Genomic DNA, 72,089 nt, shown 5'->3' on the forward strand with positions numbered 1-72,089 from the left:
GCCGCTGGCTACGGAGTGTGTTATTGACCGTTTTAAAAAAGATTGCCTTACCAGTAGACTTCCTTGTGTTTCACTATTCGCTGCTTATAGTCACCCGTTTTCTTTTGTTTTTTGTGCAGACGCCAGTGCCAGTGAGGAAAATTCTAGTGAAATGTGCCTGCAGACGTTACGTCCACATTATAAGCAAGAAACGGACGGAAGAATCCTACTATTGGCGATGTTTTAACTGAATAAAATGAAAAGTGTATTGTGATAAAAATACGCACTTCAGTAGTTGAATGTACATTACTAGTATTAATAAACTGTTGATACAGCAGCTAAATGGAGGATTTGACGGATGTGTTGTCTCTTCTCAGTGTCACAACTCTCCTCGCTATCATTGCCATACACTCTGTCTCCCATTATCACTGGTTCTCACCCACTTTTACTTTCACTTTTTTTTCATTCCTCCCCCCACCCCGCTCTGGCACTGTCGCTTTCACTCTTTCCCTAGCCCTGTTCCGTCATTGTCAACTACATTCCACTATCACTTAGTTTCTCTCTTTCTCTCAGAATGCCATTGTCTCCTTCGCTCTTTCTACAACACAACCACTGTCTACTATCCTCCGCTATTTATTACTTTTCCGTCTCTTGGCGAAAGCCAGCACAAAACAGCATAAAACAGTGCAAATATGTTGATACGCCAAAATTTGTGGTGAAATTTTTAAAGGTACCGAGGAATGTAGAATGAAGCAGCCGGTACCCCAGTTTTTAGTCAGAGTCTCTGATAACAGCATTCTTCCGCTGGTTCCCGTCTTTTCTCTGCAGCAGCAGGCCATGTGACTCATATGAAAAGAAGTATATTGGTCAGTAAAATTTAAATAGTTTACTTGTGTGAAACTGCAATAACATAAAACTAATTTTACACCTCAGACCGGATTTTATCCCCAAAAATTTTGCATGCTCTTCAGCACTTCAACATGGGGTTCCCAGATGATAACGGCAACATTTTAAAGCATATTTCTCCGGGCTACGTACTTTCTAAACTACGTTTTCCCCTCACACATCATTTTAAGTGTGTATTTCATATGTACAACTAGGGTAATTTTGAACCTCTGTTATCTCAGAAATGGATAAAGATAAAAATGTATTGATGGCCGCTATAAGGTATGACAACAACTGAGTCACGTAACGCTACGAACTAAACGATTCGCCGTGGCTATCTGCTGCATGATTTGTACTAAAGAATCATGTTCTTGATTTACGCAGTCGTAAGCATGTATGGTCAATGTGAAGAGCACAGACATCGAGGTGATTTTATGATCTAGGTTTCATTCAGTGGCGTACATAGAATTGTGGTCTATGTGCTGCTCCATGAAGTATGGCGCTGCAGCCTACGAGTCTTCGGTGTCACACGAGAATCGGAAATACGTAAAGCTGCGGAACACGTTTACGAGCACATGGCGTGATCCGTTTACCGCAGCGTTATCGTGTAGTCTTGACAAGCCATAAACATTGATGGATGCGTAATCTGTGTCTGAGACGTGGTAAACTACAGTAACTTGTATTGTCCTACCACGCGCATCAGTCAGCTGACAAGTATAATAAAACGGTCGACATGCATCGGATTCTCCACGCATCGACTGCTGAGAAACAATATACGGGTGTTCGAGATAGCTCGTATCGTAATATCTGAAAATAAGTAGTATGTTCACTCATCCTAGAATTTAGAGCAATAAAATACTTTCAAATGGAGCATTACTTTTCTTAGAATGACGCGCTGTGTCATGGTGGTAGGGGCGCACGAGACAGAGTCCTGGTAGGGCAATTAGAGGGAAAACGTACTGTGGGGAGACCGAGGCGTAGATGGGAGGACAATGTGAAGGCTGATTTGAGGAACCTAGGTACTGAAGATGAATGGAAGGAAATAGCCCAAGACAGAGACAGATGGCGAAAATACGTTGCTGCGGTAATGGACTCTCGAGTCCAGTATGACCAGTGAGGGTGAGTGATTATGAGGAGTGATAAGGAAAAATCGGGCACTGTTGGACACGTGTCCTTATCAAATGGTTCAAATGGCTCTAAGCACTATGGGACTTAACATCTGAGGTCATCAGTCCCCTAGACTTAGAACTACTTAAACCTAACTAACTTAAGGACATCACACACATCCATTCCCGAAGCAGGATTCGAACCTGCGACCGTTGCAGTCGCGCGGTTCCAGACTGAAGCGCCTAGAACTGCTTGGTCACAACGGCCGGCCAACCATGATTTTCTTGCATAAAAAGTTCTCGGTTTACTTGCCGCGTCAAATTTGGATAAAATCCCAAGCTTTCGATGACTACCTCCGTCATCTTCGTCAGGGGTAAAACTGACTGTCGTGGACCGGTGAGGCTTCCGCTTTTATAAGCAGTGGACGGTTTCTCATTGGCTGGATGACGTCACGGTGAAACCGATGCGTACTGAGGTGGCGGCCTCTATATCCATAGATTTTGTTTGCGCGCTTTATCCAGCGTTGCTTGCAGCGCCATCCATCGCAACAGGCGGAGAACTGCGAGGAGTGTAAGAAGTCTCCCTCTGTGCTCTTTCTATATCAATTGCGCGCTTCCATGCATTGCTGAGTGCATAACCGGAATCTCTGTTGAAATTATTTTCACAGAGTCTAATTCCAACTGCTTCCCTGATGACAGAGTCCCAATAGTTTGAAGCGTGAGCAAGTAGTCTTGTTTCATCGAATAAAATCTTATGTTTATTTAGCAAACTGTGCTCAGCCACCGCTGATTTTTCTAGATACCTGTATTTCAGGTGACGCTGATGTTCCACACTGCGATCGGCGACAGATGTGGTCTCTTTGTTTACAAAGGTTCCAGTGGAAGATACGTTAAAAATGTTGGCTGCTCATTTCTCTCCTGAAATACTGAAGTTATTTCGACACACTTTGACGACCACCTATTTTTTGTATGGTGGAAAATATTATGAAACGATTGACGGAACAGCCATGGGTTCGCCACTGTCACCAGCCATTGCTATCTTCTTCATGGAGGATTTCGAAGAGCGAGCGTTGAACAGTGCTCCCTTACGTCCATCCTGCTTCTTCAAGTATGTTGACGATACATTTTTAATCTGGCCACATGGCAATGAGGCACTGCAGCAGTTTGTTGAACATTTGAATGGTATACATCAGAACATAAGATTTACAGTGGAGGTGGAGAAGGATGGAAAGTTAACCTTCTTAGATGTACTGGTGGAGCGAAAATCAGATGGACGTCTCGGACATTCTGTGCACAGAAAACCGACGCATACAGATTTATATCTAAACGCGCGTAGTTTTCACCACCCAGCTCAGAAGATAGCTATGCTGAACACCTTGGTACACAGAGCAAGGACTATTTCGGACAAGGATCATCTCGGCTCCGAGATTAACCATCTGACGACGGTATTCATAAAAAATGGTTATTCTGTTCGTGATATCAGATCTACTCTGGCGAAGAAACCAAGAAAGGACGCTGTTCGAACAGATCAAGAGGACCAACACATCGCGCGGCTACCATTCTGCGGTGCAACGACCAGCAAGATCGGCAGAGTCCTGAGCCGGCAAGGAATCAGACCAGTCTTCCGGCCACCCAGGAAGATTAAGGAAATGCTAAGACCCGTGAAAGATAATCTTGGCCTGAGAGTACCGGGAATTTACAGCATTCCTTGCGAGTGTGGCAAAAGCTATGTGGGCCAGTCTATAAGAACTGTCGCCGATCGCAGTGTGGAACATCAGCGTCACCTGAAATACAGGTGTCTAGAAAAATCAGCGGTGGCTTTTTTTTTTTTTTTTTTTTTTTTTTTTCTTTATTGTATTTCAATTTCCCATCGGGGCGGGCTGGCAGCAGCATATGCGCTGCTCTTCAGCCGAAAGACATAGAACAAAACAAGAGAAGACATTTAAAAACAGCAAAGGAGAGAAGAAGGCGAACATAGATATAAAAAAGGGAGAACATCATGGAAGGCAATATACAAAAAAACGGGGTGACTGTAAAATGGAGATAAAAAAAAAAAAACTGTTTAAAAGTAGCACACACAAAAAGCCACACTCTGCGACGATTAAAAGAACACAAGGCACAGTATGACTGGAGCATAAAGGTGTTGACGGATGGCATAGCACACAACGTAACACTGACGGCGAACCTCAAGGCAGTACACAATTAAAATCACACCTCTGGACGCACACGAGAAACAGCACGAAACAACACTGACGTGGCACACTGATGATGATCAATACAGAGGATCTGCCAGGTTCAAGGAGATGAGGGAGACCTGAAGAAGGGAGGGAGGGGAAGAGATGGGGGAGGGGAATGGGGGGCGCTCGGAAGAGGGCCAGGTAGGGAGGGATGTGGGAAGGAGAGAGGCAAGTATGGGGTGCAGGGTCTCAGGGGGGGGGGGGGGATGGAGGAAAATCCGCTCTGGGAGAAGGAGGAAAGAGGAGAAGGGGGCCCTGGGGAGGGGGGGGGGGGAACAAGGCCGGGTTATAGTTGGAAGGAAGGGTATATGTCACGGCGAAGTTCGTCATCCGGGAGGGGGAGGCGTTGGAAATTGCCCTGATGAAGGAGATGGAGGGTGTGGAGGTGGAGAGAGGGAGGGATACAGCGATAGAGGCGCGGCAACGGGCGAGGGGTGGAGAGGAAGGAGGAAACCAGAGGGTGGGGGGGATCAACCCTGCGAACAATGTAAAGGATGCGGAGATGTTGGAGGAACAAGAGGAGGTGGGGGAAGGGGATCAGTTCATACAGGAGCCGTGTGGGGGAAGGAAGGCGGATACGGAAGGCAAGGCGGAGCGCATGGCGTTCAAGGATTTGGAGAGCCTTGTAAAAGCGGGTGGGGGCGGAGATCCAGGCGACGCTGGCATAACAGAGGATAGGACGGATGAGGGATTTGTAGGTGTGGAGGATGGTAGAAGGATGCAATCCCCATGTCCGGCCGGACAGGAGTTTCAGCAGGCGGAGGCGGGAATGGGCTTTCTGCTGGATGGTCAGGAGATGAGGGGTCCAGGTGAGGTGTCGGTCAAGGGTGAGGCCAAGGTATTTCAGGGTGGGGGTGAGTTGGATAGGACGACCATAAAGGGTGAGGTAGAAATCTTGGAGGCGAAAGGAGCGAGTGGTACGGCCTATGATGATTGCCTGGGTTTTGGAGGGGTTCAGACGGAGGAGCCACTGGTTACACCAAGTGGTGAACTGGTTAAGGTGGGTTTGGAGGGTACGTTGAGACCGTTGAAGGGTAGGATAGAGAGCCAGGAAGGCGGTGTCATCAGCATATTGGAGAAGGTGAACTGGTGGGGGTGGCTTGGGCATATCAGCTGTATACAAGAGATAAAGGAGAGGGGAGAGGACAGAACCCTGGGGGACGCCAGCCGTGGGATAAAAGATACGGGAGTTGGTGTTGTGGAGGGTGACATAGGAAGGACGTTGCGAGAGGAAGGAAGCGACCAGACGGACAAAATTGATAGGCAGGGCGTAGGTTTGGAGTTTAAAGAGGAGACCGGGATGCCATACACGGTCATAGGCATTTTGGAGGTCAAGGGAAACAAAAATGGCGGAGCGACGGGAGTTGAGCTGGAGGGACAGAAGGTGAACAAGGTTGAGGAGTTGGTCGTCAGCAGAGAAGGAGGGTCGGAAGCCACACTGGGTAAGGGGGAGGAGGTGGTGTTGAGATAGGTGCCAATGGATACGGTGGGAGAGGATAGATTCAAGGACCTTACTGAAGACGGAGGTGAGGCAGATGGGACGATAGGAAGAGGCGGCAGAAGGGGGTTTGTTGGGTTTGAGGAAGAGGAGGACGCGGGAGGTCTTCCACAGGTCAGGGTAGAAGCCAGTAGAGAGGATGACATTATAGAGATGGGCGAGGACAGTTAGGAAGGAATAGGGGCTTTCTCAAAGGTGACGGTAGGTGACACAGTCGTGACCAGGGGCCGTGTTGCGTTTGGACTGGAGGAGAAGCTTAATGTCTTGTGCTGTGATGGGAGTGTTGATGTCGGAGGGGGGCAACTGCCCCAAGTACTGGAGACTAGGAGCAAGTGGAGCGACTGAGGTATCAGCACGTTCCATGACGGTGGGGAAAAGAGAATAATCAAAGTGGGGATCATCGGGGATGGAGAAGACCTCGGAAAGGTGGGAAGCGAAGTGGTTCGCCTTACTGAGGTTGTCTGGAAGGGGGCGATCGTCATGGAGAAGGGGGTAGTGGGGAGCGGAAAGGGAACCAGTAAGACGATGGAAGGCAGACCAGTACTTGGAGGAGTTGATAGGGAGGGTGGCATTGAGTCGTGTGCAGGTCTGGCGCCAGTCCCGGCGTTTCGTTGCTGTAATAAGGTTCCGTACGTGTCGCTGTATTTGCCGGTGGCGTTGGAGTGTATCCCTGTCACGAGTGCGGAGGAAGGAGCGATAGAGGCGGCGGGATTCATGGAGGAGGAGGACAGCCCGCGGAGGGAGAGTGGGACGGTGTGGGTGGATGGTTTTAGTAGGAACATGGGCCTCCACGGCGTCAGTAATTACCGTCTGAAGGAAGGACGAGGCGCGGATGATGTCGTCAGGATGGCGATAGGTAAGAGGGTGGCTTTCGACCTGGGTGGAGATGGAGTCCCGGTAGGCATCCCAGTTGGCACGGCGATAGTCCCAAGGTCTTGGGAGGGGGTGCAGGTTGCGGAGCTGGAGGGGGGCGGTTTGCAGACGTTATGGTGAGAAGGACAGGGAGGTGATCGCTACCTGTGGGGTTAAGGACGGCGACTGTGATACGCCCAAGGAGGTTGGCGGAGGCAATGACAACATCGGGGGTGGTGTTACTTTCGGGTCGGGTGTGCTGGGGAATGGGAACAAGGTCATCCTGGATTGTGGAGAGGAACTGATGCCACCGCCGAAGGGCAGCAGGAGTGCGGCTATGGACGTTGAGGTCGGCGGCAATCACATAGGTGGAGAAGGTGTGGTCAATGTGTGAGATGAAGTCATAAGGAAGAGGAGCAGTGGAGCGGACATAGATGGTGGCACAGGTAATGGTGAGGGAGGGGAAGAAGACGCTAAGGATAAGGTGTTCAGTGGGGTCATTGAGGAGAGGTTGTGGCCGGACGGGGATATGCTTAAGGTGGCCAATCGCGACTCCACCCTGCGCACGAGGACCAGGAGCATCAGTGCGGTGGAGGATATAGGGGGAGGAGCGGATAGAATGGTGGGGCTGGAGAAAGGTTTCGTTCAAGAGGAAGGTGTCGACCTGGTGGTGGGAGAGGGTGTGCATGAGGAGGTATTTGTTGGAGCGGAAGGAGCGAATGTTCTGGAAGAGGATGCGAGACTCGTGCCGCGCCATGACGGGAAGGAGGGGGGGAAGAGAGGGAAGGGAAGAGACTTAAACTAGGGTGTTGAGGCGGGTGAAGGTGAAGTGGGCTTGGTTGTGGGAGTAAGTGGCGAAGGTGTTCAGGTGGAAAACAGAGCGAGCAGCAAGGGATATTTGTTGGAAGGTGTGCGGGCGCTGGAAAGGGTGAATGTTTTGGAGTACAACGGTAATGAACCGGATGATGTCCTCGGCCGTGGGGGGTGGACGGAGGGAATTGTTAGGATGGACAGGAGGATCGACGGGACGAACTGGGACTGTAAGTTCAGGGGTGGCTGGAGGGGGTTTAGCTTTACACTTGTGGGAGTATGTGGGATGGGGGCCATTGCAGGTATTACAGGAAGGAGGAGCAGCGAGGTTGGGGCAGTTCTTGAGAAAGTGGGAGGCCTTGCAATGGGGACAGGTGGGGGGGTTTTTGCAGTCGGGAGTCAGGTGGTCATTGTACATCAGGCACCGTTGGCAACGGTAGGATTGGGGAGGGGATTTGGAGGATTCAACAGGGTGGCGACGGTGGTATATCAGGGCACCCTGGGTGAGGAGATGGTCTATGGACGGGGCGGACTCAGAGAATACCCGCATGAGGTAGGTGGGACCAGAGGCATTGTGGATACGGCGAGCAGAGCGGATTTCCAAGTCCGGGTGGGAGTTCAGTTCTACCAACACTTCATCCTCTGTGATCACCGGGCTGAGCTTGGTGATCACAGTGGTGTAGGCGGGGGGGGGCGACGGGGAGGCTGGGGCTGACGAGGAGTGGAAGCGGAAAAGAAGGGTGTCAGAGAGGCGTGGGGGCCAAACATAACTCGTGGGAGTTTTCGCAGGAGGTCTGTGTGAAATGATGGGGACGGGGACTTGATAAGGACTGAGTCCCTGCGGGGAATGAGTTGGGAGATGGGAGCACCAGGTAAGTACTTTCGTATTTCCTTGGTGAGGGTACGAGCGTCGAGGAACTTAGGATCGGGAGTGGACAGGACAAAGGTGTGGAGGGTGGGGGCCAAGGTAGGGGTGGCAGGAGGAGGGGTGGTGTCCATGGTGACGGCAGGGGGAGGGGGAGGTGGCGTTGATTTTTTATGGGAAGTGGCGGGAGCAGAGTCGGTAAGGACGCGCTTTTGGGGTTTTTTGGAGACTGGAGGCTGGGAGGAGGGGAGAGGGACGGGGAGGAGAGGGAGGTGGCGGGTGGCAGATCCCTGTGGCGTAGTGGAGGCACCGGGAGAAGCAGCTGGTTCAGTGGTGGCGATGGTGGCTCGGCGCAACGTGATGCGTGCGGGAGATGCAGAAGACGAAACGACGGGGTCGGTGAGAGAGGTGAAGCCAACCACCTGAGGGGCGGCAGCAGCGGCGGCAACAGAGGCGTACGTGAGGGCGGGGGTAGTAGTGGGAGCTGTTGAGGGTGTGGAGGCAGGAGGAAGGGTGTAGAGGTGTGGGTATACAGCAGGGGAGGAGAGAGGGGGGTGGGTAAGTGGAGGAAGGGAAGGGGAGGTGGAAGGAGGGAGGCCAGAGGCGGCACTCCAGGAAGTGACTGTGGGAGAGGGGGAGGGGGAGGTGTAGATGACGGTGGAGGTGGGAGTACTCATTGCAGACGAACGGCGACGGACAGGCAGACGTGCAGCAGGCGGCGTCGGCGTTGGGCAGCGGCGAACAGCAGGCGGCGTCGGCGTCGGCGGCGAACAGACGGACGAACAGCAGGCGGCGGCGGCGGCGGCGGCGGTTACGACGACTGCGATGGACAGCCAGCAGGCGGACGGACGGACGGACGAACGAACGAACAGCGACAGCAGCGGGCAGACAGACAGACAGACAGACAGACACACACAATCTTCGAAGACGGAGATTCCACCCTGAGAGTAGCCCAGGCTTTACAATCTGACGCTTTCGAAGGAGGGGATCCAACCCTCTAGATGCAGCGGTGGCTGAGCACAGTTTGCTAAATAAACATAAGATTTTATTCGATGAAACAAGACTACTTGCTCACGCTTCAAACTATTGGGACTCTGTCATCAGGGAAGCAGTTGGTATTAGACTCTGTGAAAATAATTTCAACAGAGATTCCGGTTATGCACTCAGCAATGCATGGAAGCGCGCAATTGATATAGAAAGAGCACAGAGGGAGACTTCTTACACTCCTCGCAGTTCTCCGCCTGTTGCGATGGATGGCGCTGCAAGCAACGCTGGATAAAGCGCGCAAACAAAATCTATGGATATAGAGGCCGCCACCTCAGTACGCATCGGTTTCACCGTGACGTCATCCAGCCAATGAGAAACCGTCCACTGCTTATAAAAGCGGAAGCCTCACCGGTCCACGACAGTCAGTTTTACCCCTGACGAAGATGACGGAGGTAGTCATCGAAAGCTTGGGATTTTATCCAAATTTGACGCGACAAGTAAACCGAGAACTTTTTATGCAAGGACTCCGTCGCGAAAGACTTCGTAGTCATGATTTTCTTGGTCGCGCGTAATGGGGCGCGCTGTTCGATGCGCAGATTTAATGGTGGTGGATACCACGACATCAATTGTACATAAAGACATAATAAAAATGAAATATTACTTAATTGTAAATAAACCATAAAACTCTAAAGTAAAATCCGTGTACCGAAAAACGGACTAGAAAGAAAAATAATTTGTTAGCACTCGGGAAAAGCACTGCTGTTTTGATTTAACATCGAGTGAGTGGTCTTGTTCCTCCATAATTCACACTGATGTGGCGCTTTAGCTGCTTCCATTAACACTAGAGTTTAGATGGAGTACGGTACAATCCGCTGCCTGGCACAACCCGACCTTCCTCTAAACCATTATGGATGGTCTTCCAATGGCGATTATTTTATCTCCTTACCTCTTTCTTTAGGTCTCTTTTTTGTTTTTTCATCTGTTTACTGGTGTGAGCTTAGGTTAGCGCGACGCTGTAGCTTGTCGTCCAGTGGTAGCGTTTTTTGGTGAAAGCTTCAGAAAGATCACCTGCACTGCTGCGTCTTATTACACGCCGACAACTAAACGCCGTAGCCAGTGACACGGTGACTGGCACCTCAAGTTGTGATCTAGAAAATGTGAATGTTCAGTGAGAATATTTTTTAATCGTACAGCCTCCACCTGATTTAACGTAGTCTTTCATTTCCCGTACTTCCAGGGCTTCTCCCTACATATAACCCCAACTACTAGGCAAAGTTAACGTATTTTATTTCCAAGAATATTTCGGTTTATGTGTAATTACTTATAATTTGGTTCATGGAGTCAAGATTCTATTAGTTGTCAGCGCTGTTGCCATCTTTCAGCCATAAAGCTGAGAAGGCTGCCGTCGGTGCCAAACGTAAAATACTGTTAATACAGCCAGAAAGGGGCTTAAACAGCGAGGGGCAAGGGAGGGACTGCTGCCACCTCTACTACGAGGGTTGAATGAAAAGTAATACCTCCACCTTCGTTAATTGGGTTTGGATAGGAATATTTTTTATAAATCTAACGCAGAAATAATCCTTAGAATGTGATCTTTAATTACCATTATTCACTTTTCCACATAATCACCAGCCAATTGGATACATTTCTGCCAACGATGAACAAGTTTTCTGAAGCCGTCACGGACGCCTATTGACATTACATCAGCTTGTATAAGTTGTCATTCTCATGTCAGCTTGTAAAAGTTGTCATTCTCATAAAACTGTATTTAACAACATTTCCATGTTTATAGCCATTTTTTAATGACTCGTGTACATTCACTAGGGATGGTGCACCATTGCTAGTGAAAGTATACCATCACTATCAAGAGGTAAGGAGTGTGGACTGTACTTGCAAAAACAAAACATAGTCATATTTCGAAATTTGCATTTTATGAGTTGGAACTTGAAAACATAGACGTTTTATATCGAATTCGTGGTGCTGCAAAAACAAAACACAGTCATATAACGAAAGTCGTCATATTACATAAAATGCATTGATTGCAGCAAGGACGTGCACCACGCCATTTCGAGTTGCACTGCACATTTCTGTCTCACACTCTGACACTTGTGTTAGCAGCTATATTTGAAGAGTCCGTGGCCGGTCCCCGTCGACTGAGATGTCTGGTGCCACTGTTGGACGCTCCGTTAATAATCTCCTACTGTACTGTCCTATCCTACGCTTTGAAGTTGATTTGTTTTACTGCCAGAAACTGTTTTTCTTTTTTTCTGTCTTTTTATTTTAAGGGAAATTTGCTTCACACGAAAAGGCTTCTGGGGGACTAAGATGTTAATGGAACGTGGAGACATTGTGGCGTAGAGGTGTCGTTTTCTTCACGAGTTGCTAGCAGTGAATACAGACAATGTAATACGGATGGATGAGACGTCGCGTAACATACTCCACACGCTATCCGTCAAGTGGACAGACTATACACGTCACGGAACATTAAACGTGCCACGTGGGAAGGCTGACGACCTATTATTTTTTTTATGTTGGCTCCTAGAACGTACTCAGGACAGGACCTGTACTCCAGGAGCGGGGTTGGGGGCGGAGGGGGGGGGGGAGGGGGGGGGGGAGGGGCGGGAAATGGGGGGGGGGGAACTCAAGTTATTTTCGCAGCGAATGGGGTGCGTGCGTTTCGTGTCTACTGTGGTACGTTGTGACTTAATTCGGTGGAGCTCGGTGAAAATCTGTAGCGTCTAATCGGTTAAATAGTCAGTTTGTTTTGAAAGCATTTTTCTGTAAATTTCTGAGAAAAAGAAGTGTCACCAATATTTCAACGATTACTTGAAACATTGATTCAGCATTTCACTTGCTAATGGACAACTATAATTGTGCATAATTAGTCAAAAGACAATTTCAAATGTAACTATAAACCCTTCCACATTATTTGAACAATTTGGAAAATTATATTGTGACAAAGTTTCATGTTTCCAGTCTGTGAAATTAAATTTTGAGAAACGTAAAGATACAGGCATATTATTCCTCTTTGATATTATGAAGTTTCATTATTAACACAAAAATGTAGGAAATCACATGAAATCTGGGAAACACTTGTATCCTTGGGAGTAAATAAATTTTCGCTACCATTTCTAGGCCTGACGCACGTGCAATGATCAATTCAATTCCTTTCTGATTGCATAGTTTCGAGTAGAGCTAAAAAAAAAAAAATAGCTTTTGATGTGGAAGAAAAGCTTCTTAATGTCTTGAACACAATTTTGTAATTAATGTAAGTAATGAATCAACAGCTTCTTCTTCTTCTTGCGTTACGGCCTCTGTAGGACCACGGATAGCCCCTTCGTGGACTGCATTTTCCTCTTCTTCTCCCATAACCTCTTCATTCTTTCTCTTCTTCTCTCCCGCTCTTCTTCCGAGATCTTCAGTTTCCGTTTCTCCTGTCGGCTCCACTGGTGACACTCTAATCTTTTCCTGTGTTCTTCTCTGTCATTGATCTCCAGCATATTTGTCGGTGTATATTTGTTCCTCCAATTTTCCTTTCCTTCGACCTTGACCCGCAATTCCAATCAGTCCTTCCGAAGTTCAACAACCCACTTGGTTCCTGTCTTTCCCTTGTCCTCCCTGTTGTTCCCACACTCTCTTCGTCGTTCTGTCCATACTCATCCTAACTACATGTCCAGCAAACCTTGCCCTTTTGAGTCTGATTTCCCCGGATATTGTTCTCATGTTTCGGTACAATTCTTCCCTAGGTCTTCGCGTCCACCTCTCTCCACCTCTTTAGGGACCTTCTCTCTTCTTTCTCTAGTTGTTCTGCCCCATTTCTTCCTAGTGTTATCGTTTCAGCATATAATACTGCATTCCTCACCATTGCCTTGCAGTGGCTTATCTTTGCCTCTGTGGATATATTCTTTTTATTGTATATCTGTCTCGTCATGCAGAAGGCTTACCTCATCTTCTTTATCCTCTCTGTTATTCCTTCCTTACTCCCTTCCTGTTATAAAGTCTCCCAGGTACTTAAATTTGTCCACCATTTGCATAGTGCCTTCCGGTGTTTCCCAGTCTGCAGTGGTATTTAATGCCTTTGTCTTGTTATAGGCGATCCTCAGTCCCACCTTTCTGGCTGCCTTACTTAAGTTGTCGAGTTGTGTCTTTGCTTCTTCTTCCGTCTCACTTACTATTGCTATGTCATCTGCAAAGGCTAGGCAGTCCACTTGAGCCCTGTTGTCCCTTTTTTTCCCCACATGGGTCTTTGGTATTCCCATTTCCTCGTTTATTGGAAATGGGAATACCAACGACCCATGTGGGGGACAAAAAGGAATCAACAGCTATACATAATGAAGCAATCTTGTTAGTTTGCGTTGGGTTTATTGATTTGGATGACGAGTAAACGGAGGAACGTACTCCTGCTTTTCAGAATTTTTACCACTGGTATGAAAGGCTCAAACACAGAGGGAACATCCAGCCAAGCCGCCCAAACATAGTCAGAAGTGAGTAAGTGTACGGATGTGCGCGTTTCGAAAAGTTGTAGCGAACAATGAGACTGATTTTCTGACGTACCCAGTTAACGTTTTTATGAAACTGTATACCTTTTCTGTACCTTTGGAGGAGCCTTCAACACGTAACATGTATTGAATTTGATCAAATAGACAAAAAGAGAACAGAAGCTTCTAAATGTGATGCTACAGAACAATGCTGAAGACGAGATGGTTGGATCGAGTAACTGAATGGAAACGTAGTAAAAAGAGAGTTGTGGCGCAACGTGACTAAAAGAAGGGATCGGTTGACAAGCAACATTGTGAGTGTTGAGGAGTCGTCGATCTGGTAATGGAGGGTGGTTGGGGAGGGGAGAGGGTTAAAAAGTGTAGAGTGACAAACCCTTGACGATAAAACCAACTGGTTGTAGTTATGGAGAGAATTGCTCAGGACTGACTAGTGTAGAAAGCTGTGCGAAACCAATCTTCTGAATGAAGAATACAACAACGATAATATTGAAACAATTCTCATCTAACAACATGAAAGCCGGCCGGTGTGGCCGAGCGGTTCTAGGCGCTTCAGTCTGGAACCGCGCGACCGCTACGGTCGCAGGTTCGAATCCTGCCTCGGGCATGGATGTGTGTGACGTCCTTAGGTTAGTTAGGTTTAAGTAGTTCTAAGTTCTAGGGGACTGATGACCTCAGATGTTAAGTCCCATAGTGCTCAGAGCCATTTTGAACAAAATGAATTATACAAACAGATTTCGTTTATTTACTTTTGCAACGTTCAGAGAGTAATGTGAGTTGTAATACACAAGAAATTCTATCACTAAAGTTTGAACACTTAGCCAATTCGCATTACGTAACTTTACTAGTACTATTACAACTCAATGTCATAGAAAATGACTGTTTTCAGATTTGCAGTCTTATGCGCCCAACATAACACAATTTCGGGAAAAGAGAAGAAGACTGAGAGCGAAAGAAACAATAATCACAATTATGTTTACATTGCAATTTTTAACTATCATGTTCGTCCATAAGTTCTTAATGTTTCTCCATAACTTTAATAAACACGACAGATTCACGTAACACAGACTTCAATCATCAATAATATGTTCTCCTTGACTAATTGCAACAGTCTGGAAACTCTATGGTAAATTTTTGATTCCGCGACTGTAGAAGTCACGTGTCTTTGAGACAAAGAACTCGTCGAGCCATTTTCAGATTGCGTTTTCATTCGGAAAGGAAGTTCGCTGACGGTTGTTCGATAGACAGGGAAAAGATGAAAATCTGTGGGCGGAAGATCAGGTGACTGAAGTGGGTGCAAAATGACTTAACAGCGCAACTCCTGAATAGTGCTTTTTGTCAGTCTAGCAGAATGCGGGCGGTCGTCATCATGGAGAAGCATAAGTTCACGCAGTCTCCCCAGTCGTTGCTCTTGAACTGCGTCTGCTAGATTCAGTTGTCGACAATAAGTGTCAGTAGTGATGGTTACACCTCGGGGAAGCAATACGCAGTACACCACGCCGTCGCTGCTCCATCAGATTCGTAACACTATCGTTTGTGGATGTGCGCAGGGTGCTGCTTTGTTTGGGTTTAACCATTCCTTTCTTTTCCTTATGTTAGCATAAAGACACCATATTTCGTCATCAGTAACGATACAGGACTGGATTGGTCGGTGTTGTTCACGAGCCAGTTGATGAGGAGCAAGCAGAGATAGACACATATGACCACCCGCTGACGTTTGTGGTTTTTGGCTAAGAGCAGGCGGTACATATACGAGAGTAATCCCAAAAGTAAGGTCTCCTATTTTTTTTATAAGTACACAGACCTGTTTATTTCTACAATGGTTTACATCAGTTTACAGCTTGAACATTTAGTTTTAATTTTAATAATCAACAGCCTCACTTGCACCGTTTACCTAATTTACCTAGGTTTCAGTCGGGATAACCCAACCTTCTTCAGATTAATATTTATACAGTTGCCGACAGGGCCGCGAAATCTTGAAGATATTGAACATTTAGCTGTTTTTCGACAGATTCACCATTTCTGTCGATGTATTTTTGTAGACGCTGTGGCAGTTTTTGTATGCCCATGTCATACCAGCTCGCCGCCATGCTGTTCAGAAAGTTATGAACCTCTTCTTTCACCTCGTCGTCGGAGCTGAATCGCTTTCCGGCCAAATGTTATTGTAACGTAGGGAACAGATGGTAGTTACTGGGCGCCAAGTCGGGACTATAGGGTGGATGGGTGATTATGTTCCACTGAAACTGTTGCAGGAGAGCAACGGTTTGCCGAGTAATGTGTGGGCAAACGTTGTCATGGAGAATGTGTACGCCCTTGCTCAACATTCCTCTTCTCCGGTTCTGAATTGCCCGTTTGAGTTTTTTCAGAGTCTCACAGTACCTGTCAGCATTAATTGTGATCCCAGCGATTCAGCTCCGACGACGGGGTGAAAGAAGAGGTTCGTAACTTTCTGAAGAGCATGGCGGCGAGCTGGTATGACATGGGCATACAGAAACTGCCACAGCGTCTACATAAAAGCATCGACAGAAATGGTGATTATGTCGAAAAATAGCTAAATGTTCAAGCTGTAAACTTGTGTAAACCATTGTAGAAATAAACAGGTCTATGTACTTATAAAAAATAGAAAACCTTACTTTTGAGATTACCCTCGTACAACTGATTTTTGTACCTTTCCCATTCCCATTCAAACGTAGCACGAGCGTGGAACGATCACAGTTCATTACATTTAGTAGTTGTTGGGTACAATGACTTGGATCATTGTGGCTTAACGCGTTTAAAAGATCTTCATCAAACCCCAAAAGTCTTCCTGAACGTGGAAGGTCATTACAACAACAAAACGAGCCTCCTTAAAAAGTAGGAAACCATTTTCCTGGCGTGCTCTCTCCAATGGTGTTATCCCCATACACGACACAAATGTTTCTAATTGCCTCCGCTGGCGTCATTCCTCTATTCAACTCAAACAGAAGAAAATGTCGTAAATGTTACGATTTCTCCCCTTGGCACTCCATTTTCTAGCCTCCACAGCTCCACTCATTATCTCCAAACGAGAAAATATCAATATGTAAATTCAAATATTAACAATTAACTACGAACAAAAAACTACAATCGATAAGCGAACCAATCGCAACCGGAATAGCTACATACAAAACAAAAACGCTACGAACTTATGCGCCAACCTAATACATCTAAACTACGCCACAACACTCATTTACATCTCACGTTTCTATTTCTGTCCATAAATTTTTTTCAGCGGCCTTTGCAGAACTGCACATGAGACATATTTCTAAGCACATTGTACACATTTCCTCCTGCAAGTTTCTCCTCCACTTCATCATCATCGTGGTGTCCACTACAGTGATATTTTGAATGTTTAGGATTACCTTGACTTAATTTAAATCTGTGCAAGTGTGTGGAAAAAATGATGAGCCCCGTCATGAAGTGAGGCAATCCTCTTTCCTCATTCCAGTATTTCATTCTCTCATCTTCTTCCGTTCCCTTTCATCTGGGAGCAGTGATGAATACCCCAGCAGTTTTCATCTGTGACACCCATTGTTCCCTCAAGTATTTAATTTCCTTTTGTCTCCATTCTGCATCTTGTAATTTCCTTCTTTATCGAGCCAATAGACCTCCATGTCTTCTCAGTTTCAGATGGGTCCGAAAATACCAAGCTCTACCAATGGCACTGTTGAAGAGATAATTTTGTAAGCCCTCAAGAGCTTAAGATATTCTCCTAGCTGCATCCTACGCTGTTCGTCGACACGTATAGTTCATCGAAATTTATGTGGCCCCATGCCTGCAGCAAAGCCTAAGGGATGCCTCTGCTCCGCGAGCTCTTCAAGCCATATACTCTGCTCTAGTGTGTCCTGCGCGAATCACTTATTTACGAAGGTTAGCGACCCTTATTTGTCCATTAGGCAGCAGCAAAGATCTCTGCCCCACTTTTGCGTGTCATCTCTCTTCAAATCAGGCACTTTGACAGGCGCAACGCAATGAAAGGGCACCCCAACGACATATATAAACAACGTAGACTGCCCAGGTCGCCGGCATATTTCAAGCAAATTGGAAACTTAGGTGCCACGTTCTGCAACGCCAGGTTGGCTGATATTAGTCGTTAATGCTAGCATGGAATTATATGTTGTTATGTAATAGAATTTGTTGCTGGTTGTCACAGAAATGATGTGTTTTGGGAAATAATTCCCGATGTGTAGTACGTTTGTCATCTTAAGCGTGATATTGGTGATGTTTGGACTGCTGCATTATTTTTGTGACTTTACTATAATATAAGTAACCGAACTTTTGTAATTACGCGTGTACCTTTCCCTGTAGATATAAGTGAATTTCTTTAAAACTTTTACATTCAGTTATTCTACCTCTGATTCAAATAACATTTTGCACTTGGGAGTAGTGCATTACATACGTATCAGAGGTACATTTACACAGGTCGTTGGTATTTATAATGAAAGCAAACAATAGTCGAATCAACAAACATTTACACGTGATTCGAATACTTAATTATCGTTGGTGTTGATGAGAATTCCAGATATGTACTTTTTTCTAGCGTTTATGTGTATTTGTGTTTGTTTGCTTGTTTGTGTGTGTGTATTGCTATGAGCAGTTCTAATGGAAGCCGGGCCTGTCATGTTTTATGTCATATTGCGTTAGGATATTTTTTTTAAGAGCAATTACTTGATGCCCTAGGAGCTATTCATTTAGGTTGAATATTCGTACAGTCGTGTAACCTGCTGCAAGATTAAACATCCTACAGGATACCACAAAACTGATGTCAACCTGCCGCTGCCATTGTATAAGTAATACTATTGGAGAAGCAAGACCATTGTTTTCATGGCAGGCTTTCAAGAACCATTTGGTAATGGATAAAGTAGAAATGAATGTTGGGCAGTGAGATAAAAAAATATATTAACAATCTAATACATCTGTTGCAAAACTAATGAAATGAAAGAAAACGCGTTTGTGGTATACAGTAACAGACAGGTGTAATTACAAATAGCATTTTGTTAGGTAGGCCCGCGGTTATTCGACATTACATTGTAGCTGAGACTACAATTCTACACTCCTGGAAATGGAAAAAAGAACACATTGACACCGGTGTGTCAGACCCACCATACTTGCTCCGGACACTGCGAGAGGGCTGTACAAGCAATGATCACACGCACGGCACAGCGGACACACCAGGAGCCGCGGTGTTGGACGTCGAATGGCGCTAGCTGCGCAGCATTTGTGCACCGCCGCCGTCAGTGTCAGCCAGTTTGCCGTGGCATACGGAGCTCCATCGCAGTCTTTAACACTGGTAGCACGCCGCGACAGCGTGGACGTGAACCGTATGTGCAGTTGACGGACTTTGAGCGAGGGCGTATAGTGGGCATGCGGGAGGCCGGGTGGACGTACCGCCGAATTGCTCAACACGTGGGGCGTGAGGTCTCCACAGTACATCGATGTTGTCGCCAGTGGTCGGCGGAAGGTGCACGTGCCCGTCGACCTGGGACCGGACCGCAGCGACGCACGGATGCACGCCAAGACCGTAGGATCCTACGCAGTGCCGTAGGGGACCGCACCGCCACTTCCCAGCAAATTAGGGACACTGTTGCTCCTGGGGTATCGGCGAGGACCATTCGCAACCGTCTCCATGAAGCTGGGCTACGGTCCCGCACACCGTTAGGCCGTCTTCCGCTCACGCCCCAACATCGTGCAGCCCGCCTCCAGTGGTGTCGCGACAGGCGTGAATGGAGGGACGAATGGAGACGTGTCGTCTTCAGCGATGAGAGTCGCTTCTGCTTTGGTGCCAATGATGGTCGTATGCGTGTTTGGCGCCGTGCAGGTGAGCGCCACAATCAGGACTGCATACGACCGAGGCACACAGGGCCAACACCCGGCATCATGGTGTGGGGAGCGATCTCCTACACTGGCCGTACACCACTGGTGATCGTCGAGGGGACACTGAATAGTGCACGGTACATCCAAACCGTCATCGAACCCATCGTTCTACCATTCCTAGACCGGCAAGGGAACTTGCTGTTCCAACAGGAAAATGCACGTCCGCATGTATCCCGTGCCACCCAACGTGCTCTAGAAGGTGTAAGTCAACTACCCTGGCCAGCAAGATCTCCGGATCTGTCCCCCATTGAGCATGTTTGGGACTGGATGAAGCGTCGTCTCACGCGGTCTGCACGTCCAGCACGAACGCTGGTCCAACTGAGGCGCCAGGTGGAAATGGCATGGCAAGCCGTTCCACAGGACTACATCCAGCATCTCTACGATCGTCTCCATGGGAGAATAGCAGCCTGCATTGCTGCGAAAGGTGGATATACACTGTACTAGTGCCGACATTGTGCATGCTCTGTTGCCTGTGTCTATGTGCCTGTGGTTCTGTCAGTGTGATCATGTGATGTATCTGACCCCAGGAATGTGTCAATAAAGTTTCCCCTTCCTGGGACAATGAATTCACGGTGTTCTTATTTCAATTTCCAGGAGTGTACATTAAGCAGGCCCGTTTACGACAAAGATCCAGCATTGTACTTTAAACAAAATCATCCTTTTGTACATTTTTCTGATGTGTTTTCCTCTGTCTTTCAGCGACTTAGTTTCACACAAATGATATAATCTACAAGTGAAGTATTTTTTTAACAAGATCTTCATCGGAATAAAATAACGACATTACATTTTAGATTCAGAGCAAACCATTAGGTGACCAAATCCAGCAAATAAACTCGCTCTTTTTCCCAAAATGGTGAAAATATCAGGATATAATTCTAACAGGAAATTATTTTCCCCTATTGACAATTCCGTAATAACCTATCTGTCACTTTGAATATGTTCTGGGCGTCATTTATGATTAAGAAAGATGCTTTTACGTTAGATTTCGATCACAAAACAAAGCTTCTGTTGGAGCTCCCTATAATATTCATGTGTCGATGTTATGAAATATTGCGGCCAGGATTTCTTAGTGCTGTCACCCAGAGCACTATTAATATGTAAATAACCTCTCTACGTTTATTGTATACCTCTTTGGGCACTGCGCCAAATACATTTGTACCGACAAGCACTGAACAGAGGAAGTTACACACTTGTATCTGATTCCTGCTCTGGTGCAGTTAAAATTTCTGAACGCAGATGGTAGCGCTTCGGTGCTTCAGCACGCTATTTGGTACTGCTGCTCCTACAGTTTGTTGCAGGCGCTAGCCGTGCCATTCATTCTCGATCCGTTCACAGTTCTCGTCTTTCAAATACTCGTATTTCAAATAACATACTTTCAAAGTGATTTCTCGAACCATCTGTTCGGCGATTTGCGATGGAACTCTTATTCCCTTAAAAGCTATTATGGTCCACGTGCACACATGGTGCATATACCTACTTATAGCTTTTCCATCCGTGAGTGGAAATGACGTACAATATCTCTCTCTCATTTTGTAGCTTCGATAATAGACGTTATCTGGTGATTAAGCGATTTTTGAACTTGCGCATCAGTTTTATTGGTTATCTGTGCTGTTCGTGTCATACTACCATGTCTATACTACTTATTTTCAAACATCATAGCGCTGAATTTTTTCAGGTTTCCGTACGCATATTTACTGAACTAGAGAATTTTCCTTTCTCCTCCCTGTAGTCACATGGCATTGTTCATTCCTTCTGACACGAAGTGGCCGCATGACGCCCGACCCGATTTCCCCCTAAGGTTTATTTGGAAGCCGAAGCATATGTTCGCTTTGTGTTGTGCATATCTGCTATTTTTCAGCAATCAAGCAAGGTTGCTGTGATGAAGATCCTTAGACGCTGCTTGGAGTAGCAATTTAGCAGTATTCAGGTCCATCACAGCTCATTGTTTAATAATTTTGAAGAAGTGATGGACATAACAAATGGCAAGCAAGTTTTCACTTCCCGAATCAAGCGAAAAAGGCAAGATTCGGTACACGTTTGGTCTTTGTTTATGCAGCGAGTATACGTACCATACAGTTTACGCTAGTCAGGGATGCTTCAAGAAAACAACCCTCTTGCGCTTGCGAAAGTTTCACCCCGTTTTTATCTAAGTTCTACAAGTCAGACTACGTTATGCAAGGTTCTATATTTGAAAATTAATATAAAATTCAGGACGATATTTCTGAAAAATTTATTTGAACTTGCGTTAAAGGTTTAGAGGGTAGGTAGGCTTTCAGCATTTCCAGTTATCAAGTAGTAAAGGGTACAGCAATCAGTGGCAAGGTTGTTTATTTCACATCGAAATTCCGGTCACCGTGTGGCCATTTTCAGTGCTAAAGAAAAGTGAAGACCCAGTAACAATAAGTTAACGTTAGCCTTGTTAAAGCTTTAAATGTAAGTCAGTCATAAAACACATACCAGTAAATGTAAGTTGAAACATTAAAAACATATGTATATGCACATAGTCCCAACTGGACTATTCATGTGGGACTGTTGGGACTATGTGCATATACAAGCGTTTTAATATTTTAACTTACATTTACTGGTATGTACTTCATAACTGAGTTACACTATTGGCCATTAAAATTGCCACACCAAGAAGAAACACAGATGATAAACGTGCATTCAAAAATGGTTCAAATGGCTCTGAGCACTATGGGACTTAACATCTATGGTCATCAATCCCCTAGAACTTAGAACTACTTAAACCTAACTAACCTAAGGACATCATACAACACCCAGTCATCACGAAACGGGTATTCATTGGACAAATATATTATACTAGAACTGACATGTGATTACATTTTCACGCATTTTTGGTGCATACATCCTGAGAAATCAGTACCCAGAACAACCACCTCTGGTCGTAATTACGGCCTTGATACGCCTGGGTATTGAGTCAAACAGAGCTTGGATGGCGTGTACAGGTACAGCTGCCCATGCAGCTTCAACACGATTCCACAGTTCATCAAGAGTAGTGGCTGGCGTATTGTGACGAGCCAGTTGCTCGGACGCCATTGACCAGACGTTTTCAATTGGTGAGAGATCTGGAGAATGTGCTGGCCAGTGCAGCAGTCGAACATTTTATGTATCCAGAAAGGCCCGTACAGGACCTGCAACATGCGGTCGTGCATTATCCTGCTGAAATGTAGGGTTTCGCAGGGATCGAATGAAAGGTAGAGCCACGGTCGTAACACATCTGAAACGTAACGTCCACTGTTCAAAGTGTCGTCAATGCGAACAAGAGGTGACCGAGACGTGTAACCAATGGCACCGCATACCATCACGCCGGGTGATACGCCAGTATGGCGACGACGAATACACACTTCCAACGTGCGTTCACCGCGATGTCGCCAAACACGGATACGACCATCATGATGCTGTAAACAGAACCTGGATTCATCCGAAATAATGACGTTTTGCCATTCGAGCACCCAGGTTCGTCGTTGAGTACATCATCGCAGGCGCTCATGTCTGTGATGCAGCGTCAAGGGTAACCGCAGCCATGGTCTCCGAGCTGATAGTCCATGCTGCTGCAAACGTCGAACTGTTCGTGCAGATGGTTGTTGTCTTGCAAACGTCCCCATCTGTTGACTCAGGGATCGAGAAGTGGCTGCACGATCCGTTACAGCCATGCGGATAAGATGCCTGTCATCTCGACTGTTAGTGATACGAGGCCGTTGGGATCCAGCACGGCGTTCCGTATTACCCTTCTGAACCCACCGATTCCATACTCTGCTAATAGTCATTGGATGTCGACCAACGCGAGCAGCAATGTAGCGATACGATAAACCGCAGTCGTGATAGGCTACAATCCGACCTTTATCAAAGTCGGAATCGTGATGGTAGGCATTTCTCCTCCTTACACGAGGCATCACAACAACGTTTCACCAGGCAACGCCGGTCAACTGCTGTTTGTGTATGAGAAATCGGTTGGAAAGTTTCCTCGTGTCAGCACGTTGTAGGTGTCGCCACCGGCGGCAACCTTGTGTGAATGCTCTGAAAAGGTAATCATTTGCATATCACAGCATCTTCTTCCTGTCGATTAAGTTTCGCGTCTGTAGTACGTCATCTTCGTGGTGTAGCAATTTTAATGGTCAGTAGTGTACATTTACAGCTTATGCAACTGTAAATTTAATGAGGCATGCAAGTTACCTTATTGTAACTGGTTCTTCACATTTTTTTAGCAATGACTGAAATATGGACATGAAATGAACATCATTGGAACTGATGATGTACCTCTTACTACTTGAAATGAATGCAGTGGCTGGGCACAACTAACTATGGAAACAAATATGATTTCCAGTGATGTTAGTCGGCAGCATCTAGGGTCGCTTCACATGTAGTTTAGATTAGACTAAGCGTACCTTGCTGTTTTACACCTGCATTACATTTCTGAATATCTTTTATCGGACTATTTTCGTATGATCAGTCTCCTAAGAACCTCTTCTCGCATAGCGCTCGCCCCGACTGCGCGGACGACCATTTATTACTGCCGCAGCTGAAATGTAGTCCGTATTTTCGAGCCCATCGAATGAGACTCGTAACGCTATCCATAATCAGCGGCGAAGATCAACATCGGCGGATGCGCAGATGTCTGTCGCCTGTTCGCTTTCCCGCCTGCGCTCGTTTCTCAGCTGGGACGCAGGCCCAGGGATAGCCTCCCAGCCCTCGTAACGCTTCGTTCACATTACATTTCTCAGCGCGTCGTTCCGTGCAGAATTTCGAAATTACGTAGAATTTACAGGGGGAACCGTGACTCTAATGACGTCGCGCCAAGACGAATGTGACGTTTTCAATTGTCGCTTATGTTCATAAATGAAGTATCCGCGAATTACGAGGCTTTATTTTTCCTCCGGGCCCGGCGTGACGTCAGCCGCGGGTATTTAAGTACGAGGCTCCTCGCTGCGCCTCTAATGTGAGGCATAAACATGGGGCGGGCGCATCGAGCAACCGTTAACACGCGCGTCCGTCCACGTCCGGCATAAAATAACGCCGGCGCGGCTATCTCCTGCGGCGCGGTTGCCGGCCGGACAAAATACGAGCGGCTGCTCGCCGTACGAGGCGAGCCGAGTGATTCCGCACGCCAGCGGTGACGAACGGCTGGGAGAGAATGCCCGTACAACGAAGACTGCGGTAAAAACGCTGGGGACCACGAGGATCCGGGTTCACGCCCCGCTCCTGCCGAACTGTTTAAAGCTTCCAAATTCTTGCTGCAAATGATTTCTACAACTCAGCCACTACCGGCTTCGTCGACAACGTCTAGTCCGAAACTGAGGCGACAAAGCGTGAATGGTTATCTAATAACAAGAGAAATTTAAACTGTAGCTATACTGATCAGCCGCCGGCCGGAATGGCCGAGCGGTTCTAGACGCTACAGTCTGGAACCGCGCGACCGCTACGGATGCAGGTTCGAATCCTGCCTCGAGCATGGATGTGTGTGATGTCCTTAGGCTAGTTAGGCTTAAGTAGTTCTAAGTTCTATGGGACTGATGACCTCGGAAGTTAAGTCCAATAGTGCTCAGAGCCATTCAGCCAGAATCTACATCTACATCTACATTTATACTCCGCAAGCCACCCAACGGTGTGTGGCGGAGAGCACTTTACGTGTCACTGTCATTACCTCGCTGTCGTGTACATAGTTCCGCGTAGTCAGCGCGTACACAACTTTCCCACTAGAGCGCGCCCTGCTAAGCACAACTGCGCAGGCGCCGCGCTCGTCCATCTCCGCACTACGAGATGGCGCTGCCTTAGAGACGGACCAAATTCTGCTTCTGCCGATCCGCGTATTCCGTGTTCAGTAAGGTCTTCGAGGCCATCCTCTCTCGCCGTATTCATCGCCATCTTAACCAGCACCGCCTCCTTCCTCTTACCCAATGTGACTTCCGTCCTTCCTTCTCCGCTGACGATTAGCTCCTTAACCTTACCAATCTTCTTTCCCTCTAACTTAACTCCCGTCGCTCCGCTATCTTTGTTTCCCTTGATCTCCAGAACGCCTATGACCGTGTCTGGCATCCCGGGCTCCTCTTCAAACTCCAGACCTATGCTCTCCCAATCAACTTCGTCCGTCTCATTGCTTCCTTCCTCTCTCATTGTCCCTCCTATGTGACTATCCACAATTCCAACTCCCGTACTTTCTACCCCTCTGCCGGCGTGCGCCAAGGTTCTGTCCTTTCTCCTCTTCTCTACACTGCTGATATGCCCAAACCTCCCCCTCCTGTTCATCTTCTCCAGTTCGCTGATGACACTGCCTTCCTAGCCCTTTATCCTACCCTTCAACGGTCCCAACGTACCCTCCAAACCCACCTTGACCAATTCACTGCTTGGTGTAACCAGTGGCTCCTCCGTGTTAATCCCTCCAAGACCCAGGCGATCATCATAGGCTGCACCACCCGCTCCTTCCGCCTCCGTGATTTCTACCTCACCATTTATGGCCGTCCTATCCACCTCACTCCTACCCTCAAATACCTTGGCCTCACACTCGACCGCCACCTTACCTGGACTACCCATCTCCTTACCATCCAAATTGACAAAGCTCACAACCACCTCCGCCTCCTGAAACTCCTGTCCGGCCAGACGTGGTGTCTGCATCCTTCCACCATCCTTCACACCTACAAATCCTTGATCTGCCCCATCCTTTGTTATGCCAGCATCGCTTGGATTTCCGCCCCTCCCCGGTTCTATAAAGCCCTCCAAATCCTCGAACACCATGCGCTCCGCCTCGCCTTCCACATCTGTCTTCCGTCCCCTACGCGCATCCTCTACGACCTCATCACCTTCCTCCACCTTCTCCTTTTCCTTGAACACATCCACACACTATATATTGTCCGCTGCCTTGATCCCCCTCACCCCCTGGTGTCTCCCTTCCTCTCCACCCCAACCAGTTGCCGCGCCTTTACCATTGTGTCCCACCCTCTCTCCATCTCCACACCCTCCATCTCCTTTCCCAACACAACTTCCACCGTCTACCCCTCCCGGATGATGAGCTTCGCCCTGACATCTACCCTTCCTACCAACTCTAACCCCATCTTCCTGCCTCCTCCTCAGGGCTCCCTCTCCTCCCCCTCCCTCCTCCTGAGCGGCTTCCCCCTCCTACTCCCTCTCCATCTCTTGTGCCTCCTTTCAGTGTATCTGCACTCCCTCTGGCCCTGTCTTCCCTCTTCCTCTCCCGCCCCACGTGTCTCCTGCCTCTTCGTGAACCTACTGATGCCCCTCCTCTCTTCATCCCACCACTTCCCCAGCTGCCCCATGCTCTCCCCTCCTTTTCCATCCTCTCTGACCTTTCCCTCTGCAGGTCCCACCTGGCAGTTTTATTCTTCATAGTGTGTACTCCAAGTGGGTTTTAAGTGTGTTGTTCCAAAGTGTTTTTAATACTGTGGCCGACCTTTAACCTGTGCATGCACATTCAGTGTCTTCTCTGTGTTTTAAGAATCGCCAATCGTGTTTTTTAACTTTCTGGTGACTTTTTTAACTGTCCCCCATGAACGTCTCCATGTCCGTGTATTTTTACCTCCATTTTCTCCCCTTACTCTGTTTTTATGTTCCCCTTTCTTATCTCCTTATGTATGTATCATTTTATTCTTGTTTTAGTTGTCGTGTCACTCGGCTGAAGAGCGGCGGATTGTGCCGCTGACAGTCCTCCCCTGCCATATGGGGCAGGGGAATGAAATCACAATAAAGAAACAAAAAATACCCGAGCAAGGAGGCACCCAGTTTGCTGCACAATGAGGGCCTGTGCGGAGTAGAGATACTGGAGCACTTCACCTGGGTCAGCGCCAACGAAAGCAGCAGTCCGACATCCCGTTGGTTGGTTGGCAAAATTCGTGTCGGACGACCGCTCGTGGGCTGGCTGCCCCTTTCTCCCCCTTCTACCTGGCTGTCGTCAGCACCACTCAGTAACCACCACGACGCACTGTTGATCCATGGAACTGCTTGCTGATAAAGGGGAGTAACATTCTGTGATCCTCGTGGTGATTGGTGTCACTGTCTGTCCGACCTCCTAATTATTTTCTGGTTTGTTCCTGACCCTCAGGGTTTCACTCGGTCGTAAACATAGACCGTAGTATTGTACTAGATACTGGGTGTAGTTTGAAAATTTGTTCTGATATTATATTGCCCTTCCTTTCTAGTTTATATCCGATCATCAATTTTTTTTTTTTTTACATTTTGTTCGTTATTGATCGTTGTGTTTGGTCGTTGCGGACGTCGCAAGACATCCTGTTCAAGTTCGGTGGTTGATCCTTCCACTCAGTTTTTTTTTTTATTACAGAGGGCACCCGGTTCTCTGACTGAACACGCTGAGCTACCGTGCCGGCTGTTTTAATGAATCAGCTCCCGGTCGCAAATACAGTTGGAACAATTGTACCAAGGCACAAGTTGCCGTCAAACAAACAGGCATCTTGTAGTTAGATTTAGATGTTAACCGGCTCAATTCCTTGACTGTAAATGTATCTGAGATAATCTGAACTATCTGTTGTGCTAAGCTGTGCGTTCCTGTCTTTGAAAGACCGGTTCATTGTGAATGTATTTTTTAAGTGGATCTTGTAGTTGCGCCGAGTGAGTTATCTTGTAATAAGTGCTCATACGTAATGTTTTAAAACGTTCCTTCAGAGTGGCCTTCATAACTGAGAAGTAATTTAACTTTTGACATATTAACAGGCGACTGTCGCCAGGGCTTTAGTCAGAATAAGATTGTCAAAAGGGACGGGTTGGGATCCACTCGTACCTTGCTGTTGACTGAACTGAAATGAAGAGGTTGCTCGCTTTGAAGCAAGCCTTATCATTGTCATAATTGTTTCCTAATTTGTTTAACCTTTAAGCATAGGTTGGCATCTTAATCCCGAATCTTTCGACATACAGTTGCCAAAAAACAAAAATTACATAAATTGTTTGAGTAATTGAAACACTCTTGTCATCAAGATTACTTATATGTTTTCATGGGTTTGCAGAAGGGCATTTAATAAGAGAAACCGTGTCCAGCGCGGTAGTAAACACCGCTGTTTCACTCTTGTAATTATTGTCACGGTGTTCTTGTTTTGATTTCTCTTGCAAAAGCTTATTCATTTCACAAATTTGTTAATTTGTGAAAAAAACTAATTTATGATTACGTATTGTTAAATAAACAAGTTGTGTGAAAATAAAGTTACTTTGGTGGGTTCTCCCTTCCACGTTTTCCGTAATACCAGTAAATACTACGTCTCATGTATTAAGCTATAAATGAAGTAGAGGTGTGCTGCGTTATTAATGTGCAAGAATTTAGTCATATGTGGAACAAATTATTTTCAGCAATCACAACAATTTAATACATCCAACGTTGTTTATCCTATATTCCACATACCGAACAGTAGGAACAAACGACACATTCCTCTTACTTTTCCATGATTTCCTTTTAGTCTGTAGACTAACTGTGAGAAACATAACGCCGATTGTGAAAGAGGAGGTTGACATTAAAGAAGCAGACACTTTCAATAGTTCAGCTGAAGAAATAAATTTATCTGCAGTTTACGCTAGGTATAGTAAAAGAAGAAGGAAATGAATGTCAGGAAATCAACTTGAAGATGTATCTGTGTCAGAAATGATTACTTTTTAAGGTGTAATCTTATCAGGAGGCATCGGCAGCAGGTAAACGGACGCTAGCTGCGTGCGTCCATGTTGTGCTGTATACCTTGACGGTATGATTTTACCTTCGACAAGTGTTTGACAAGCTCGCATTATTAACGAGTTGCAGAAGACATAGCATTTTCGCACAGGTGTGACTGGACAAGATGATCTGAAAACTATTGCTTTTAAAACAAAAATATGCTGTGAAAGCTAACAAATGCCCTTTCGGATGCGTGTTTGATAAGTCACAGTGACAACAGCGTGTTAACAGTTCCCTCCTATCACATTAGATAAAATCCAGCAGACAGAGGAATAATTTTTTCGTGAGATAAATGAAAAATGCTAGAAATCACTCTGAGTTACGAAGATCATTTTGATGGTACCAATGACAATATTGCTAATATAAGAAAGGAATGAAAACAGTGTTCTAGCAGCAATGTAACTATGTGCGCCTCCTGTTTTATCTTCTTTTTGTCTTAAAAATACTGGTAAAAAGTTCCACCGTTTTTTTAAAACTGACGTATTTGCGCAGTTATAAATGTGTGTTAATCAAGAATGAGCGAAGCTGTATTCATTAACCACGACATACCTTTCTGTCTATTTTAATGTATTTTTATTTGTCTAATTAATTAATGCCTTTGTAACATAGATGTAGTGCAAAGGTTTTAAAATAAAGGTCAGAAACTTCAACTATGCGCCCTATAGTAGACTCCTTGTGACACTTAGCCCCACTACTCGACAAGTGGAACTGACCGACATTTCCCATTGTGGCTGCAACCACTACAAAATACATCATAATGTATCATGATTCATTCTGTGTTACGTATCTCAAAAATAATGGTTTTTGAAACAACATATTTCTTCGCTACTAACAAAATAATTCTGTGATCACGGAAGTCAATAATTTTTTCCCCTTACCACGGGATAATTACATATCATTAAGAAATTGCGTCTGGACCTAATCTTCGACGACAGAACATGTTCGGGGCCACGTGGAAGGAAAGAATGCTTAGGGTTTAATGTCCCGCCGACGACGACGTCATTGGAGATGGATCAAATGTCCGGATTGGGGAATGAGCGGTGCCCTCTCAAATGATCATTCCCGCTATGCGCCTTAAGTGATTTTAGGAACTCATGGAAAGCCTAAAGTTTGATGACAGTCCTCCCAAAAAAAAAGAACTCCTCACAAATATAGCCGCTATACGGCAACCACAAGAATTTAATGAGAACTGCTATCACTCTTTGCTAATAAATTAAAATGACACGGAAGTTAAACAACATAATTAAAATATAAACTTTGTAAGTTATTTCCGCAGCTCTGTTCCGTTCAATAATGGCAATCTATCTATCTGTATCCGAATCCCGCTGCAGCTACTGCCGGGTCTGGGTGCTGATGAGTCCTCTCCATTTGGCTCGGTCCTCCCACCACTTTTCTTTCTCCACTTGCTGCCAGGTCACACCTCTCCTTTCTACAGATATTCAAACTCCCATTTTCCACCGTGTTATGGGCGCCCTCTAGGTCTTTTCCCATCCATCTTTAGTTATTCCATAATTTTTGGGAGTCTCTGCCCATGCATCCTCTTAACATGCCCATACCATCTTAATCTCTTTCTTTCAATTTCCTCTCTCATACTTTCTTGTTTGGGGTCCTTTCTAATCTCTACATTCCTTACTCTGTCCGTTCTTGTTTTTCCCTTAACTGCTCTGAGAAATTTCAGTAATGGCAATATTTAAATAAAATGTTGTGGCCGACAACAATTGATCGCAGGCTTGCTCTGTGTTGCGTGAAAAAATAAGTTATTTGTTTCCTAACATCTAGGGACGCTAAAGACGCATAAATAAAGGTTTTTAAGAGCAAATAAACATATATATTTAACCAAAATGCAGCAGAAGTACACTTACAATTTCTCTCACGTCTATTCTCATCCGCTCCTGAAGCAAAGAAGTAATAAATTAAAACAACTTACCTAATACAGAAGTTTTACTGCATGCGCAGCGATAATGTAGTAAATCAGAAACTTTTTTACTTTTCATTATTTTGTGGGGAATGACAGTGAGAAGAAGCTTCGAAACGGTTTGAAATTATGTGTGAAGTTTGTTGGAAGCCGCCAAGTGCTCTCATTTTCAAATACTGGATGAATATAGTCTGGGTAATTTGCTCTCTGTGAGCTACGCTGCCTCTACACATATATACAGTTTCTAGGATAAAGAAATATGAGAATCTTTTGAGATGAACAGGGGAGTAGAGACAATTGTTGAGTGTGATAAAACAAGGAGAAAAAACTAGGTAGGTTATCTGTTAAGAATTAAGGAGAAGGTTACAAAAACATAGAAGAGTACCTGTGAGGGACGAGAAAGGTAGCAATTTCGGATCCTGAAGGAGATGCTGGGTTGCCAGGAGTTCGACTTTTTACTGAACTGTTCGGTATTTCTGCCTTGAGTGCAGTATTCGGAATCAAAGAACAAGTGGTTCGATATTTTTAGAAATCTATTCGTATTTCTAATTTACTTATTGACAATAAACATTCAGTGCTTTGTTGCCAGCCGATGCAATTACAAAGTCAAGCTTCTCCGTCCACAAACTCGTTTCCATGCAAAACTTTTTTAAACGGAGAAGAAATACCCAGCATAAAAAGTATCAAAATGATAATGGCGGTTCCGTACGCCAAAGCCTGTGATGAAAGAGAGTTCAGTCATATGAATCATATGTGGTCTGATTCTAGAAACGAATTGAAAAATCGATATGGTACAAGCAGAGTTATGCAATCGTCGTAAGTTTGCAACATGAGCAGATGTTTACCAAAAAATTAAAGATAACAAAAATTTGTTGAAAGCTATAGGCTATCTAGCAATAACCAATGTAATTTTTAATGTTTTCTAAATGTCTAATTTCTCTGGTTTATTCTGGCAACCTTAGGTGGAAGGTAGCACATTCAGCAGCATTTCTGAGAAGTGAGCGATGAACCTTGAGAAATGGAGACTCGAAGAACCTGCTAATATACCAGAGAACTGATGATGATGAGTACCCCACGACAATACGTTTGTCCTTCGCAACAACAATGGTGTGCTATGAGCGATTACCAAGAAAAATGCTGACCCCACTTCAAGTGGGGCTCCCACCGCCGTCCGGCGAACGAGCCCACGAACTCCAAGGCAGCCGAATCCATATCTCTGCCTGCCACGACAGTGGCTCGCTATCCGCTGCACAATCTCCCTGGCCGACAATCATAGTAATTAGGCTTTGAATGTGGCTCATTACACGCAGATGGGAGGCGCGTTCCTTGTTTATATAAATAACCGCGAGAGATCAGATAAGTGCCGGGTGCAGAAGCGTTCTTATCGAGCGAGAACCATCTGGCTTTTCGGCGGGGTGCAGTTCGCTGCCTGTCGTCACGAAATCCGCCGGCCAGCACCTCCGCTGCCGGTCTTTCAGCACGGGAGCGCCCGCAGATGCAAATTCCGGCCCGTGGCGTGTGGGAGCGCCTCGCGGCTTGGCGGGCGCCCAGGACATTAGCATCCTTAATGCCCGCGGGCGCAGGCGCGGACGGCAGGAGCAACCCGTAACAATGGAGATGCGTATCGCGACGGGCGGACAATGGCGCTGGCGTTATTAATAACGGCGTTAATGTGGCGCGCTAATTATCAATTTAAATGGTCGGCCGCCCGCGGCGAGAGCACAATGGGCCTACCGGATTGGCCGCCCGATGCCCGCAATGGTGGCCGACGGGGGACGGTGGCTATCGGCCACGCGCAGCTCACGTCCGAGGCATGGCGATAGCTTCGCGGTAGCATTGCGCAGCTGACGAGGAGATTGTTATTAATCTCGCTCATACTGTCACACGCTCTGAAAGTGTACAACTGTGGCCACCTCTTTCATGTCTAGAAGGATTTTGAATCGCACCATCCTGTACGCCAAGAGTCCGTATTGAAAGTAATGTAGAAGACGCGAAGGAGAGACAAACAATAACTGTGTGGTGAGCGTACTGTAAGACCTTCAGTACACACACCATCAGTTTATTTGACTTGTCGTTCTAACGAAGTAGGCGAGTGTCAGCACTATGTCTCGTGGTGGAGGAGGAGGAGATTAGTGTTTAACGTCCCGTCGACAACGAGGTCATTAGAGACGGAGCGCAAGCTCGGGTGAGGAAAGGATGGGGAAGAAAATCGGCCGTGCCCTTTCAAAGGAACTATCCCGGCATTTGCCTGTAGCGGTTTAGGGAAATCACGGAAAACCTAAATCAGGATGGCCGGAGACGGGATTGAACCGTCGTCCTCCCGAATGCGAGTCCAGTGTGCTAACCACTGCGCCACCTCGCTCGGTATGTCTCGTGGTCTTATCGTTGCGTGTTTATCTTCTACCGTTAGGTCAGACGATAGAAATGCCGGTTGCACGCTTAGAGTAGCAGATTGAGGGGGTGACCAACTATAAACAGGACTTGATTAATATTCACACACATTTATTAAAATAATAACAAGCATAAAAATTACTTAACTTGGTTGTGGATGCTATTTACAATTGACAATCTGAAGTTCCTTTGGTATTGGTACATTAATCTTATTCTCACATATATCTCTGATACTTGACAAAAGTGTCTATACATTTATCTTCATGGCTATGTACAGGAATATGGTAATCTTATTAGGCGCAGACTGAAACTTGACTATAGACTGGTACAGACAAATGTAGAACTCGTACACACTGTTGCAGACAAATGCAGACTGACTAATCGGAGGTCTGTAGACTTGTTATAACACCTCGCGCGTTCATGTATCACTGCGTGAGTGTGATCCGCGAGGAGAAAAGGTTCTACGTTAGCAGCAATCTCATTGGCTGCGTAACATATTAATACGTGGATCGGCGGAAGCAGAATTTGGTCCGTCTCTATGGCAGCGCCATCTCGTAGTGCAGAGACGGACGAGCGCTGCGCCTGCACTGTTGTGCTTAGGGGGGCGCGCTCTAGTGGGAAAGTTGCGTACGCATTGACTACGCGGAACTGTGTAAACAACAAAGCGTGCATCCCAGATTCCGTACTACAACTACAGCAATGTTTCCTGTAAATAAATAATTTACGAGCGTCCAGTACCTTTCCAGAATCATCACCAAATGCGAGATGCTAGTTACAACTAGGAAGAAAGATAGACCAACTATCGAAATGAGGGTTACATTGGATCAATTGACTAAGGTGGAGAGTGACAACAACATGGAACTGTGATACAGGAAAATGTAAGAAATGAGAAAGATTTTGTATCCCTCCTGGAAGGCGCCGCGTGGGTCTGCTCCTGTAAACTGACGGGCAGGCCGAATGTAGGAAGTGAGTAGGAGCAGGAAAAGGTGAAATGCTTCGGTACTGCTTTTAAATTTAAATCATCTTTACTGTAGGAAGAATATGAATACATAACTTTGCACTGAGGAGCACGTAGGTGCGAAGCCGGATGTATCAAAGCTCACAGAAGCTACACAGGCAAAATCTGTAATGGCTCGCCCACTATGAAATAGAAACAATGTTGCTTGGTCGTCTACTCGGAATCAAATAGATGAATCTGGAGCGGCGCTCGTAGAGCTGCACAGCGCCGTCTAGACGGCACTGTCGTCGGTGTCGGTGTCGTAGTGCCAGCCTAGCAGAGCGCACCTACGTTGTGGCATCGTAGCTACCGGTACCACAAAAGAGATCACGGAACGTGGCAGACGGGCAGAAACATTCCAAAAAACAAAAAATATGTTCAAACATGTGTGAAATCTTACGGGGCTTAACTGCTAAGGTCATCAGTCCCTAAGCTTACACACTACTTAACCTAAATTATCCTGAGGACAAACACGCACATACCCACGCCCGAGGGAGGACTCCGTCGGGACCAGCCGCACAGCCCATGACTGCAGCGCCTTGGACCGCTCGGCTAATCACGCGGCCAGAAACATTCCTGCCAAGTGTTAGGAACCCGGTTTGGAACAAAGACGGAGCACATCAAAGCAACGAAGTAATACACAGGGTGAACATTAATAGAACCGACAAACTACAGGGACAGATTCCTGACTGGAATTGCATGAAAATGAGGTTCTATGAACATGTGTCCAGAAATGGACGGCGTGCGTGCAACGACAACAAATCGTCGCGGGACACAGTGCAGAACTACATCGCATCCACGTCACAACACATGTTCGAAGTGGCCTCCATGGGATGCAATGTACGATTTCACACATCGCACCATGGACTGCCGCACTCTTTCGCACGTACTTGGAGAGAGATAGGATGAGGAATGAAAGGCTACGGGAAACAACAAAAGAGAAATCCCTTGCTGGGCAGGGTAGAAAAATCAAGGCTACAATGGTATGTGCACTTTGACGCAGTGGTCGTCAAACCGCGGACCGTGGGCCGCATGCGGCCCAGATCATATTTTCGTGAGGCCCGCGACCCTCCTCGGCTTCACACGGGTAGCATTAGTTATGTACTTGTCTAGCGTAGCGGTGTTTTTCTTACGGAAACTGCGTAGAATTGTGATTAAAGTCAGTGAAGTAATTAGGTAACTGAAAACAATCCACCAATATTTCATTTAACGCGCCACTTGCCGGTGTTCCGCAGCGCTAAAGACGTGAGCGGCCTGTTGGCCAACAATGTGAGCCGCGCATCAAACGCGCCGCTCGCAAGAGGGTTTCCAAGAAGATACATGAATTGGAGATGCAAAAGAAACGTCCAAGAAAAAGGCAGAGGGATAGATGGCTGAAAGGTGTCGAATGTGTTGAAAAAAGGGGAAAGGACTAGACCAGACTGAACCCAGAAAGATGTTGGGAAAACAGGATTAGATGGCGAGGCTTATGTTCGGAACAGATCCCAGCCTGGGGCTGGAAACTGTCAAGACGACGACGATGATAATGATTACCCGATTTGTGCAGATGTCATTTAATTATATCGCGTGCCACAACAGCAAATCTGCAGGTAGTCATGCACTGTATTAAGAAGGTGTAGACAGTCTAAATGAGCAATTTAGGACTACTTTTTTAAATAAGGTCTTAGGCGGAAAGGCTGTAAAAAGGGTCGTATCGAGGAGGTGCAAAAGGGTTCGCTCCAAGGTGGCAGATACAGCGTAACAGAAACAGCAACATTAAAAGTATTACGTGAAACAGTTCTGAAGAAGACATCACAACTTGTTAACTCAAAACGGAATATTTCCTCAGAGCTCTGTAACTATTAACTGTCTATCCTACCTCCTAAAAGTTCTACGATATTATGTGACTGCCGACCGGCTTCGTGGCAAGTAGGTTTAACCAAAAAGGTCACTGGAAATATTCCGTTATGGAAGCCAAACACGCGTAAATTTAGACCTCCTCTGAACTAAAACCGAAACTTCAGGAATAGGCAACTTAAACCTTCATAAGCAAAGACGTACGACACACTTCATTTAAATGTTATCGCCGGACGTAAAGCCGTATACGATATTGCAGTGCCCCCGTTGTTACGAATTACGTGAAACGTATTCGCAGCTGCGAATGTGGACAACCATGAGCTGTATAATGGAATGAGTACAGTGGAAACTTGTGCTGGACGGGGTCTCGAACGCGGGTTTCCCGCTTATAGCTTATTCACCGGGCAAGCGACTTTCAATTAAAATGTCTCTCCTGTAGGGGAAAATACGTAAGGAACGTTCGATTGCAAGTTGTAGCCACATGTTTGCGACATATGAAAGTTTGATCTTCGTATATCCATAATTGAAACGGACGACTTGGGACGTCGGCTAGTATAATACATGTTAAAAAATGACGAAATTCCTGCAGCTGTATTAAGATGTTGGTTTCATTGGCTACTAGTATCAATGTTGACGAAATTCCTCCAGCTGTATTAAGGTATTGGTTTTATTGGCAACTAGTTTCGATATTGACGAAATTCCTCCAGCTGTATTAAGGTGTTGGTTTTATTAGCAACTAGCTTCGATGTTCTAACAACATCGAAACTACTTCGATTTAAATCCCAGTTCCAAGAAATGTAATACACAACAATAACGAAACAGGGATCATCGACTCACACATTCTTGACATTACAGTTACTCGATATTCATATTAAGGCACATACAGCAATTACAAGACGTCCTAGTTGCCAATAAAACCAACACCTTAATACAGCTGGAGGAATTTCGTCATTTTTTAACATATATGAAAGTTTGGGTCTGGTCGTGGGTCGTGCTCGAATAGCCTAAGTGGGAATTGCGGGTTCGGGTCCCGGTCCGGCACGAATTCTCATTGTCGTCATTCCGTTATGCAGCTGATGGTTGTCGATATTCGCAATTGCGAATACATTTCATGTATACATTTAATTTCAATGTTATCATCGGACATAAAGCTTTATATCCAAGCACCTCTGTCGAAATCGCTTCGGTTTAAATTCCAGTTCCAAGAAATATAACACACAACAGTAACGAAATAGGGATCATCGACTCACACATTCTTGTCATTACAGTTACTCGACATTCATATTAACGCACATACAGCAATTAGAAGACGTCCTAGTTTCAGTGTGCCACTATATGATTACAAGTATCCAGATACGTTTTAATGGATATCAATAAGCGGTGTGTATATCGGATTGAACTCTGCTAGGGAAACTTTCAATGGTTGTCTGTGGAAGAATAGCAGTCTATTCTTCCTTAAAAACCGAAACCAGAGAAGACAGTGATGTAGGACACTGGGGCCTGCCGTGAAGTCGACGTTTAAGTGCTCCCAAAGTAGTTCCATTGGGCCTAGGCTTGGATTCCTACCGCTTTATGACAGAGTGTATTACCATGCTGATACAAACAGTCATCGGCTCGGAAATGTTCCTCTACTGTACGCAGTACACGATACTGCAACATGTGTTCATACCTTTTCACATTTAGCGTTTTCTTAATCGCAGTCTGGGGACCACACCCTAACCAACTACACCCCCATGCCCTAACACTACCTCATCCGTAGTTCGCTGTCAGCACTACACACAATGGCTATGTGTCCTCAGTGCGGCTATATGGAAGAGAATCTTGGTCAATTACAGCCACATTCATGAACAGGCTGAAAGTGCTAGAAATTTAGATGTAGCATCGCATGTTAAAGATCTCATAGGCAGATCATGTGGTCAGTGGTATGGTACTTTACTTTGATGATAAAAAGTCATAGCGACTAGGGACCATAAAAAAGGGGAACTGAGTATTCTGGAGACACATTTCGAAACGAAAAGTTTAGCTTCATGCAAGTCACCACTGGACGAGGATAGATGGGACATCCCATATGTTGCTATCTTGATTTGAACGTCTGAGAGCAGTGAATAAAATGTGCTTATCATAATCTTTCTGTAAGCAGATAACCCTGCAGTAGGACCTCTAGAGTTCAGGACTAGCTTCTACTTCACGCACTCCCCCCCCCCCCCCCCTTCCACGTACCATCCGCTCCGCTAACATCACAGTTCTTTTCGTTTAATCATCATTATTGGTGCTAAGCCTGTTTATCCGTTTATTGAGATCAACAGAACTTTACAACCAAGTAAAGGGCATGCATTTCAAAAATCATTATTGTATAATTTCAACATGCAGCATATCAAACAAAACAAATAATGGAAAATATGCCTCAGGGAATGCAACCAGGAACTCAAGTCAAGAAACAAGCGTCTACTGAAACAGCGGAAGGTAGGTGTGCCGGCCGGTGTGGCCTTGCGGTTCTATGCGCTACAGTCTGGAACCGCGTGACCGCTACGGTCACAGGTTCGAATCATGCCTCGGGCATGAATGTGTGTGATGTCCTTAGGTTAGTTAGGTTTACGTAGTTCGAAGTTCTAGGGGCCTGATGACCACAGATGTTAAGTCCCATAGTGCTCAGAGTCATTTGAACCATTTGAAGGTAGGTTTGTTGATTAACACAGTCGAATTCGATCCGTGGAATTTTCGACTGTGGCCTTTGAGATCCTCTTGTAGTTGACACAGGTAATCGCGGCACTTCCATCCGACTGAAGAGTTTAACTCCCACCAATTTAAGTGGCGCTCTTAGGTTCCTGCCTAACCAGACACTCGGAAATAGCGACATATTGTGAAAAAGCAGACAAATATTTGTGACAAGCAGGACTATAAATGTTGTAATGAAGGTGTCAGAACTCTCCATTACATAAAACAATATTTCCAACTTAATGCTATTCTTTGCATAGTGTAAGCACTCAGACATCGGTAGCAACAATCTGAGAGCGAAACATGGGAGCGCGATTCTAAGCATTGTTGAGACACGAGGTCTGTGAGAGTGGAAGCAGTAGTGTCGGTCGAGAGCTCGGAGGTAGAAGACGTGTCACGGTGTCCTCACGCGTAGTGTAAGCACTCAGACATCGATAGCAACAATCTGAGAGCGAAACATGGGAGCGCGATTCTAAGCATTGTTGAGACACGAGGTCTGTGAGAGTGGAAGCAGTAGTGTCGGTCGAGAGCTCGGAGGTAGAAGACGTGTCACGGTGTCCTCACGCGTAGTGTAAGCACTCAGACATCGATAGCAACAATCTGAGAGCGAAACATGGGAGCGCGATTCTAAGCATTGTTGAGACACGAGGTCTGTGAGAGTGGAAGCAGTAGTGTCGGTCGAGAGCTCGGAGGTAGAAGACGTGTCACGGTGTCCTCACGCGTAGTGTAAGCACTCAGACATCGATAGCAACAATCTGAGAGCGAAACATGGGAGCGCGATTCTAAGCATTGTTGAGACACGAGGTCTGTGAGAGTGGAAGCAGTAGTGTCGGTCGAGAGCTCGGAGGTAGAAGACGTGTCACGGTGTCCTCACGCGTAGTGTAAGCACTCAGACATCGATAGCAACAATCTGAGAGCGAAACATGGGAGCGCGATTCTAAGCATTGTTGAGACACGAGGTCTGTGAGAGTGGAAGCAGTAGTGTCGGTCGAGAGCTCGGAGGTAGAAGACGTGTCACGGTGTCCTCACGCGTAGTGTAAGCACTCAGACATCGATAGCAACAATCTGAGAGCGAAACATGGGAGCGCGATTCTAAGCATTGTTGAGACACGAGGTCTGTGAGAGTGGAAGCAGTAGTGTCGGTCGAGAGCTCGGAGGTAGAAGACGTGTCACGGTGTCCTCACGCGTAGTGTAAGCACTCAGACATCGATAGCAACAATCTGAGAGCGAAACATGGGAGCGCGATTCTAAGCATTGTTGAGACACGAGGTCTGTGAGAGTGGAAGCAGTAGTGTCGGTCGAGAGCTCGGAGGTAGAAGACGTGTCACGGTGTCCTCACGCGTAGTGTAAGCACTCAGACATCGATAGCAACAATCTGAGAGCGAAACATGGGAGCGCGATTCTAAGCATTGTTGAGACACGAGGTCTGTGAGAGTGGAAGCAGTAGTGTCGGTCGAGAGCTCGGAGGTAGAAGACGTGTCACGGTGTCCTCACGTCGGTGATGGCAGATCTTACCAAACTCAAGGCCTGATTTCATTTATATAGCCAGGAGGGATTTAGATGGCTTAACTACGCCTGAAGATGGAATTCAAGTTAAATTAACAAGCACAGCGCAAAACTAATTGTAGGGTTAGACTCGTGATTGTTAGTCCGAGTTTGCAATAATCCCATGTTTTGCTTGTCAGTTAAAAAAGCTTCCTTATCCTCCAAATAATAACAATTATTCTCCACATTTAAATAATATACTGTGGTTACTAAATGTTAATGTAACTCTGAAACTGAAATAATTTGTTAATCTGGCATTCAGTCACTATTGGCACACATGTCATTGTCATTATTAATACTTGTTCATGATGAGTCTGAAGTTTTGAATAGACTTAATTAATGAAATGCCTTCTTAAAAGTTATTTAGTGTTTAACAGGACCTAAGCAAACTTCCTTTCACTAAATTCATTCTTAGTAACAATAAGCTTTAGCCGCTGCTGCGGCAAGCTGCTGCGACTTGCTGTAAACCATATGGAAAAAGACAGTTACTTAAAGTGCAAAACTTTTGATCAAAACAGAGACACTGACACACCACAACATGTCACGTACCCTAATCCAGTAAATTGCACTGCACAAGTCCGATTATGTATCACTTGTAAATTCTTGTTCCAAAACGCAGTCAGAGAGCTTAGGTATTCATTGTTACAGGTTCATTTGTTCCCGTAGTTTTTCATATTCAAATACGCAGTCAGGTAGCTTACCCAAAAGTTGGTTTTAAATTTTTCATGTAACGAACTGTCTAGGACTCAAATAACAGTGAAATTGACACTGATACGGCACGCACACAGTGTTATGCAGGTTAGATTCCGTTTACTTATAGTTCAGGTTGCTTAATGAGTCCAGTTTCACAGACGAACACAGGCAAATTTGTTGCAGCTACACACATGTTAGTTGCACATACGTTACAAAGTCACTGCTACTCGTTTCACTATCATCAATTTGACCTTTCGTGTATTAAGGAGACCTAAATTGGTTCAAATGGCTCCAAGCACTGAAGTCATCAGTTCCCTAGACTTAGAACTACTTAAAAAGTACATGCCCGAGGCAGGATTCGAACCTGCGACCGTAGCAGCAGCGCAGTTCCAGACTGAAGCGCCTAGAACCGCTCGGCCAGAGACTAAAAATAAAAAACTATTTAAACATACCTACGTTCTAAGTGCATAGCCAGTCCTAAGCCTGAATCGAATGTCAAGGGATCTTCTTATTACAAAACGGTTAGAGAAGCCACGACTAACTCCGGCCAGTTGTGCACAGTTGCATTTGCGACCACAGCTTCCCTCGCTGTTGCGGCCTGCTTTGACGGCTGCATAAACCGCCTTCAAGATATTTGTGGTCGGAATCACCATGCTGACGTCACGTCCTGAGTCGGAAAGTCCGCGAAACCGCACAGTCTGAATCTCCTCATTATTTCCTTTCGCAAATCTTGCCCCCGTTTGCATTTTAGTACCCTCCAATCCGTTCCCTTCTTATTCTCATTCTTGTTTCCTCTTCAGCTTTCCTTTTTCTTTCGCCCTTCCTAACTTTTTCGCCTGTCACAGAACTCTCCCTTGTGGAAACGGTCGCCAGGAAGCCCATCCCGGCTGCCGTGCCAGTGCGACACTCGAAGTGGAAAATCCGTTTTGTATTCTAAATCATGGATATTTTAATTGTTACAATCAGCAGCTAAAGCCGTCAGTACACGTGACTGGTTACCTAACGTTAATGTGGCGCTCTACGAGTTTCCTGACGTCACTTTCTGCTATTTCACGTTGAGGAGCAATTTCGTCATGTGAAACACAAAATAAATTGTCATATTTCGGCACCGTGCCACGTAAAATAAAACCAACACGAAGCAAGAAAGGTCCGTGCTTCACAAGAAGGAAGCCAGATCCCGTACTATATTTGTCGTGTTCAGTAGAAGCCCATATTCGGTGGGTTTTATGTTATACGTTAAACCCTATTAATGTATGCTCTTCCTAAGCACCAGCACATTGATTATCTCGAGAACGAATCGTTATTGGTACGATGTGTTGTAAGAAAATGATGGGAAACGTCATATTGGGGTTAAGAAATTTCCGTATTTAGTTACTTTCGCGTTATAGCTCGAGTGTTACGAGAGTAAGCAGTTTCAAAGCAATAAACCATTGAAGATTGAAGAAAACGTGTCGTTCTTGTTAAGATTTGTTATGGTTAGATGTCGATTAATAACATTTCATCGATTAAAGCATTTATGAGATCGTAACAGAAAATACGGGATCGCTAAAATCGAAGTTTCAACATAGCGTAGTTGGTTGAAGCACTACTTCCCGAAGTCGAAAGTGGAACTGTAGAAGATTCGTGTCCTGCTGTATGCAATTTTTTTTGTTTTGTTTTTCATCTTCGCCGTTTCTAAAAGGTTGCAGGACAATACTATGAAGATAATAGAAATAATTTCTGTAATATTTGTTATGTAAATTTGAGTGCGCTGCTGTCTGTCAAGAACGAGTTCGTTCGATTTGGTGAACTTTTACAAGTTGGTATCCATTCTGAGTGAACATGTATCTTTCATTTTTGTCTTATTACGCATTCACAGATATTAAAGTTTTTATCTGCGTATGTCACAGACAGAACATGACTAGCGTATGGTCAAGAAAGGAAAAGGGTGTTTTAATAGAGTTAACACAGAAATTCTACGCTAGTCCTTTTCGTGAATAAACTGTATATTGGATGGTTTGCAAGCCAAATGAAGTTGACAATTGCCGCTGGAGAGCGCTGAGAGAGCAATATCAAGTTAAGGGGGGTAGGAGGTCAAACGGGCCGACTTGGAGCAGGAGAGGCACCACGGGAAATCTTAATTTCCACTGTGTATACTTTTACAAATAATTCATAAACTTCTGCCTGCATGACCAGGAAGGATTCAGGATTCACACTCATAGCAGTGGAGGTTCAAAAACATATGAAAATAAATTTTTCTAACATACGAAATTTCATTATTTTTTCATTTGTTGCTATAGATACAGTTTTCTTCATAAATACGAGATATTCGTCGATGAATTTTACACAGCATACGAATCATACTTACAGGTGTATGAAACTCTAGAATTTATTTATTTTATGAAAAAATGAATGAGCTATTACATCTTGAACTTCATGTCTAGAACTCAAATTTCATTGTTAATTATCTCAATACTTACCACAGTTTTTAATATGTTTGGAATATTCAAGAGTTCCATACACCTGCAAATATGATTTGTATGTTGTGCAAACGTCATTGAAGAATCTCTCTTACATATGAAGAGAAATGTATCTAAAGCAACAAATGCAGCCAATAGTAAGTGAAAAAATGAAGAAATTTCGTATGTAAAAGAATTTATTTTTTATGTTTTTGAACTTCACTGCTATGAGCATGAATCCTGAATCCTTCCTGGTTATGCTGACAAAGTTTTATGAAATTACTTGTGAACATATAAACAATGGAAATTAAAATGTCCTGTGGTGCCTTTCCTGCTCCAAGTAGGCCCATTTGACGTCCTCCCCCTCCCCCTTTTGACCTGTTAGTACCGCCTGACGACGGCGCCGTGTTTCGCAACTTTGGATGTCCCGTCCGAGTGCTCTTGGACGTTAGCTAACTACTCCCGTGTACCGATGGCTAGCCCACCAATATTTTCCCCCATAGTCGACGCTATATTTGCTATTTATATTTACGAAATTCAGTATATTTTGTCTTACATATTCTCAAAATTACATAATTTTTGATAGGAATTCTGTATAAATCTACCGTTACTATTTATTGAAGTGATGAGAAGTCAAGATAAAAACGTTTTAGAAATTTTTGTTACTGTGGTATACCCGAAAAAGTACAGGCATGTGCAACGGCACTGGACATTTCTCACAGTAATACCGTGTACTACATTTCCTCTTCCTTGCTTTGCACAGTACACAATTTATGGAGGGTGTTTTCTTGACGGGACTGGGAAAACGAGAAACCTAACAAAACCTGAAAACAATTACTTATAAATCGGAATATATCGAAAGAAATGGTGTTATACACCACCAAATAGATCGATTTCTCAGCTTTCCAATGATTTACCGGGTGATCAAAAAGTCAGTATAAATCTGAAAACTGAATAAATCACGGAATAATGTAGATAGAGTGGTACAAATTGACACACATGCTTGGAATGACATGGGGTTTTATTAGAAACAAAAAAAAAAAAAAAAAAAAAAAATACAACAGTTCAAAAAATGTCCCACAGATGGCGCTTCATCTGATCAGAATAGCAACAATTAGCATAACAAAGTAAGACAAAGCGAAGATGATGTTCTTTACAGGAAATGTTCTATATGTCCACCATCGTTCCTCAACAACAGCTGTAGTCGAGGAATAATGTTGTGAACAGCACTGTAAAGCATGTCCGGAGTTATGGTGAGGCATTGGCGTCGGATGTCTTTTAGCATCCCGATACACTTGCGACTGGGTAACCCCAAAGCCAATAATCGCACGGACTGAGGTCTGGGGACCTGGGAGGCCAGGTATGACGAAAGTGGCGGCTGAGCACACGACCATCATCAAACGACGCGCGTCTGTCGGACATTTTGTGAACATTGTTTTTTTTTTTTTGTTCTAACAAAATCCCATGTCATTCCAAGCATGCGTGTCAGTTTTTACCTCTCTATCTACATTATTCCGTGGTTTATTAAGTTTTCAAATTTATACTGACTTTTTGATCACCCGGTAGTTTCATGCTATCTATTAAGAAGAAGCTATAGCTGCTCGGGCTGTCTTACAACCGACATTGTAATGACAGACTTGAAATCTGCGGCAGGCTGTGTGAGCCAACGGGTTAAAGAACAGGATCGCAGGTGTCTTCTTTACCAAGACGCGACGGTGAGGAAGCGTTTACTCGATTTCTGAGTGGTTTCGAAAAATCGGGGGGATACTGTGGCGTCTATGATGCAGCAACCGCGCTAGCTTGAGTAGGGGGAGGGAGGCCGCCGGGTGATCTGCCCAGTAATGGGCCGTGTTGTGTCACGCGTGCGCGCGCGTGTCCGCTAATGGGGCTGCATTGTTGCGGCGGACACCACGCGGCGCGCGGGCCGTGGGAACAACGGCGGCTCTGTATGACTGCGGCCAGACAGCCAGCCATTAGCTGCCGCTACCGGCACCAGGTGGCCGCATTGTCCGCACTAAGGGATTAGCCGCTGCCACGCGTCCTGTACACAAACACCGCGGATTACACGCCCTCGTGTCACTGCCTTGCATGGGGCACGGTTGCGTCCGGACAGCAATGGAAAACAAGCGACCGCAGATAACCAAAACTGCCGCTTACACGAGATCTGCAAGTGTACTAATATCTACCAGCACATCTACCGCATATACAGAGCGAGAGTGCCCACGCGGTAGTTTGTACCGGGTAGAGGGGAGGGAGGAGGAGAGATCTGCAGCTGGCGATGTGGAGTATTTTTAATATTTTTCAAAACGAATGGTGACTTGAAAATACCCACTAAAGAATTCCATTTCCGACCCTGTTAAAAGTCTGCCCAATACCGATCTTAGAATCAGTTTCCTGATAGAAAAATACCTTGCTACACTATAGTACTTCCATTCACTGAGAGCTAGGATAGGGCGGTGGGGCGTTGGGGGGGGGGGGGGGGAGGGGATTTGGACGGTCCCCCTGGCATCCCAGTATGGGGGCCCTTGATACATGGTGAAACCGTTAAGATTGGCCACCCCAAATACATCCGGAATGCATAAATACGAGGGCGTGCTGGAAAGAAAACCTCAGAAATTTTAATCTGAAAACGCTTCAAGCTCCTTTAAACAAAGCAAACATTATTAACATTTTGCATCTTCATTCTTGATGTCTACATATTTATTTCATTACATAGTCACCCAGACGACGAACACATTTCTCCCACTCGATGGACTATTTTGGTGGTACCATGAGTGTAGAATGTATGACTTGTCTGACGGAGCCACAACCTCACCTCTGCTTGCACTGGTTCATCACTGTCCTCGTAGCTGTTCTTTAAGTTTTGGTAACAGACAAAAATCAGATTGGGCCAAATCGGGACTGTATGTAGGACGATCGATGACAGGGAACCCAAGGCGTCGGATAGTAGAAGACGAGGCTGCGCTCATGTGTGGTCTAGTATTCTAGCTTTCTCATGCTGGAGGAGACGGTGCTCCATGTGTGGACGAACTTTCCAAATTCGAAATCCAAAAATGGCTCTGAGCACTATGGGCTTAACATCTATGGTCATCAGTCCCCTAGAACTTAGAACTACTGAAACCGAACTAACCTAAGGACATCACACAACACCCAGTCATCACGAGGCAGAGAAAATCCCTGACCCCGCCGGGAATCGAACCCTGGAACCCGGGCGTGGGAAGCGAGAACGCTACCGCACGACCACGAGCTGCGGACGAAATCCAATTACAGCCCACTGTTTCTCAGGCTTCGAAATGATCACTTTACATACTGCCATTTTACACGCTAGCGGCAGAGGGCTGCAAATATGTAGATATGAAGAGTAAAGGTATAGAATGTTTATAACGTTTCTTTTACTTCAAAAGCTTGAAGAGTTTTCACATAAAAATTCACAAATTTTATTACTTTTCAGTACGCTTTTGTATATCGAGGTGCAATTTTCGCCGAATTATGGTGGACGATATGACGAATTTCTTGAGATTAACAAGTAATTTTTATTGTTTATAGTTGCCGAATTACGGCGTCGTCTATATACATATAATATGTATGGGATTTAATGAAATAGTGTTAAGATAACAGCGCCGCATACCAGTCACCCGCAGTCAGAAGAAGTTTCACAAAGGTCTGTCTTAATATACCTAACGTAAGCAAGCGCGTAACTCACGTACGGTGATTGTGTTTAGTATCACGGCTTTCATACCAAGTGCTCAAAGTGTTGACATTCAGCATAGCCACACGCTATAAACCGCTTTTGGAGAAATAATACTGCATCGTTGAATTTCATGTGCAGTTAACGGCAGCACAGGTCCGTGTTATAAGGCATTTCGTGCCTGGCTCAAATGGCTCTGACCAGTATAGGACTTAACATCTGAGGTCATCAGTCGCCTAGAACTTAGAACTACTTAAACCTAAGGACATCACACACATCCATGCCCGAGGCAGGATTCGAACCTGCGACCGTAACGGTCGCGCTGTTCCAGACTGAAGCGCCTAGAACAGCTCGGTCACATCGGCCGGCTTCGTGCTTGGAGCCCTCAGTATTTCCTAGCAGACTTCTCGGCTTAATTTTCGCCACGGATAAAAGTATGTGAACAGACTATTTTGTGTTTCCTGAACGACCGATCCAGTGCTCTCCAAATGTTCTTTTAAGAGGGTCTATCATTACGTTTGCGAATGGGAGGACCGTCCTTCGTGTTGGTACCACACTGATTGCCTTATGTCCACTGTGATGTCTTCCAATAACTGCGACAGCAGCGTATCTTAGGAAATCGAAGTACCTAAGTATGTTTCGACTCCCATCAACAAATCTGAAACCAATGATGCGCGTCTTGAAAAACAATCACCAAACATTGATACAGCAAGAGCGTTGATTTTCTCCACTTCTTTGAGTTAGCATGGATTTTCTACTGACGATTCGTGCATATTGCGAGGATTGACTTCTGCGTGTTTTATAAACGATGCTTCTTTCTTAAACAAAATTTTGTATAGGTATGCCGCTTCACTTTGCACTAACCGTGGATAAAATTCAGAGAACTATAACCAGTCTTGGAGGTCACTGCCATGAAACTACAGATGCAGCGAAACGAGGATGAATGGCGATGGAATGTAATTCGCAAGGTTCGCAAAATATCAATTTGGTTGGTCCCTCTCGTGCTTCCAATATATCTCTTGGCGACATTTTCAATGTGTGTTAACTGCTGCTAAAATGTTATTTTCATATCTTTCATCAGTTCCTCTTATTTTTCCTTGGTGTATTTTATTCTCTACACTTCCAGTTTTTAAAACTTTTTTTTATAATTCTTGCACAGGCAAATACTGAGTGCTTGGCACGACCTGGATAGTCTTCAGCACACAACCGCACCACTGCTCTAATGGTTTGGTGACATGTGTCGTAAACGACATTCACTTTTTCTACTATCGTGTACACTGTGAATGTCTCAATAGCTTTACGACAAAGTTATCTCATTGCTACACTAGCAGAACACAGACTGATGGGCTTCAAGCGCAGAGGTAAACACAAGAACTATACCGAAGTTACGTATTTGCTTACATTTGGTATAATAGGGCAGATATTTGTGGAACTCTTCTGCTGACTGTGGGACCTGTGGTTTGCGGCGAAGTTATCTTGATGATGCTATTTGATCAAGTCCCATAAATGTCATGTCGTTGAAGCTGCTTTAGAAGCTTCTTTCAAATGTTGCAGAAAAAAAGTATATACTCCTGTCAGGAAGAAAGCGAAGTCGGTGTTGAAATTCGGCAGCTAAAAATGATAAATTTACTTGCGAATAGTTCGTCGTATAACTTGCCAAAATCAGTATCTCGATAATTTTATTCATTCTGGATATATTTGAACTTTCCTTGCCATATATACAGGACGAATCACCCAAAACTTGCACGGCAAATATTGCGGAGATAGAAAGTGCTGCTGATGTGCGGTTTTCACAGAATGGAGTAGTAGTTAGCGGATAAACAGACTGTTAATACTTAGATTGTGTGTGGTGTTTGTTGCAGGATTCTACTGCGAGTCTTTTACGAGATATCGTATTGTGAAAAGTTCCCACACCAACACGTGTACAATACCTGTGGTAGCACACACTAAAGAACAACACAGGTGCATACACTAGTTGTGCAGATTCTTACCAGTAACGAGACAACTGACCATCACAGGTTGTGCTCAAAATGGCAACCGGCAACGGCACTACACGCTACTTGTCTACTATATCTGCTACACACGTGCTAATGTTTCAGTGGAGATGTCCTAGCAGGCTGGAAATAACTCGTTGCATATTGTCGAGTGCAGTTGGTATGACCTCGTAGACAGCGTCCTTCAGCCCTGTCCACAGAGAAAGTCTAGAGGCGTCGAATCCAGGGAACGTACCGGCCACGGTATAGGTCCTCTGCGTCCAATTAAACGATTTGGAAACAATTCGTGAAGATATGCTCTGTTATATCGTGCACTATGGGCTGGACAGACATTATGTTGGTACCACAGATTTCTCCTGGTCTGCAGAGGAACGTCTTCCAACTTCCGTGGAAGAAGGTCGGTTAGGAGACTGCGACACTTGCGTGCGTGCAGTGTTTCGTCTCTGAAAAAGAGTCCTATGAACTGATGGTTCACTACCACACACCACACGTTTATGCTCCATGGACCGCTGCCGTTTCACCGGACGAAGTGAACGAGAACTGCCGGCCCGACTGGCCGTGCGGTTCTAGGCGCTACAGTCTGGAGCCGCGTGACCGCTACGGTCGCAGTTCGAATCCTGCCTCGGGCATGGATGTGTGTGATGTCCTTAGGTTAGTTAGGTTTAAGTAGTTCTAAGTTCTAGGGGACTAATGACCACAGCAGTTAAGTCCCATAGTGCTCAGTGTCATTTGAACCATTTTAACGAGAATTGTCAACAACCCTTATAGCGCACGTTTCGGCGGATTACCTGGCCATGGTTGGTAAACGTCGCTTCGTCACTAAACTAGATACATGATACACCTGGAGTATCCTGTCTTAATGCCCACGTACAGAGGTTAACACGATTCTCATAATTGGCAAAAGAAGATCACTGACAATATTGTAGTTGGCATGGCGTGGCTCGATTCTATAAACGGTGAGTCCATGTGTGAACGCCTCAGTATTGTCACAGCTCTGTAGACGACGACTGTTCCCGGTTGCAGTCGTTTAAGGTTCAGTTGAATGCCGGCAGCCGCACTGGCAGCTGTCTTCGACTGTACTATGAACAACCCAAGACCTCTGGATATACGGAATGGAGATTCTAGATTCTTACATTTGTGCTGAAGGAGGGGAGGAAGGTTAGGGTTTAACGTCCAGTCTGTGACGAGGTGATTAGAGACGAAGCACAAGGTCGAACTGGGGAAGAATGGCGAAGGAATTCGGTCGTGTGCATTTACAAGTTATCACACGCGCATATTCGATTCAGGGTTTAAGGAATCTATGGAAAATCCAATCCTCAGCTACAAAATTGTAAACAAAATCTGTCGAAAATGATCTTTTGTTTCGTAGATAAATCGCAGATTTCATGTTGATGTCATTTACGGCAGCTATAGATTTCATAGTTCATAGATCCGAATTATCCAACAACGGGCGCCATGTACTACTGAAGTCTCTGAAAAGCAGGTATTACTCGCTGTAAATAATTTTGAGTGAAGAGCAGACAGCACTGAGGACAATAATAGCAAATGTAAGCGATTTTGGCAGCACATATGCGAGGTGACACCCCGAAACGTCACAAAAAGAAAAAAACACACAGACAGTACCGAGTGACTCCGGGGAGGAACGAGCATTGATCCGCACGCGGGTTGCACATCCCGAACTACGTTTGGTACGCCATGGCCAACCCTAGGACTGAGTACGTTGAAAATACGGTGTGTCGCAAAAAGAATCATCAGATTTTAAGAAATCATAACTATTATGTTACTTGAGATATGCGCGTGAACAATGTACTGTTGGAAAGAGCAAACTCTCCAGTTTACATGGTTCCCGCTAGGTAGCAGCAGTGTGTGCCCACTTCAGTTTTAGTAAAAATGGTGTCGGGACAACAGAAAGTGTTTTGTGTTCTACGTTTTGCGCAGTGCGGGTCAGTAATAACTGTTCAGCGTGACTTTTGTGCTAGAATGTTCAAATGTGTGTGAAATCGTATGGGACTTAACTGCTAAGGTCATCAGTGCCTAAGCTTACACACTAGTTAACCTAAATTATCCTAAGGACAAACACACATACCCATGCCCGAGGGAGGACTCGAACTTCCGCCGGGACCAGCTGCACAGTCCATGACTGCAGCGCCCCAGACCGCTCGGCTAACCCCGCGCGGCTTTGTACTAGATACGGTGTGGATCCTCCTACAGCACAGTGCATTAAACGATGCCATGAACAAATCAGAGAAACAGGTTGTCTGTGTAAGGCAAATCGTCAGGCCGATCCCGAGTGTCTGACACAGACACCGAACGCATCCGCCATAGTTTCACAAGGAGTCCGCAGAAATCCGTTCGCCGTGGAGCTTGACAGCTCAGTATGCCGCCGATGTCCGTCTGGCAGGCGTTGCGTCGACGTTTTCACATGAAATCATACAAGATTCAGCTACTGCAAGCTCTTCGTGAACATAACAGACAACAGCGTGTGGAGTTCTGTAATTTCTTTCTGGCAAAACGGAGGATGACGGTTTTCTTCCACGCTTACTGTTTAGTGACGAGGTAACATTCCATTTAAATGGAAAGGTGAACCGTCATAATGTGATAATATGGGATACGGGGAACCACATGAAGTTGCACAACATGAGAGGGACTCTCCAAAATTTAATGTTCAAAAATGGTTCAAATGGCTCTGAGCACTATGGGACTTAACATCTTAGGTCATCAGTCCCCTAGAACTTAGAACTACTTAAACCTAACTAACCTAAGGACATCACACAACACCCAGCCATCACGAGGCAGAGAAAATCCCTGACCCCGCCGGGAATCGAACCCGGGAACCCGGGCGTGGGAAGCGAGAACGCTACCGCACGACCACGAGATGCGGGCAAAAATTTAATGTGTTTTGTGCAGTTTCACGGGAGAAGGTGTACAGTCCATTTTTTTTTTTTTTTTTTTTTTTTTTTTTTTTTTTTTTTTTTTTTTTTTTTTTTTTGCGGAGATCACTGTTACAGGAAGCACATATCTTGATATGCTTGAGAACTTTCTTTTACACAGTTTGAGAATGATTTAAACGACTAAATTTACCAACATGTTGGGGCACCACCACACTGGCATCTGGAAGTGTGGGAATTTTTAAATCAAAGGATTACTGAACACTGGATCGGCCGCACTGGAACAGATGATTCAGCCTCCAGGTCGCCGGACCTGACTGTACGTGATTATTTCTTGTGGGGGGGTTTATGAAAGACTCTGTTTATGTGCCTCCGTTACCAACAACCAAGCATGATCTGAGACATCGCATTACAGCAGCTGTGGAAGCTGTAACTCAAGACATGCTCGCTGCAGTGTGGGAACAATCTGAATACCACAGTAACATATGCCGTGCATCCCATGAGGGGCATATTGAATACCTATGGTAAGGTATGAAAAAAAAACTTTTTGATCTTCCCTCCATCAAAAAACAAAATTCATTGTATGTGTTTGTTAGTTTCAGAAATATAGACTTTCCAAATTGGATGAGTCTTTTTGATGCGCCCTTTATACTAGTATCCAGTCCAACCATGAGAAGAGGGGGAGACGGACGATGTCATGCGGCCCAGACCAAGGATGAGATTCATTTTGGAGACATAGAAGAAGAAAAATTCTGGTGCGAGACACAGAAGACTAAGTGGTCGTTTTGAAGGGAGGCAGCAGGTTGCGAAATCCCATCTTCCAACACAGCTCAGCAGATATCTCTATGTGTACTACAAGCGGCCTGCGATTGAGAATGAGTTAAGGAGCGCACAATAGTTCCGCAAGTAGTCTAGCTTGTTAGCTGTGTATAAACAAGTAACACGCATCGCCTGGAAATAGAGACAGCTGCATTTAGCATGGAAGTCCATTCCCGTTAGCCTCTTGTAAAATGCATGTGAGGTTACTCTCTTGCAAAGCAGAATTTCATTTGGGATTGCAAGACAGGGTTTATGGTTTGAATTTTTGTTTTATCATGGCGCGGCGAAAATAAATACTAAGAGTTTCACTGTTCGATTGAATTAAATTGGTTTCTATCACCCAGTCGTTATGTTTACCCGCGTGCCTTTCAGGAGAAGCTCAAAAAAATGGTTCAGATGGCTCTGAGCACTATGGGACTTAACATCTATGGTCATCAGTCCCCTAGAACTTAGAACTACCTAAACCTAACTAACCTAAGGACAGCACACAACACCCAGCCATCACGAGGCAGAGAAAATCCCTGACCCCGCCGGGAATCGAACCCGGGAACCCGGGCGTGGGAAGCGAGAACGCTACCGCACGACCACGAGATGCGGGCTCAGGAGAGGCTCATCTCTATGAATCCACACCAGTGCATCTAGCACTCAACAATCATTTCACTTACGTTGCAAAAGTAAAATGAATGCATCAATCGAGGATCAATTTATAGCCGTGAATTACCTAATGGACTCATGAAAAGCTTTGTTTCCTCGTCATGTCCGCCTTCGGGTCATTAAGCCCATCGCCATATGGCTTGTTTTATTATATTTTGAATATATTCAGCAGCATGTCTTCTGCTTCTGTGCTACGCAATAATATATATGTAATTAACATCACATAATGTACTGTATAAATGACTTAGATGTACATAAATATACAAAAGCAAACGAAACTAATTCTCAGCCAAAAGGGCGATCTGCAAAACATCCTGAAGGAAGAACAAAGGATTATGGGGAAACTTTCTGGCCCGGAAAAAATGGACAGGTGCATACTGAAATCTCGTACAGTAACAGAAAAATTATCAAACCTGGCAGCAACCCTTATAAACTGAAGGCTGAACAATGAGGCTAAGACACAAAACTGTGACATACAGTACATAGCAAAATTAAACATTTTTTACTGAAAAGTCTATTAATTCCACAGCTTCTGTCTTTACTCCGTCGATGCCGCTTTCAACGTGCTGGGTACACGGAATGGCAGCTCCGCGGATCCAACAGGAAAAACAGCAAATCGTATCTAATGGCACAGCGTGATCCAACGGGGTCCATGCACCAATAATAATAATACTAATACGAGTGTACTAATGTACATTGAAAAACACTGCGTGTAAAGGCATGGCCGGCCGCGGTGGCCGAGCGTCTCTAGGCGCTTCAGCCCGGAACCGCACGTCTGCTACGGTCGAAGGTTCGAGTCCTGCCTCGAGGCATAGATGTGCGTGATGTCCTCAGGTTAGTTAGGTTTAAGTAGTTCTAAGTTCTAGGGGACTGATGACCTCAGATGTTGAATCCCATAGTGCTCAGAGCCACTTGAATCATTTTTGTAAAGGCATGTATGAAGCTGCAACTGCTTTGAAGAATATTATGATGTGTCCGTGTGCCACAGTGGATTGTAAATTGTGTACATGTTGTTTATATTTAAACATTTCGTACTTCGTTCAAAAATTCGTAAAGACGAACAAAACTTCGCACACTAGAGATAATGTAAATGACGACTTCTTATGTTTTCTTTTGCATGCACATTACGACATTTCAATGTCAGTCATACATGTCGTTGAAGTGGAGTGGTGTAGACTACGTATACATTCTGTTGCAATACAGACACAGCTGATATGTCGCTGACGATACAAACAGCGTAATGAAACAACAATGACCACCCCAAGAAGTGCATAATTGCCCGAAACCGGCGTGGCCATGGAATAATGCTTTCTTAGAAGTGTCTGCGGTTGGATTTTGCCTCCGTTAACGATTTTTAATTCAATAACAATGGCGTAGCTAACGAGACCAGCGTGGGTAGAATAACATCATTTTAATTAATCAAGCAATCATTTCAGCTCCAACTGATCTTCTGTTCACTGCACTGTTTTATAGTCTTTTATAGTTTCGATTACATCGGTTCGTAGACCATGTTCGTTGATATAAATTTGTCAATAATTTGGTCAAGTCGTGTTATGTTTATGAAATGTGAGTTCTTTACGCGATTACAAGCAGAGCTGTCCTACTAATGCACCATACTATTTTACGATATTTACTGTAGAATTTATTCGTTCAGTCTGCTCGATAAATCGTTCGATTTGTTCTAATTTACTTAATTTTTGCAGCCTTTCAACTGTACTTTAATTCTTTTTCCGTGTTATTAGGAACAGAAACGCAAATAAGATTTGAACTAGTAGTGGTATGCTGCATAACCATATCATACATTAACCTCAGCATGACTCGAACTCTCGAACTCCAGTATTCCAACGCAAAAAGTTCGCACTGCAATAACTGTGCAGCACAGGTCAAAGCACTGAATGGAGATAACTGTCGTAGATGTGATTGAAGTGTTTCCGAATTTCCCTTTCTTCTACGACCATTTTCTACTAAAAAAATTCACGCAATGAACAGTGACATTTACATCTTTGTAATGTCAGTATGCAAGGAATCGCGATGCGGTATCCGAGAGCACGAATTTCGGTTCATAGTTCATTTTAATGCCCCGTTTGTTAGAGCTAGTGTGCTTTTTATATCCACCTTCTTCTGTCTGTCATGGGTTATTTTGCTGCCTAGGTATCAGAATTTCTTGGCTTCATCTACTTCGTGATCAACCAAAGTGGATGCCAAGTTTCTCGCTATCCTCATTTCGGCTGCTACTCATTACTTTCGTTTTTCTTCTGTTTATTCTCGGTCCATATTCTGTACTCATTAGACTGTTTTTAACTTTCACTGTGGACAGCAATGTCATTAGCAAAGTGCAAATTGATATCCCTCCACCCTGAATTTTAATGACACTCTTCAATCTTTCTTTTATTTCCGTGATTGCCTCTTCGATTCGTAGACTGAACAGTAGGGACGAAAGACTACCTCCCTGTCTTCTCACATAGTGCTTAATCCGAACACTTCGTTTTGGTTTCCACTGTTATCGTTCCCTCTTGGTTATCGTACATATTGTATGTTACCCGTATTACCCTACAGCTTACCCCTGTTTTTCTCAGGATTTAGAATATATTGCGCCATTTCACACTGTCGAACGCTTTTTCTAGATTGACGAGTCCTACGAACGTGTCTTAATTTTTTTTTCAGTCGTTTTTCCATTATCAACCTCAACATCAGAACTTCCTCTCGGGTTCTTTTACTTTTCCTAAAGCCAGGCTCATCGTCATCTAACAGGCACTCAATTTTATTTTCCATTCCTCTGCATATTATTCTTGTCAGTAACTTCGATGCATGAGCTGTTAAGCTGATTGTGCAATAATTCTCGCACTTGACAGCTCTTGCAACCTTCGAAATTATGTGATTGACATCCTTCCAGAAGTCTGATGGTAAGCCACCAGTCTCACAGATTCTATACACCAACTTTGGTCGCCTTTTCCGCCTAATGATTTTAGAAATTCCGATGGAATGTTATCTATCCCTTCTGCTTTATTTGTGCCTCATATCTACCAGATATTCTGACGCTAATATTGGATCCCCTTATCGATTCCAGTTTCTTCTTCCATCAGGCACGTCCTCCCTCTAATGAAGACCTTCAGTGCACTCTTTCGACCTATCCGCTCTCTCCCCTGCTTTTAACAGTGGAATTCCCATTGTACCCTTAATGATACCGTCTTTACTTTTAATTTACCGAAGACTGTTTTGACTTTTCCATATGCTAAGTTAATCCTTCCGACAATCATTTCTTTTTCGAATTCTTCACATTTTTCATGTAGGAATTTCGCCTTAGTTTCCCCGGGTTCCTATTTATTTCATTCCTAAGTGACTTGTATTTTTGTATTCCTGACGTTCTCCGAAGATTTTTGTACTTCCTTCTTTCATCGATCAACTGCCTTCTTTCATCGATCAACTGTATTTCTCCTGTTACCCATGGTTTCTTCGCAGTTACCTTTTTTTACGTATGTTTTTCTCTCCAACTTCTGTGATTGCACTTTTTGGAGACGTCCATTGCTCTTAAACTGAATAGCCTACTGAGCTATTCTTTACCGCAGTATCTATAGCCTCAGAGAACTTCAGGTGTATCTCTTCATTCCTTATATTTGCGTATCCTATTTGTTTGCTCTTTGATTCTTCCTGGATAGTCTATAAACTTCCGCCTGCTCTTCACCAAAGCTAAATTTTGATCTGAGTCTACATGATGTAATCTATCTAAAATCTTCCCGTATCTTCCAGCCTTTTCCAAGCATACCTCTTCCTCTTGTGACTCTTGATCAGAGTATTCGCTATTACCTTTTGAAATTTATTGTAGAAATCTATTAGTCTTTCACTTCTCTCATTCTTGTACCAAGCCAATGTTTCCCCGTAACCCTTTCTTCTACTCCTCCTACAACCGCATTTCGATCCCCCATGACTATTAGATTTTCATCTTCCTTTACGTACTTAATTACCCGTTCAGTGTCCTCATATACTTTCTCTATCTCTTTGTAAGTTCTTCAATATTTATTCATTTATTGCAGGACTAAAAAAGTGTTCAACACACGTTATTGTTTGTAACAGAAATGAATTTTTTAATTTTATCCCAGCGCCAAATCTTAAAAATAAACTTCCATTTAAATCAATTCTTTAGCTCTTTTAGTGAAAGGAGAATGAACTAAACCCATTAATAAGTTTTAGGCCGAATAAACATGTCGTCTCTGTTAAAGTGGAAAAAGGAAAATGTAAAGTAGTTCTCTTATTTTTTAGTTTAATAAATGAACTATTTCATTCTTTAGTTGACAAATTATTTGATTCTTACCGGAAAAAGTGGGACAGGAAAACGAAAAATATCATCTGATATATTACTGACGTTTTAAATGTAAGGAGCATAAGTAGTATTTAACGTCTTATTGGTGGGTATTCTTCACAAATAAGTAGTTAAATTTCAGAAAATTTGCCATGAAACTAGTTGAACATTGATGAACATGTTCAAACTTTCTGTGAATGCAAACGGAACGGAAAACCCAAATGTGCGTGTGATGCGAGGTCATACAAGAGCGAAATTTTATATTAATAAAGTCATTTGAGGACAGATGAAGAATAAATTGTAACACGTCATGTGCTACTGTATCGTACATATTGTTGAGGTAGGCTTTGGGTCAGATTTCAGCCCATTTACGCGGAGACTTAATCTAGCATTTTACATTTCAAATATCTGCTTTACTAAATGGCCGAAACGGTTCATGGTGCAAGATTCCAGTCGCAGGTTGCCTATATAAAGGCTTCCAGGGCAGGGAAAAATTGATTTTCTGTATTTCATATAATTTTTGGCCTACTTTATAATTTAAAAATGCTGTCATAACCTAATCGTTAAGAGGAATAATCACACATTACAGACTTAACACGATATGCCAAATATTAAAGTTAAAAATTGCGTTTAAGTCTTGAGACAGTGAAACTCATGGCGCGCAAATTACCCAGACTATAAACATTCAGTATTTAACCCTCCGTTACTCGCACGAAAATTCGTGACATCGTCACTCGCACGGATGACTGGTGTCATCCACAAAACAAGCGGTCTATTTGTATACTTTGAACGGTCTTTATGAGTGGTTTTTATGATTTTTTTATTAAATCTTAATATAAGACATTTAATATTTGTACAAAGTATAATATATTTTAACGTTTGAAACAGTTTGGCCATTCGAAGAACAATATCTTCAGCTGAATAACTGACATTACATGGTCCCTCTTGTTGCTTACCGACGGTTCTAAATGCATAGTGTAAGCTGTTTTTACACCAACCAAAGCAAACACTTTTAACCCATACATTGCTGGTTTGCTAGGAATACATTGCCTGAACGGACAGTTTCCTCTAAATGCCAAAAGCTGTTCGTCAACAGTAAGATATTCACCAGGTGAAAAATATTTTTGGCAATTGTTCGTGAATCTCTGATAGCAGGCAACGTGTCAAACTCTGCGAACACCTCTATCACGGATATTATCAAACCTCAGACATCTCAACAGAAACCTGAATCGGTTTTCACTTATGCCTAAATAACATGATTCAAGTCCGTTTCCCTTTGAGTTATCCCACAATTTCGGTATACTCTTCCCAGAACATCTCAAAGATCCGCATAGATACAACAAACCAATGAAAGCTCTGATCTCTATCGCATCTGTTTCTTTAGCGTCCCTTTCCCTAGAGAAGTTACCACGAACTTAATTGATGTATATATTAGTGCATGTTGCGATAGTGCTTATTATCTTTTCATCCAAGAACAAATTCAGAATTTCTGTTTTTGTCTTTTTTATACGAGCTTAATTTTTTGGTCCAGGCAAATGCGTACTAAAATTACGAGTTACGCTTCTAACACTGATAGGATATTTACTTTTCCTCCGTTTAGTTATTCCACCTTTCCCTAAAAAAATGCATCCTTTTGAGTTACTTCTTCCTGCGATTCATATTCATCATTTTCTGACACATCTTGTTCTGTTCCTGAATCATGACCGCTTTCATGGACAGTCCTCAGTCTCTGAGTCAGCGCTATCGCTGTGAGCATCTTCATCACTCAGCTCATTGAACCATTCCAACCATACATTGGGATCTCTGCTAAACTCTGTCCGAGGTTTTTTGCCTTTGACATTTCTTCCACAGTTTAGAAATAAAGAGAATACTAGGTAACATGGAAGGTAACTGCAATCAGTTTCAATACGTCTAAATTTACACACATGAAAGATCGATTGAATCTAGGAAAGTAATAAAGTAATACAGACTTAATTTGTTTCAGATTGTGGCAGCAGAGCTCACGGGGATGACAAGTGTCCTCAAGACTATAATTATGTTTCATAAACAATGTATCTTTCGTAACTGAAAGCGAACAACGATTGGAGCTAACAGCCGGAGAGTTAACAGATAGGTACCGAAAATGGCGCGATCTCAGTCCAGGTCTGTCAGACAAAATTGAGCGGGAAAGTCACACGGATGACGACTGTCATCCGCGCGTGCAACGGAGGGTTAAGAATTAGAGCACTTAGTTGCTTCCAATGAACTTTACATTTAGTTTCAAACATTTCTAAACTTTTTCTCTCTTACATGCTTAACGCAAAATATTTAATTCAATAACTGATGTGTAGAGTAACCAGAAGTGTGAAGCTGTTTCGTAAAGGCTACTTCGATTTTTTAAAGAAACAGCAGTATGTGATTACTGGTATGGATTCTAACTACGAAAATATTTGGTACGGAAGACAATGGTGGCTCGAAGCCATACATCTCCAGTGATCTCGCAAACTGCTCGTCTGCGGATCAACGTTTACTGGAACGTTCTTGCTTCTGTTGTCGTATACTTTTACCAATGTCAGTTTTCGATACTAATTATGATACACCCTGTATACAAATTTTGCACATGAGCGCCTTTGGTCCCCCTCTCACCTTGACGCCCACTTGGATCGCTTAGGCCTTTCCCTGAGGTGACAGAAGTCATGGAATTCCTGCTAATGTCGTGTCGGACCTCCTTCTGCCCGGTGTAGTGCAGAAGCTCCACGTGGCATGGACTCAACAAGTCGTTGGCAGTACCCTATGAAAATACTGATCCATGCTGCCTCTACAGCCGACCATAATCGCGAAAGTGTTTCCGGTGCATGATTTTGTGCACTAACGGACTTCTCTTATATCCGATAAACGTTCGATGAGATTCATAAGGGTGGCCAAATCCTTCGCTGGCACTGACGGGAATGTTCTCCAACCCAATCGCAAACAATTGTGGCGCGGGGAAAATACTATCCTTGTTTGTGAATATGAAGTCCATAGTCTCCGTGTTGCTGAACAGTCAACGGTCGCTTCAATTGGACCGGAGCACTCAGTCCTTTCTATTTGAGCATAACCCATACCATTATGGAGCCACCACCATCTTGCTCTACATCTACATCTACATTTATACTCCGCAAGCCACCCAACGGTGTGTGGCGGAGGGCACTTTACGTGCCACCGTCATTACCTCCCTTTCCTGTTCCAGTCGCGTATGGTTCGCGGGAAGAACGACTGCCGGAAAGCCTCCGTACGCGCTCGAATCTCTCTACTTTACATTCGTGATCTCCTCTGGAGGTATAAGTAGGGGGAAGCAATATATTCGATACCTCATCCAGAAACGCATCCTCTCGAGACCTGGACAGCAAGCTACACCGCGATGCAGAGCGCACCTCTTGCAGAGTCTGCCACTTGAGTTTGCTAAACATCTCCGTAACGCTATCACGCTTACCAAATAACCCTGTGACGAAACGCGCCGCTCTTCTGTGGATCTTCTCTATCTCCTCTGTCAACCTTGAAACGTCCCCTTTGAAAAATTGTACAAGACTGTGCTTAAACTGACACACAATATTTTTTTTTAGCGCAATGCAATCTGACTTTCAGTAATCCCTACAAAAGAATGGCCCTGACTAACATTAAACTATACCTTTCAGAAATCACTTACCTCACAAAAATCTTCATTACTCGAACTACTGCAATACAGCGAGCGCCACTACTGCTAGCTAAATAAAAGATTCAAACTACAGAAGGCACTAACTACTGATAGGGATAGTTAGCAAATGAAAGATATTAATAGAGAACAAACAATGTATTTACCTTAATAGTCATAATATATATAGCAGTTCATGACAAATTACAAAACTCCGCCATCTCTCTCCCCACATCCACCACTGCTGGCGGCTCACCTCCAACTGCGCAACGCTACGCGCTGTTCACATCCAGCTGCCGCTGCCCAATACTACAATGGCAGACAACAATGCAAACTAGACACAGACTGCACACAGCACAGCCAGTGATTTTCACACAGAGGTGGCGTTACCAATAAAAAACCTAAACAGCCTACTTACAACCTGACCTGGTACCCCCCTGACCTGGTATCCCACACTGATGAGCAATATTCAGGTGTATGGTTCAAATGGCTCTGAGCACTATGCGACTAACTTCTGAGGTCATCAGTCGCCTAGAACTTAGAACTAATTAAACCTAACTAACCCAACGACAGCACACACATCCATGCCCGAGGCAGGATTCGAACCTGTGACCTAGCGGTCCCTCAGCTCCAGACTATAGCGCCTAGAACCGCACGGCCACTCCGGCCCGCAATACTCAGGTATAGGTCGAACGAGTGTTTTGTAAGTCACCTCCTTTGTTGATGCACCACATTTTCTAAGGACTCTCCCAATGAATCTCAACCTGGTACCCGCCTTACCAACAATTTATTTTATTTGATCATTCCACTTCAAATGCCTTGTTGACAACTTCGGCCCATGGCTTCATGGGTTCTGCACCGTGTTCGAACCTTACCATCCCCTCTTACCAACTGACATCGGGACTCAAGTGGACTGGCCGTGGTTTTGCAGTCGCGTAGGTCACGAGGCCAGAAGCGGCGATGTAGGTGTCGTCGCGCTGTTGGCAAAGACACTCGCACAAAAGGTCCGCTGCCATAAGCCATTAACTCCGCATCTCTCACGGATACGTTCGTCGTTCGTCCCACACTAATTTCTGCTGTTATTTGTCGCAATGTTGTTTGTCTGTTGGCACTGACAACGCGATGCAAATGTCGCTGCTCTCGGTCGTGGTGAGAGGTAACTGCTGAAATTTGGTATTTTCGGCACACTCTTGGCAGTGTGTATCTCGGAATATTGAAGTCCGCAACGTTTTCCGAGATTGAATGTCCCATGTATATACCTCTAGCTACCGTTCTGCGCTCAAAGTCTGTTAATTCCCGTCCTGCTGCCATAATCACGCCTTAAGCTTTTCACACGAATCATGTGAGCAGAACTCTCGGCTCCGTCAATGCACTGCCCTTCTATGCCATGTGTATGCTATACTTCTCCCATCTGTGTATGTGCACATCGCTAAACCTTGATTTTTGTCACATCAGTGTAAACCAGCCCTGATCCGAAGGTACGTAAGATGCCACTGACGATGAGCACGCGCACCGATACTAGTCGGGCAAGATAGAAATGAATGAAGGTGATTTCTATTGGGCAAATATCATCATCATATTTCCAAAGAATGTGAGTCTTTCCGTTTGAGTACGGTATTCCCATGTTCGGACAGACACAAACTCTCACTCAAACACTTGGACACACACAGTTGTGGTAATGCATGCGTGGTGTGGGACCTGGGCGGTAGAGATGAGTTAGGTGATAGATTCCGTGGCGCCGCGGCGCATCCCCGGCCTTTTCCGAAGGTGTCGTGAGTAACGGCCGCTGGAATCCTACACGGGCCCGTCACGACGCTCGCCGAGGTGGCGAGCCGAGTGCGTGTGTGTATGTGTATGTATGTGTGTGTGTATGTGTGTGTGAGTCCGCATGCGTGCCCCTACATCACGCCGCCCCCCTGATTTATCCGTAACAAATTAATGTGCGAGTTAATGGCGAGGCGGCCGGCCGTCGCAGCGGGGCCCCGCGACGCATAACTCAGCGCGCGCAGCCGCGGAGGTCCAGCTCCAGGCCTTCGGCTTCAGCTCCAGCTCCAGCTTCGCGGTGGTGGGCCCTTCCTACCCCTCCTCCCTGCCCCTAAATAACGCGCGCACGTTGTCAGCTTGTTAGCGCCGCCCGGGGGTCCGCAGCGCAGCGCAGCCTAGCCAGGAGGCTGCGCCTCGCCTGCCGGGCGACTCAATCCCCGCGTAGCATCCTCTGCCCCCCCCCCCCCCCCTCCGCCAAGGTCCTGACACGGGTCTAAAATCCAGTTAGTTCTGCAGGGGGGCGGGCTGGGGTCTACAGTTTGAGACAGTTTCCCTTCCCACCGCTCGCTGCTTGCCCCTCCCCCCCCCCCCCCCCCCCCCCCACAAAACCTTTCACCACTGTAATTTTTAACGTGCCGCAGATGCCTATGATTCAAATAACTACAAAATATTATGAAATGTTTGTATACAGGGTGGTCCATTGATAGTGACCGGGTCAAATATCTCACAAAATAAGCATCAAACGAGAAAAGTACAAAGAACGAAACTTGTCTAGTTTGAAGGGGGAAACCAGATGGCGCTATGGTTGGCCCGCTAGATGGCGCTGCTATAGGTCAAACGGATATCAACTGCGTTTTTTTAAATAGGAACCCCCATTTTTTATTACATATTCGTGTAGTACGTAAATGAATATGTATGTCTTAGTTGGACCACTTTTTTCGCTTTGTGATGGATGGCGCTTTAATAGTCACAAACGTACAAGAACGTGGTATCACGTAATATTCCGCCAGTGGGGACGGTATTTGCTTCATGATACATTACCCGTGTTAAAATGGACCGTTCACCAACTGCGCAAAAGGTCGATATCGTGTTGATGTATGGCTATTGTGAACAAATTGCCCAACGCGCGTGTGCTATGTATGCCGCTCGGTATCCTGGACGACATCATCCAAGTGTCCGGACCGTTCGCCAGATAGTTACGTTATTTAAGGAAACAGGAAGTGTTCAGCCACATGTGAAACGTCAACCACGATCAGCAACAAATGATGCCCAAGTAGGTGTTTTAGCTGCTGTCGCGGCTAATCCGCACATCAGTAGCAGACAAATTGCGCGAGAATCGGGAATCTCAAAAACGTCGGTGTTGAGAATGCTACAGCAACATCGATTGCACCCGTACCATATTTCTGTGCACCAGGAATTGCGTTGAGACGACTTTGAACGTCGTTTACAGTTCTGCCACTGGATGACAGATTTTTTTGCACCCGTTCTATGTAGCGACGAAGCGTCATTCACCAACAGCGGTAACGTAAACCGGCATAATATGCACTATTCGGCAACGGAAAATCCACGATGGCCGACAAGCGGAACATCACCGACCTTGGCGGGTTAATGTATGGTGCAATGTATGCTGATTTCCTACGTAATGTTCTACCGATGTTATTACAAGATGTTTCACTGCATGACAGAATGGCGATGTACTTCTAACATGATGGATGTCCGGTACATAGCTCGCGTGCGGTTGAAGCGGTATTGAATAGCATATTTCATGACAGGTGGATTGGTCGTCGAAGCACCATACCATGGTCCGCACGTTCACCAGATCTGACGTCCCCGGATTTCTATCTCTGGGGAACGTTGAAGGATATTTGCTATCGTGTTCCACAGACAACGCATTGTCAATTCATGTGCGAACATTACGTAAGATGAACTACTTGCTGTTGAGAGAAATATCGTTACACGTATTGCCAAATGCATTGAGGTTGACGGACACCATTTTGAGCATTTATTACATTAATGTGGTATTTACAGGTAATTACGCTGTAACAGCATGCGTTCTCAGAAATGGTAAGTTCACGAAGGTACATGTATCACACTGGAACAACAGAAATAAAATGTTCAAACGTACCTACGTTCTGTACTTTAATTTAAAAAATCTACCTGTTACCAACTGTTCGTCTAAAATTGTGAGCCATATGTTTGTGACTATTAAAGCGCCATTTATCACAAAGCGGAAAACGTGGTCCAACTGAAACATTCATATTTCTTTACGTACTAACGAATATGTAATAAAAATGGGGGTTCCTATTTAAAAAAACACAGTTGATATCCGTTTGACCCATGGCAGCGCCATCTAGCGGGCCAACCATACCGCCATCTAGGTTCCCCTTTCAAGCTAGACAAGTTTTGTTCTTTGTAGTTTTTTCGTTTGACGCTTATTTCGTGAGATATTTGGCCGGGTCACGATCAATGGATCACCTTGTATAGTAATGACAATAATAATCATCGCTTTGGAATTTAGCGTGAGTAGCAATATGCGGCTGCCGATGATGATGCTGTGGTGTACGGGAAGGTGTAACCGTTGAGTGGCTGAAGGAGGATACAAGAAGAGTAACGTAAAATCTCTGGTTGGTGTGATGAATGGCAGCTTGCTCTAAATGTAGAAAAATGTAAGCTAATGCAGATGAGTAGGAAAAACAATCCCGTAATGTTGTAATTCAGCATTAGCAGTGTGCTGCTTGACACTGTTACGTCTATTAAATATCTCGGTGTAACGTCGCAAAACTATATGAAAAATGGTTCAGATGGCTCTGAGCACCATGGGACTTAACTGCTGTGGTCATCAGTCCCCTAGAACTTAGAACTGCTTAAACCTAACTAACCTAAAGACATCACACACATCCATGCCCGAGGCAGGATTCGAACCTGCGACCGTAGCAATCGCGCAGTTGCAGACTGTAGCGCCTAGAACCGCACGGCCACTCCGGCCGGCCGAAACTATATGAAATGGAACCAGCGTGTGTGCATTGTAGTGGAGAGGCCGAATCGTCGTCTTTGGTTTATTGGAAGAATTCCGAGAAAGTGAGGATCATATGTAAAGGAGATCACATATAGGACGCTAGTGCTACGTATTCTTGAGTACTGCTTGACTATTTTCGGATTCGCACCGGGTCGGATTAAAGGAAGACATCGAAGCAATTCAGAGGCGGGCTGCTAAGTTTGTTGCCGGCAATTTCGATCAAAATGCGAATGTTACGGAGATGCTTCGGGAAATACAATGCGAATTCCTGGAGGGAAGGCGACGTTCTTTTCGGGGAACACTACTGGGAAAAATTAGACAACCGGCATTAGAAGCTGACGGCAGAACGATTCCACTGCCATCAATGTACATTTCACATAAGGAACAGGAAATAAAAGAAATTAGGGTTCGTAAGGAGACATATCCACAGTCGATTCTCCCTCCCTCTATTTGTGAGTGGACCAGAAAAGAAAATGACTAGTTGTTGTAAAAGACACCCTCTGCTATGCACCTTTAGTTTACTTGCGGAGTATGTGTGTAAATGTAAACATAGTTGTAGAATTATTGTTTTTATTCCGCTGCCTATCCGTTCCAGATGTTCACGACGATAATAGATGTACCGGGTACATGTCTGTCATGATGGGTACTTGCCCGATATAAATCCGCCAATAATTAAATTATCTCTACTGAGTAACTTACGTCAATATTTGTAGGCTACATTACAAAACACAATCGTTTTCTTAACCATCTAAAAGCAAATATTGTATTGTCAAAGTCTCATTACGATTTTTAAGGGATTCTGATATTGAGAATGCTATCTACACTTATGGCGAGAATGTATTTCATTCACCAGACAATAAATTACAGGCTTATGGTATATTCTGTGGTCTGTCAAAAACATTTGACTATGTCAGTTAGGTAATTCTTTTAAGAAATTAGAATATTACGGTGTAACAGGAAATGATTCCAAATATCTCTAATAGAAAATAAAGGCCGATATTAAGAAAGAAATATATATCAACTTACCACGCACCATCCAAAACTGGAGCTAATTACATGCAATGTTCCACAAGGTTTCATTTTAGGGACCGTATTTTTTATTGTGTATATTAACCACCTTTCATCTGTAACATTATCAGATACTTAATTTGTTTTGTTTGCAGGTGACAGAAACGTTGCAATAAATAGCAAATAAAGTATAGTTTTAGAAAGATCGTTAATTAAATTCTCATGGACATTAATAAATGGACAATTCTTTGCCACTAAACTTTGAAGAAATACAGTACATGCAGTTCAGAAGTTGTAGGATTTTCCCCATCAGTATATGCTTAAAATATGACGGCAAATAGATAGAAGAATTCTTGGGATTACTGCTTGATAGTAAATTCAACCGAGAGGAGCATATCACAGAACAGCAGAAGTGCCTAAACAAATCTCTGTTTGCAATGGAAATGTTATGAGACACGGGTGATATAAAACTAAAATAGCTAGCATACTGTGTTTACTCTTGTTGCGTAGTGTCACAGGGGATTATTTTTTGGGGTAACTCATTAAGCCAGGCTAGAGTTTTCCAGGTTAAAAGATATATAATAGGAATTAGCTATCGTATGAACTTAAGAACATCCTGCAAAGGCCTGTTTAGGAAACTAGGGATACTAACTACTGCTTCCAAATATATTTATTTGTCCCTTAGTGAAATTTCTCATTGTAATATATTTTTTCTTCTAACCAACAGCCCATTTCATGAAATCAATACTATAAATAAGAGTAGTCTTTAGAAAGTCGTTTTGGTCCAGAAAGGTGTCCATTAGTCAGGAACATACTTTCACAATAACTTGCCAGCAGACATAAGATGTTTAATTATTAATAAAGTTTAGTTTGAGAGGAGCCTAAAGGATTTAGTGGTAGCCGTCTCCTGCTACTCGCTCAATGAATTTTGTAGTACAACCAACTGATGTGTATGTGTCACTAATAATATAAAAATGCCAGTAATAGTACAAACTGTCTTTTGCAAAAATTCAGTGCAGTAATATGATCATTGTAAATAACTATTGTTAAATGATTTTTCTATTTGATAATGCATGGCAGCAATAGCCTTAGAATTATCATATGTATCGCGATGTACTGATCTTCTACATGTTTTCTGACAAGTTATTTGTCATCTTTATTATATGTGAAAGGTGATTTAGCGTGTTTCTTCGTGAATATATATTGTGTATTTTTCTCTGGCGTGTACTACGTCCTGGAGGATCTTCTCACAATCTATTGGAAGGAAAAGTACTTCCAATCTATTTAATCTGTATTACTGGTGTTTGTTGGAAAAAATTCCTTGCTCGTTTGTGACGCCCATGTTCTTAAGTTTCCGAGTCAATCAATTTTTCTTCCTTTTCGTCTTCTTTTGGCAGGTATCTTTCCTTGAAGAATGTTCTCCAGCAGTTTACACCAGTTTTCATTCCTCGTTACCTGGCCGAGATACTGCAGTTTTCTGCATTTCACTGTGGTTAGGGCTCATTTTCCTAACTTAATTTTGCGGAGATTGTAGTTGTTAGTACTCTTATTTACCCATAGCACTCTTGGCATTCTCATGTACAGCCACATTTCAAATGCGTCGTCGTTTGCCCGTTGTCTAAGTCAAAGACGAGGCCTCAGCTCTATAGAATAGGATGGGTAATACGTAGTATCGCAGAAATCTTAATTTTGTTTAGGTTGAGAGGCGGTGAATCGTGAACAAATTAGTCACTTTACAAAACGCGACTCTGGCTTTCCCAGTGCAGGTTTTAATTTGTTGCGAGCCATCCCGCTGGTTGTAAATGTTAGTTCCCAGATAAGTACACTCCTGGAAATTGAAATAAGAACACCGTGAATTCATTGTCCCAGGAAGGGGAAACTTTATTGACACATTCCTGGAGTCAGATACATCACATGATCACACTGACAGAATCACAGGCACATAGACACAGGCAACAGAGCATGCACAATGTCGGCACTAGTACAGTGTATATCCACCTTTCGCAGCAATGCAGGCTGCTATTCTCCCATGGAGACGATCGTAGAGATGCTGGATGTAGTCCTGTGGAACGGCTTGCCATGCCATTTCCACCTGGCGCCTCAGTTGGACCAGCGTTCGTGCTGGACGTGCAGACCGCGTGAGACGACGCTTCATCCAGTCCCAAACATGCTCAATGGGGGACAGATCCGGAGATCTTGCTGGCCAGGGTAGTTGACTTACACCTTCTAGAGCACGTTGGGTGGCACGGGATACATGCGGACGTGCATTGTCCTGTTGGAACAGCAAGTTCCCTTGCCGGTCTAGGAATGGTAGAACGATGGGTTCGATGACGGTTTGGATGTACCGTGCACTATTCAGTGTCCCCTCGACGATCACCAGTGGTGTACGGCCAGTGTAGGAGATCGCTCCCCACACCATGATGCCGGGTGTTGGCCCTGTGTGCCTCGGTCGTATGCAGTCCTGATTGTGGCGCTCACCTGCACGGCGCCAAACACGCATACGACCATCATTGGCACCAAGGCAGAAGCGACTCTCATCGCTGAAGACGACACGTCTCCATTCGTCCCTCCATTCACGCCTGTCGCGACACCACTGGAGGCGGGCTGCACGATGTTGGGGCGTGAGCGGAAGACGGCCTAACGGTGTACGGGACAGTAGCCCAGCTTCATGGAGACGGTTGCGAATGGTCCTCGCCTATACCCCAGGAGCAACAGTGTCCCTAATTTGCTGGGAAGTGGCGGTGCGGTCCCCTACGGCACTGCGTAGGATCCTACGGTCTTGGCGTGCATCCGTGCGTCGCTGCGGTCCGGTCCCAGGTCGACGGGCACGTGCACCTTCCGCCGACCACTGGCGACAACATCGATGTACTGTGGAGACCTCACGCCCCACGTGTTGAGCAATTCGGCGGTACGTCCACCCGGCCTCCCGCATGCCCACTATACGCCCTCGCTCAAAGTCCGTCAACTGCACATACGGTTCACGTCCACGCTGTCGCGGCATGGTACCAGTGTTAAAGACTGCGATGGAGCTCCGTATGCCACGGCAAACTGGCTGACACTGACGGCGGCGGTGCACAAATGCTGCGCAGCTAGCGCCATTCGACGGCCAACACCGCGGTTCCTGGTGTGTCCGCTGTGCCGTGCGTGTGATCATTGCTTGTACAGCCCTCTCGCAGTGTCCGGAGCAAGTATGGTGGGTCTGACACACCGGTGTCAATGTGTTCTTTTTTCCATTTCCAGGAGTGTACATTTGTTTACTTGTTCAATAAGCTACCTTTGATGTTCAGTGTGGTATATCTTTCTTGCCGATAAAAATTAATGTTGTTTTACTTATATTGGTTTCTACGACGTAAGATTCACAGCTCACGTTGATTCGCCACACAAGATGGTGAAGGCCATTTAATCTGTCGGCAAATACTAGTCTCACCGGCGTAGCGAATATGGTTCAGCTTCTTTCCATTCAAGACGATTCCTTCTTTCGCCTACTCTCCAGTCAAAACTTCTTCTTCGACGTTTTCAAGGACTTTGAAGATATACTCCGAATAAAGATTGAATATCAGTGGTCACAAAATTACAGTTCTTTCTCACTCCTCGCCACATCTTAAATGTGTCAGATTACTCATTTTCTGCTCTCACAGCAGCATATGGAATCAAATTAAGATTAATTGTGACCCAGAGGTCACTGTTATCTGTGAAGCTATTTTTAGCACATCGGCCATATTGTAATGATTTACTGTATCAGAACCCTTTGATTACAACGACATCCCAGAAACTGCAAATCAGAGAAAACATTCGTCCGAAAATTTTAGAAGTGCTTGGCATGTAACTGGTTTAAAACGTATAGTAGCAACAATTTTCTCATCCTGGACAACATGAAAATGTACACAATATAAATTCGATGTGTGTCTTTAGCATTATCAATGGTTCATTTATTATGCAGACGATGGCGAACTTGTAAATGAGGGGAATTCAGTTAGTTGTTTCTGTGTACTTTTTCTGTAGTACTTTGTCTGGAAACTGGTGAATCACTGAACCTAGATTCGGTCAGTGACGAAAACGACGAACGTCTGGAACATCTCAGGTGGTGCAGTGGTTATCTCACAGGACTCGTATTCGGGAGGACGGCAGTTTTCCGTTATTTCACAACAAATTCCATGTTTGTTCCTTTGGATCGGTAAGCCGATTTCCTTCCTCGCCCTTCCAGAATTGGACATTTTTCTCCACCTCTAATGACTTTGTTGTCGTCGGGACGGAAAGCACTAACCATCGTATCTTTCATCGAACATTTCGTGATGCAATCACCATCGGCGTCGAGGGATACCAGCTAATGCAGGCTGCCAATGTCAAAGAGCTTCAGCGCGATACGATAAATGATCAGAACAGCTGCAAGTATACTGTTCAGGAATTCAGGCCAAACACATCTTAAATTAAGGCATACCACTGCATGTGTTTTATTTGTGTGTTATACCCAGTGAAGATAGCACTAAAAGCTAATA

Source organism: Schistocerca piceifrons, chromosome 1 (genome assembly GCF_021461385.2).
Source record: "Schistocerca piceifrons isolate TAMUIC-IGC-003096 chromosome 1, iqSchPice1.1, whole genome shotgun sequence".
Lineage (NCBI taxonomy): Eukaryota > Metazoa > Arthropoda > Insecta > Orthoptera > Acrididae > Schistocerca > Schistocerca piceifrons.